The 71129-nt window shown below is 47.0% G+C and overlaps 1 protein-coding gene across 1 annotated transcript; it reads left to right on the top strand.

The window, feature by feature from the left end:
• Positions 1-20654: 20654 nt before the first annotated feature.
• HTRA3 (HtrA serine peptidase 3) lies at positions 20655-47661 on the top strand. The gene is made up of 9 exons (XM_068149653.1): positions 20655-21481; positions 30923-31022; positions 32698-32920; positions 33564-33758; positions 36298-36330; positions 36927-37041; positions 42993-43041; positions 45072-45167; positions 45819-47661. Exons 1-9 carry the CDS (start codon positions 21058-21060, stop codon positions 45982-45984), a joined length of 1401 nt encoding a protein of 466 aa, XP_068005754.1. The 5' UTR covers positions 20655-21057; the 3' UTR covers positions 45985-47661.
• Positions 47662-71129: the final 23468 nt, after the last annotated feature.

Below are 71129 nucleotides of genomic sequence, written 5' to 3'. Positions count from 1 at the left end.
AGCTCCACCACTTTCTCGCGTCCCCAGCCTTGTCCTCCTCAGAGTAGTTAAGCCTGCTTCCTGTTGTTTTTTTCAGCTTCTAATGCTCCCAACCTGGAGCGGTTCTCTCGCAGGAACCAAGCTGCGGAGTTTGCCAGCCGAGAGAGCGAGCCTCTAGCCACACGGTGGCGCTCTCGAGCTTCCCAGCACTGCCCTCCAGGCCAGCAGGTTAGGCGTTCAAAAACCTCAAGCAGCAGCACACTGCTCCTCCGGACCCTTCTTTTACAAACAAAATCTGACACCTCTTTTTAAAATAAAGTAACGAGCCCACTCAAAAAAATGCTTCAAAAAGCGATGACCTAGAACGCGTGAGTTTTCAAGCCCCTTTACCAGGACAAGCCAGACCTAAATCTCCAGACAAGCATCCGTGTGCTTTGTTGCAAAGGAAATATCCTTCAAGAAAGCAATGAAGCAGTAGCAGGGAGTAAAAAGAGGTGAAGATAATAATTCTAAGCTACTCTGAAATGCTTTAAACTTTTGAAAACTGACCTGTCCCCAGCCTAGAGAAAGCTGGCTGCTCGGAGGAGGTTGGAGCTGGGGTTGCTTAGCCTGGAGGAGGCTCAGGGGAGACCTCATTGCTCTCTACAACTACCTGAAGGGAGGTTGTAGCCAGGTGGGGGCTGGTCTCTTCTTCCAGGCAACCAGCCCCAGAACAAGGGGACACAGTCTCAAGCTGTGCCATGGGAGATTCAGGCTGGATGTTAGGAAGAAGTTCTTCATAGAGAGATTGGCCATTGGAATGGGCTGCCCAGGGAGGTGGTGGAGTCCCCATCACTGGAGGTGTTTAGGAAGAGATTGGATGGGGTGCTTGGTGCCATGGTTTAGTTGATTAGATGGTGATGGGTGATAGGTTGGACTCAATGGTCTTAAAGGTCTCTTCCAACCTGGTTAATTCTATTCTATTCTATTCTCTATTCAAAGCAAGTGTGAAGCTTCATTTGGTAATCACAGAATGATAGGGGTTGGAAGGCACCTCTGGAGATCAACTCAATATAAAAATAGAGAATATTATCTTTGCTATACCATCTTAAGCAGTGATGTTCAAAGTGCTGACCTCAAGAACAAAGCACATCTGAAGACCTAGCACAGGCATTAGCAGGGTCAGCAGCCCACTTACCACAGACAGGCACATTAGAACGTTGTCTGCTGAAGTGCTGAGGAGATGTTCCTCTGAATATTTTGTTTCTGATACTGCTCTGCTTTCATGTTGCCTTTTTAGATCACAAAGGGAAGGAAAATGACACTTATTTCCCAGAATATTACCTTTTTTTCCTGGCACTTTAGACACTGAGTGGCAGGTAAGCTGCCTTTGTGGTGTCCTGCACACCAAAGGGATTGCTCCTGTGTGTGAAAAGGCAAGCTCATTGCTCTGACTTGCATTCCCATCAAACCCACATACCAGCTAGAGGCTTTGTTGCTTTAGAGAGTTATGTGCTGGAAAGCTCCTGAAAATTTCCAGCAGGTGTTTTTCCTGCTGTAGCAGATGTACAAAATCTGCTCAAAGTGCCCTTTCTTTGCCAAGTCACCAGAAGGGAATTCCACCATTGCATGGAAAATATTTAATGGTTTGGAAGTTGGAATGAGTGTGGCAGAGCACCTCTCCTTGTCTAAAAATAACACAGGCTGGCTCTTAACCTTTCTTAAAGTGCATCTAACACAACAGGCTGATGGGAGATACTTGGGTCCTATCTGGATCTAGCTGTTGGCTGGCCTCATGGGCCAAGGCCAGCTGTATGAGATTCAACAAAGCCAAGTGCTGGGTCTTGCACTCAGGTCACAACACTCCCATGCAACACTGCAGGCTTGGGGAAGAGTGTCTGAAAAGCTGCCCACTGAAACAGACCTGGGGGTACTGGTTGACAGCCAGCTAAACATAAGCCAGCAGTGTGCCCAGATGGCCAAGAAGGCCAACAGCATCCTGGCCTGGATCAGGAATAATGTGAGCAGCAGGACCAGGGAAGTGATTTTCACCCTGTACTCAGCATTGGTGAGGCCACACCTTGAGCACTGGGTTCTTCAGTTTTGGGTCCTTCACTACAAGGGCATTGAGGTGCTGGAGTGGGACCAGAATCAAAGCAGCAAAGTGACAAGCCCTGAGTTCCCCAGGCCTACAGGTGCAGTCAGCTGCTAGTAAATGTCTTCAATATGCACAAAGTTTGGGCCAATATCTGATTTTTGTTTTACTATCATGCTTATTTGCTGTGTCTCCTATTTTGGGGAGTGGTGGAATAGCAGTGTTTGAAGCCATCCACATCCTGATGCACTGCTTCTGAATAAATGGTGGGAAACAAAATAGATTAAGTTCATCCAACTTTAGAAAACATCTGAAGACACCCTGAAGGCATTTTTCTTCCTTTCAGATGCTCAACCCACTAAGGGGAGGTGGCTCTTCTTTGCTGGGTGCAGTCAAGTACCACTTTTCATTTGGTCCATACTCTGCAGTCAAATCTTCTTTCACCAGGGAAAACAAACTCATAAAAGTCTCTGGAAGAACTCACCATGCAAATAAACCATTTTGCTGTTCCAGAGGCTTAAATCATCACTTAGAAATAGGTTTATGCACTTATAATTGACCTTGTTAAAATAAAAGAGCCTGGTACAGATTTATTTCACACACCCTTTTCCAAGGAACATGCAAGTCTGTCTGGTCTGCTCCTGAATGGACTTTTTTATTACCATAAAGAGTGCACTGAGAAAAAGGGCAAAGTCTCTGTGGTTTGGATTTGACACCACCACAGCAGTTCCTAACTCAGCATTGTGCTTACACTTTGGGAAATCTGCAGTGGTCACTTAGGTATCCATCTCTCTTCTGCAACCCCAAGGACCTCAGAAATGGGGTTGAATAAAAACAAGGCCTAACATATGCTAGTGGCAACAGAATGGCAGTAGGGAATACCAAGATGATGGCAAACTATCTTAGTGAATAGAATAGAACAGAACAGACTAGACTAGACTAGACTAGACTAGAATAGACCAGACCAGGTTGGAAGAGACCTGAGAGATCGTTGCGTCCAACCTATCACCCAACACCATCTAATCAACTAAACCATGGCACCAAGCACCCCATCCAGTCTCCTCCTAAACACCTCCAGTGATGGGGACTCCACCACCTCCCTGGGCAGCACATTCCAATGGCCAATCTCTCTCTCTATGAAGAATTTCTTCCTAACATCCAGACTAAACTTCCCCTGGCACAGCTTGAGACTGTGTCCTCTTGTTCTGATGCTGGTTGCGTGGGAGAAGAGACCAGCCCCAACCTGGCTACAACCTCCCTTCAGGTAGTTGTAGACAGCAAGAAGGTCTCCCCTGGGCCTCCTCTTCTCCAGGCTAAGAAACCTCAGCTCCCCCAGCCTCTCCTCATAGGGCTTGTGCTCATATGCCAGAGGGCCAGGATAGGGACTTTAATGGGACAGTGAAATAAGATGAAGTAATAAATGCCTGACCATAAAAAAGAGTCACATCATGCATCCTTTAGTACAAACACTCATGATGTAAATACTGAGCACTTGGAAATCAGATATTGGGACTGCTATTCAAAATGGAAAGTATTTCAAACAGCAACCTTCAGAAGTAATATTTGGAACAGTTTTGAGGTCACTAATTTGCTTCTGATGGCAAACCGAAAGGGGCTAAAGGCACCGCCAAGGACAGACCAAGAAGTCAAAGATCTTTGAGAAAGGAAACTTGTGCTAAACACCTGTGTTATGAAAAATAAACACAGAATGGGAAACACAGAATGGGAGACAGCTGACTGGGTGACAGAAGAGGGTGAGGGGCTGTAATGGGTGACAAGTCAGACAGGACTAAACATTTTGGCTGTCGGGCAAAAACGGGGAGCTTCAAATCAGTAGAAGTGTCATGGACAACACAGAGAAAGGGATTCTCTGTCCAGTGAGACCTTGGATGAAGAACTGTGTTAGGCACAACACAACTCAATAAAGATGTTGACAGAGTACAAAGAGGAACAGCAAGACTGATAAAAAGTTAAGAAAACATGACCTTTGAGGAAGGGTTGAAGGAATAATGCTTGTTTAGTCTACAACAGACCGAGGGCAAATACAACAGTCTTCCCAAAAGCCTTTTGGCAAGAAGATAGCTCTTCTCATCTGCAGGGGGAAGGAAAAGCTTTACATTGTGTATTTTCCTAACAGCAGAGTAAGGATGTACCAGGACCTGTTATATAAGGAGTCTCCTTCACTGCAGCCTTTTAAAATCAAGTTAGATAAATCTATATATCTTAATTGTAGGTTCATGCCTCGGGGCACCAGGGTTGCACTGGATCCCTAGAAATCCTTCTAATCCCTTGCATTTGAATGCTTTCAGGATTCAATTTGACAAGACTCTGTGATTCTGTGAAAACATAACAGTTTAAGCTACAGACAGATCAAAAGACCTCCATCTGTAAGCAGCTCAGAGCCTGGTGGATACAAGCCAAAGTGATTCAGACTCTTCAATATCGAGCTGCCCAACCACCAACTAAGGTGGCCTTACTTCATTTGGTGGTGTTGTGTGGGGCCAATCCATGCTTACCTCACTAAAGACAGATAGGGGAAACCTGGTTTTCTTCAGTGTTGCAGGGGCAGATCTGTGTGGTTGGCACTGTCAGTGCTGATGTGCATGTGAGCAGTGCCAGCGCTGTGAGCGCACACGGAATTTAATCAGGCTGAAGGGTTCAGAGGAGAGTTTGAATGGTGGTTGCACCAAAGCCCTGGATAGATGCTTAGTAAGGAATCCTGCACCCTACAGGCACTGAATGGGCTTTGGTCTACCCAAGCTAAACAATAAAACAACCTTTGGAAGATTGAGCTTTTGCATGGCATTATTCTCGTGCTCAGACAAGCTTAGTGCTTGTGAATGAAAGCAGATATGGCAGCAAAAGGGACAGACAGAATATCTTTATCTGCTCAGGCACAGCATGACATACAGTGGCAGCGCTGATGCCAAAAGGCTTTCTCAGTTTGTGAGAGGACAGTTCAGTCTTCAGGCTAATGCAAACCCAATTACTCACCAGGATTGATGATTCTTCTGTGTGTGCCTGGCCACTAGGAAATGAGATTGAAAGAGGAGCGCAGTGCAGGCTAATGAATCGCTGTCACGAGCATCTTGGACTTTAAAGACATCATTTAAAGCAGAAATGTAATATCCACTGCATGCTACTGGTCTGTTGAGCAATCCATTTCCACTACTAAAACGTTTTTTTTATAAGCAGAATTGGTTTATGTGCAGAGTTTTATTTCAGCTGACTGTGAAACTCCCCTGTTTTAACTGAGAAATTCAGCTGCCTCCAGAACTGTCCAACATTTATTGGGGAGAATCGGACTCAGCAGTGGGGCAGGCACAACGCAAACTTTTACAGCAGTGTTTGCTACATGTTTCTGTTGGCTTCAATCTCTTTTCCATCCATCATCCTCCATAAAAAGACTTCAAAAGTACTCTTGTGTGGGCTAGACAGAAGAATGGATAGGTCAGAGGTTAGGCACCTGAGACCAAAGCTCCAGTCCTCCAAACTCATGCTTACAGCAGTCTGAAGTTCATAGGCACTTAGAATTTTAGCTACTGGGCTCTCTTGACTAGCTGTTGTTCCTGTGGTAGATCAGTAGTTTCCACACCACCAGTAGCTCAGACCTCATATTTAAGTCCCTTCAGGATCTGCTAACAAGACATTCCTTGCCTTATCTCAGGCTAGATGTGAGGAGGAAGTTCTTCACCATGAGAGTGGTGAGACCCTGGAATGGGTTGTCCAGGGAGGTGGTTGAGGCCCCGTCCCTGGGGGTGTTTAAGAGCAGGCTGGATGAGGCTCTGGCCAGCCTGATCTAGTATGGGGTGTCCCTGCCCATGGCAGGGGGGTTGGAACTAGCTGATCCTTGTGGTCCCTTCCAACCCTGAATGAAACTATGAAACTATTTCAATCGACACCTCAACCCAGAGAGCACTTCCAAACATTCTTAATGAATCTGTCCTTTACAAAGAATAACTGAAAGAGGTTGGTGTCCCTAATGATCAAGCAATGTTAATGTGGGGGAGGAGGTGCTAGAAAAAGGAGGAAGTTCTATCAGTGTGGTCCTGAGAGGTCAGTACCATTGTGAAAAAACATGGAATCTTTCAGGCTTTGTGGTTCATTACAAACTGCTGGGCACCACTACTGAATATCTGAGGGCTTAGCCTAAGGGTCCAGATAACAACACGTGGGCTTTGCAGTTGCAAAAGCAGGTTCTGATTGGAAGCAGTTTTTGCTTTGACAAGAGGAAGTGACAGCAGCAAACCAGAGGAGCAATTACCATGCTGCTGGGTCTGAGTTGTGTGAAAAGTACAATGACCTCAGTGTTGTAAACTTCCATTACTCATCAACTGCCTTTGCTGATGGGCCTACACTGGCATTCCAGCTTTGGGTACTGTGGTTTGAAGCTGATGAAAACTGAGGCAAACACCCTGCAGCCTCAAAGAAAACTGCTTTTTTTCATTGCCTACAGCAATACTCCACTGTGTCCCACTACTGCTTTTGCATTGCCTACAGCAATAGAATAGAATAGAATAAACCAGGTTGGAAGAGACCTTCAAGATCGTCAGTCCAACCTATTATCCAACACTCCCCAACCAACTAAACCATGCAAACAAGCACCCTATCAAGCCTCCTCCTAAACACCTCCAATGATGGTGACTCCACCACCTCCCTGGGCAGCACATTCCAATGGCCAATCTCTCTCTGTAGAACTTCTTCCTAAAATCCAGCCAAAACCTCCCCTGGCACAGCTTGAGACTGTGTCCCCTTGTTCTGGTGCTGGTTGCCTGGGAGAAGAGACCAACCTCTGCCTGTCTACAACCTCCCTTCAGGTAGTTGTAGAGAGCAATAAGGTATCCCTTGAGCCTCCTCTTCTCCAGGCTAAGCAACCCCAGCTCCCTTAGCCTCTCCTCATAGGGCTGTGTTCCAAACCCCTCACCAACTTTGTTGCCCTTCTCTGGACACCTTCCAGCAACTCAACCTCCTTCCTAAACTGAGGGGCCCAGAACTGGGCACAGGACTCAAGGTGTGGCCTAACCAGTGCTGAGTACAGGGGCAGAATGACCTCCCTGCTCCTGCTGGCCACACTTCCTGATGCAGGCCAGGATGCCATTGGCCCTCTTGGCTGCCTGGGCACACTTCAGGCTCATGTTTAGCCTACCATCAACCAGTACCCCCAGGTCCCTCTCTGCCTGGCCATTCCACTACTCCACTGTGTCCCACTACTGCTTTTGCATTGCCTACAGCAATACTCCACTATGTCCCACCATGAAGTTTACAAAGATGCAAGCACCCATTCCACAGTACCAAACCAATACATGCCATGAATGACCAGCATCACTACATGCCTCCAGAAGTTCAGACTAATGAGAGCTTTCTTGTGTTTAATGGGCAAAGCTCACCCTACTGTACTAACTTTGCCACCTGAGAGATTTATTGTCATCGAGTTTGCTGTCCTATTTCAGGTGTAACCCAAGAAATCCACCCTAGAAAGTCCACCATTTTTAGCCACTGAGTTTATCACTTTCATTGCCAAGGAAAATATTTTCAAAATTGAAAACCATGCAGGCTTTATTTTCAGACTCCTTGAAAAAAAACCCTCCAAAATTTCCACTGCTCTGCAAACACAAACACACCCCTGAGCACAAATCCTCAGTGAGGTAATGGCAAAGCTCAGGAGCCAGGCTGCAAGAACTGAGTCTTGCTTACATGAACAAAAAAATACCAAATTTACAGCCTGAGTGGCTGATTTCTGTGTTCCACAGGTGCTAGACATGACTCAGCAATAGAATGATTTATTTGCTACATTCAGATTTCAGTTCTGTTTGCTGCTGCTTACAGAATATGCCTCTGGTCCTAATTACTGTCTTCTAATTACTGTTACTGGGCTCCTTTAATTTTAATGGCTATCCATACCTGTGCATGAGAGCAGTGAACTGAGAGGACAACAGAACACAGTCTCAAACTGTGCCAGGGGAAGTTTAGGCTGGAGGTGAGGAGAAAGTTCTTCCCAGAGAGAGTTGTTAACCATTGGAATGTGCTGTCCAGGGAGGTGGTGGAGTCACCATCCCTGGAGGCGTTCAAGAAGGGACATGCTCCAGCAACTCAACATCTTTCTTAAACTGAGGAGCCCAGAACTGGACACAGGACTCAAGGTGTGGCCTAACCAGTGCTGAGTACAGGGCACAATGACCTCCCTGCTCCTGCTGGCCACGCTATTCCTGATGCAGGCCAGGATGCCATTGGCCTTCTTGGCCACCTGGGCACACTGCTGTCTCATGTTCAGCCTACTATCAACCAGTATCCCCAGGTCCCTTTCTGCCTGGCTGCTTTCCAGCCACTCTGACCCCAGCCTGTAGCACTGCATGATGTTACTGTGGCCCTGAGACCTCTAAAGAGAATTAAAAATTGCCCTTGGAAGTTATGGAAAGAAATTCCTTGACACAAATGTCTGTGTGCCCTCAGGTGCACCCACAGAAATCTCTCTGCAGACTGAAGATCATGAACCCTTTCCCTATACAGCTATAGCCTAAGAACAAAGGTGACACAACTGCTAAGAATTAGAAACAACTAATGGCAGTTGTGGGCCACAGCAAAAGCCATGCCATACTGAGAACTTCGAAGAACATCACAGGGGTATCAGTGAAAGCAGAATGAGTCAGGAACACATCATTAAAAAGTCTCCAAAACACACCCAAGAACTGCAAAACTCCCCAGATGACCACCACGAGGACCACAGCACGGACAGGGGGATCCATCACTGTTTCATAGGAGTGTATGGCCACAGAAAGTCAGAGCTTCATTCTGTCCTTTCATTCAACACTCTGGGCATCTGACATAAACTACAGGTAAGGCAGTGTTTTCAGGAGCTTTTGGAGAAGGCAGACACACAGTTGCAGAACCACAGAATGCTAGGGGTTGCAAGGGACCTCCAGAGATCATGGAGTGCAACCTCCCTGCCAGAGCAGGGACACCTAGGCCAGATCACACAGGAACATACGCAGGGAGGTATTGAATGTCTCCAGAGAAGGAGACTCCACAGCTTCTCTGGGCAGCCTGCTCCAGGGCTCTGTCACTTTCACAGTGAAGAAGTTTTCACTCATGTTCCCATGACACCACCTCTGCTTCAACCTGCCCCCATTGCCCCTGGTCCTATCACCGGGCATCACTGAATGGAGCCTGGCTCCATTTAAAATAAACCATTTATTTAGAATAAACCAAACCAGGTTGGAAGAGACCTTCAAGGTCATTGTGTCCAACCCATCAACCAATCCAACCCACCTACACAACTAACCCATGGCACCAAGCACCCCATCAAGTCTCCTCCTGAACACCTCCAATGACGGCGACTCCACCACCTCCCCAGGCAGCCCATTCCAATGGGCAATCACTCTCTCTGTATAGAACTTCTTCCTAATATCCAACCTGAACCTCCCCTGGCACAGCCTGAGACTGTGTCCTCTTGTTCTGGTACTGGCTGCCTGGGAGAAGAGACCATCATCAGCCTGTCTACAACTTCCCTTCAGGTAGTTGTAGAGAGTGATCAGGTCACCCCTGAGTCTCCTCTTTTCCAGGCTGAGCAATCCCAGCTCCCTCAGTCTTTCCTCATAGGGCTTGTGTTCCAAACCCCTCACCAACTTTGTTGCCCTTCACATCTTTATAAACACGAATGTGGTCACTCCTCAGGTTCCTCTGCTCCAAGCTCAAGAACCCCAGCTTCCTTAGCCTTTCCATAGCAGGGAAATGTTTCACTGCCTGCAGCATCTTTATGGCTTTGTGCTGGACTCTTTCAATCAGTTCCCTCTTTTCCTGGGACTCTCCCTAAACAATGACACCCTAAAAATGCTTACTGTGAACAAAGCTGTTACCTCCTGTTCCTTGGGACATGAAAAGTCTTATGAACCTATTGCCATGCAATACATACCAGATTGGGTTTCTATTTACAAGAGGACAAGATACATTTTGACCTATATATGTATTCAGTAACAGGCAACATGCTCCTGAACTTGAGTGCTGCTTATTTATTAACCTCTGAGCAAATGACCTTTTGAAAATGAAGAACATATCAGTGGTAGGTTTAGGACAGTGCAATTTCAATTGTTGATATGAAATCTGGAGTAAGGGTGATGAGCCTAACAGGGGAAAAAACGAGAGCAGACTGAAAAACAACTGCTTGAGCTTATTCAAAAGTATGGATACCATAAAAAAAGATGGGAACAATTTATTGGTCTATAGCATGTCAGATAATTTCTAGGTCAAAACCAAAATGAAAGAGCAGAATTCCTACTGCAGCAAAATTCTTCATGATGCTCCACTGCAACATGGTCATTTTTGGAACTGTTATTGCATGGATTAAATATTCTCCTATCTATCAGGGTTTCAGACTCATCAGTGGAGACATCTGGCCCAAAGCCACATGGAAGCAATGGGAAAACTAGGACAGACTTGAGAGAGAGTTGAAACAGTCTTTGGAGGAGGAAGCCTGCCGTGACTAGAGTTAGAATCATAGAATCAATAAGGTTGGAAAAGACCTCAAAGATCATTAACTCCAACCTGTCACCCAACACCTCGTGACTACTAAACCATGGCACCAAACTGCCACATCCAATCCCCTCTTGAACACCTCCAGGGATGGTGGCTCCACCACCTCCCTGGGCAGCACATTTCAATGGCTAACAACTCTCTCTGGGAAGAACTTTCTCCCCATCTCCAGCCTAAATTTCCCCTGGCACAGCTTGAGACTGTGTCCTCTTGTTCTGATGCTGGTTGCCTGGGAGAAGAGACCAACCTCCTCCTGGCTACAACCTCACTTCAGGTAGTTGTAGACAGCAATAAGGTCTCCCCTGAGCCTCCTCTTCTCCAGGCTAAGCAACCCCAGCTCCCTTAGCTTCTCCTCACAGAGCTGTACTCCAGACCTCTCCCCAGCCTCATTGCCCTTCTCAATGTCCTTCTTAAACTGAGGGGCCCAGAACTGGACACAGTACTCAAGTTGCTTCCTCAGGGTATGCCTTCCCTTGAATGGAGGCACATTCCCACAATTCAAACTGTTTTCATAAGCAATGAACATCAACTGCTGCGGGCACTAATGAGGCAGAGGCACCGAAGGCCCTGCGTTACCCTCTTTGCCCTGTGACTTGGCTGCACCTCCAGCAACCCAATCACAACCACTTGCTGAAGAGCTTTTAGTAATGTTCTTGAAAAACAGTGAGGAGAGGGAGAACAAATATTAAGAGTGTAAATGTAGCATTTTGATATCCAAGTAGGATATTGAGGGGAAAGTTGGCAGAAACTGTCCCAATCTTGCTGGTGTTTTCTGCAGGAGACAGACCAGGACAGCTCGAGGTCCTTAATTTCATACACGGACACTGCAATAATTCTAGGTTTGTTCTTGCTGAAATTATACTTTCTTTGTCCCACAACCCAACTGGTATCATCAGTTTGGTCTCGGTGCAGTGGAAGGGAACTGATGACACAGAAGGATCCTTGCCCAACCCAAATGAGTCTATGTAATCAATTTTTCAGCTAACACAGATTTTCCTACCTCTCTGGTAACCCTTGCTATGCAGGATATGTTCCTTTCTGAAGCAAAGAGATATTCCTAACATCCAAAAAAAACCAGAACCCTTTGAATGCAAATAAAATGACTAATGCTTCCTTAAGCTCACAGTGGTTCCATGCAGTAACTTAAATGAGAGGCTATTAATTTATCTGTGACTGAAAAACCCAAACCAGATGGATTAGTTTGAGTTCTCACAAAGGAGAGCTATGAGTTATGGTCATGGTGGGGGATACATTTCTTTTTCAGTTGCCTTCTTTCAAGCTTCTCTTTCAGCTGCTTCGTTCTGTTAGGCTTTCAGAACATTGTGGCATCTAATCTCTTCTAAAAAGTCCCTTTGAGTAAGAGGCAAGGAGCAGATGCTATTTTCAAATGTAAAAATGTAGCTAAAAGGTGAAACACAAGCTTGCTGGGGACAATTCATAAATCCTATGTGTTCCACTACTCTCTCTTCTGCCAAAGAGAAGCCAAATTGGAAGTACAGTTTCAACAGCAGAGAGATTGGTCTCCTTTTAAAGGCATATTCTTCTTTCTAAGTCTCTGCATGGATTTAGGACTAATAAATGAATGTGATGGTGCCAGCTGTTCACTGCCTTCTCTGTGTACAAGAGCATGCCTGGTTAGCCTTTGCTGGGTCTGCTGAGACTATCAAGTAGTGCCCCACTACAGAGCCTTTGAGCTAGCAAGCTGCATCAAACTTTACATATTGTATTGTAAAGCCTGAGTCTTGGGCATACCCTCAGGATCAGCTTCACTGGTTTAAGTGAGGATGTAGGTATCCATCTAGAGAACTGAGATACCACCCAGACATTGGATGGGAATAAGTTTAATATGGTTCAGTAATTTTCCTGTGCAAATTAGAGCATCTCTTCTCTGCTCTTTTACCCATTCACTGTCAAAACCCCCCAACCCAAACCAACCCAAAAACCCCATGACAGTTTGTTAAAGCACATGGCTAAAAAGAACTTGGTGAGAACACTGATAGAACAATTTTTTGTCATCACAAAAAGTGGTGGGAGATTTCATATGCAAGGCAGCACTTGGCCCTGAATGGCAGAGGGGTGTGAGGCAGACACGAAAGAGGCACAACATCCATCTGCCTCTCCCTGTGGCTTCCAGAGTGGCACGCAGCATTCCAACAGGCATTCCCGTGGCAGGGTGGCAAGCAGAAGGCCTTGTCATGACTGCTAAGGAGGTTTCACAGATAACCATCCGTGGAGACAAACCAGAGAAATGCAGTTAATGAGCTGGAATAGCACGGACCTGACAAGCCCTGTAGCTTGAGCTGGTGTGTTCCTTCACACTGCACACATCTGTCACAAACAGGCTCATGAAATCATTTGCCATTTGCTTTATCTGCAGGAGCATTCTTTATGTGCTGACATCATGCAAAACGTGCCAGGGTAAGCAAATAAAACAGCTTGGGCTAAGAGCAGCACCTGTCTTCTTAACTTGCTTTGGCCAAGGGCTAAGCTGATAAAAATGCCCGCAGCCTGGGTGAGAATTTCTCACAACCATCTTTGCATCCTAGCCCTCTCACTCAAAGTTAGCCTGAGTCACAGAGTTAGGTGGAGAGCTCCAGTTTAAAATGTAATAGTGATGGAAGGATGGGGGAAAACTGTTGCTTCCAAATCAGCAGCTCCTTCTAGCATAAGTCTCAGTTCAGACTAGCTCTGTTCTTCTCCAAGGATCTATTTAAAGCCAGCATAAATATCACACTGGCCCCTTGGACTGACCCTGACAGATCACACTTACAAGCTTATCTTCTCCATTGCTTCTTTATGTCATGGTTTCACCAGGCAACCAGCACCAGAACAAAAGGACACAGTCTCAAGCTGCACCAGGGGAGGTTCAGACTGGGTGTTAGGAAGAAATTCTACACAGAGAGAGTGATTGCCCATTGGAATGGGCTGCCTGGGGAGGTGGTGGAGTCACCATCATTGGAGGTATTTAGGAGGAGACTTGATAGGGTGCTTGGTGCCATGGTTTAGTTGATTAGGTGGTGTTGGATGATAGGTTGGACGAGATGATCTTGAAGGTCTCTTCCAACCTGGTTTATTCTATTCTATTCTAAGCTCCCTTCCCTAGCTTATGAGTTCTGCTGGCTCCTTTCCCCTGCCATCACTCAGCCTTGCCAGGGAACAGTCAGGCAGTGTTACAATCCTCATTGTGCTTATGCTGGGCTTTTTTCCTTTCTTCTTTTCCTCATGTTGTGTTTTTCTTTCCTCCCAAGAAGTTCTACTTACCTTCAAGTTCTAGACCTCTAAGTTAAACCAAAGTTTGCCATTCTTTTCATTTTATGGGAAGTTTTGACAACGTGGTGTTCTCCTTAAAACCCTTACTGCAGTCATTGGAGAGCCTCTGTCCCATAATAAAACCATTTTCTAGCTCTCATTCCATGAAGGGAAGTTCAACAACACAACTCCTAGGCACAGGAAAAGAAGGCCATAAAAAGAAATAAAATGGAGATCATTAATTTCATAATTCATCATTAGAAAAAGGCTCAGGAGTTTGAAAACTTGAGGTTGGCAGCAATCCTAAATCCACTTTTCCTCAGCAGTCTTCCTTGGGCTGGTGGTTTAATTAGATAAATTTGATGAGAAAAGCATCTTGTACCCCAGGCAGGCACCACCTCCAGAGTAAATCCCCTGTTTCCAAGTGAAAAGGAACAACTTGTCTCTCCATGGATTAAGTAGAATAAAGCTTTCTTCATGAATTTAAACTTTTCACTCTGATTTCTAGGATTAATTCTGTATTTCTGTAATTAATTCTACGATTCTGTTTCAGCCTTCCAGTCCTCATCCCTCTTGGCACCCTCCATGCTGACCCTCCCTGAGAAAGGTTGGCTGACATCCATCCAGTGACATCCACACCACCCTTCTACAATGCCAGGCCACCATAAAAAGATCCATAAAATCTGCAGGCCCCTGAACCTTGTCACTCTGCCAGCAAGGAAAAAAAACACTCAGATAAAAGGCGATGGTGCCAACAGAAAAATAAGTTAGGAAAGAGATGGAAGACTTGAAGGGGTTTAGAATAAACCAAACCAGGTTGGAAGAGACCTTCCAGATCATCGCATCCAAACCATCAACCAATCCAACCCACCCAAACAACTAACCCATGGCACCAAGCACCCCATCAAGTCTCCTCCTGAGCACCTCCAGTGATGGTGACTCCACCACCTCCCTGGGCAGCACATTCCAATGCCCAATCTCTCTTTCTGGGAAGAACTTCTTCCTAACATCCAACCTGAACCTTCCCTGGCGCAGCCTGAGACTGTGTCCACTTGTTGTGCTGCTGGTTGCCTGGGAGAAGAGACCAACATCTGCCTGTCTACAGCCTCCCTTCAGGTAGTTGTAGAGAGCAATAAGGTCACCCCTGAGTCTCCTCTTCTCCAGGCTAAGCAACCCCAGCTCCCTCAGCCTCTCCTCAGAGGGCTGTGTTCCAAACCCCTCACCAACTTCGTTGCCCTTCTCTGGACTCCTCATTCTCTCCTGAGTACCTAGTGACATCGGTAATGAGAGCACAAAGACAGCATGCTCCTGTAATATGTGGAACTCACCTTCCAGAAGTCTGTTAGAATAGAACAGAATAGAATCAATCAGGTTGGAAAAGACCTTCGGGATCAGAGTCCAACCTATCACCCAACACCATCTAATCAACTAAACCATGGCACCAAGTGCCCCATACAGTCTCTTCCTAAACACGACCAGTAATAGTGACTTCCCCACCTCCCTGGGCAGCACATTCCAATGGCAAATCTCTCTTTCCATGAAGAACTTCTTCCTAACATCCAGCCTAAACCTCCCCTGGTGCAGCTTGAGACTGTGTCCTCTTATTCTGTGGCTGGTTTTCTGGGAGAAGAGACCAACCCCCACCTGGCTACAACCTCCCTTCAGGGAGTTGTAGAGATCAAGAAGGTCTCCCCTGAGCCTCCTCTTCTGCAGGCTAAGCAACCCCAGCTCCCTCAGCCTCTCCTCACAGGGCTGTGCTCCAAACCCCTCCCCAGCTTTGTTGCCCTTCCCTGGATCCCTTCCAGCAATTCAGCATCTTTCCTAAACTGAGGGGCCCAGAACTGGACACAGAGCTCAAGGTGTGGCCTAACCAGTTTTCCTACTTGCCGAATAGGGTACAACACCCTTGGTAGTGCTTTACTCACCCTACCTCCTCCTCTTGGCAAGATGCTCTAATCTTGCCAACCTTTCCCAGGACACCATACATGCCACCTGGAGGAAAAGTTTCTCTTTCTCCTACCCTCCCATCTGTTCTATATATTCCTCTTTGATCTCCCCACCCTCAGCACTTTATCCTCTGATCATCCCTAGACCTCAGACTCCAGCTGTACAACCTTTTTCCCTGTCACTGTTTCTCTTTGGCTTTCGCCTTGTGGTTTTATCACACTACTGAAACCATTAAGCTGCAATAGCCTTAACTGAAGCCTCCTTCATCTATGATTCTATTCCATCTCTTACTTTCTTTTCTCTTGAAATTCTGAGTGAGCTTCTAAAATTGATTTTAGGCCATCTGCTCTCTCATTATGTACTCCTTAATCAGGCAGATTGTCTGCATTACGGTCACAAAATCAGAACCAAAGGTAGGAAGGGTATTCAAGATTCTACCTACCCAGGTCAGCTCAGTTCTTTCTGCAGGAATTTCTGAACAATAACTATGTAGATTTTCTTTTAAAAAAGTCCTTAAAAAGCAAAGATATTCCCCATCCTCTCCAGAAAACTCAGTTCCAGTGCTTTGCTCTCTTTGCTCAGTCCCTTTATATTTAGAAAGATTTTTCACAGTATCAGTTCCAAAGCTCCCTAGCAGTATTTTGAGCCTTTTTCTTCTTGAGCTCTCCCAGCCCACATGGAGAACAGCTTGTAACCCTCTTCTTTCAGCAACCTTTTACATATTTGAATCCTCTTATCGTGTCCCTTTTCTGTCTTCTGGTGTTTCAGACTAAACAATTTCAGATCTTTCAAGCTTAGCTTGAAGGCATACTTCTAAACCTCTCACCATTTTTACATCTTGTGGATTCTCTCCAACTGATTCACATCTCTCTTTGGAGCAGCAAATGCAAACCTAGGCAGAGGATTCTCACTGAGGCCTTTTGAGCAGTAAGGAAGGTGGCAATATGAGGGGGGGTTTGTAAAACATACAGAGGTTCTGTGCACTTCAACAAGGGGGAGAATCTAGAGTGGGTTTGGGGTGGGATTTCCCCCCTTTTTGCTCTTGCCCAAATGCCCTGAGTTCAGAGTAGCTCTGTCTTGCAATAGAAGGGAGCCAAACTCTTGATTTATCAAGTTGTTTGCAGTGTGCTTCCAGAGTGCTTCTTGCACACATTTTAGGACTCACTCACCCTTCCAGAAATTATTTATTTGCATCAGTTTCAGCAGAACACAGAGGAGAATAAAAAATGGCCTCTGCTGTTCACTTGCTGTTAGGGGATGGGGAAAAGAAGAAATTGTTCTCAGTAGTCTGTTTCTGAGGCACAGCGTGTCTGGCTTATGACCACAGTTGAGGAAGTTGTCACTTTGTTTGAACTGTTATGTTTCTGGAAGTCTTATTTCTCCTCCTACCTCTTCTTTCTTCTGCAGTGTCCAGTTTTGAAAACAAATGGACAGATGTTCTCTTGGATCAGCTTGCAACGTCAGGAGTGCAAACAGACTTTGGCTGTTTAGGTTAGGAAATGAGATGCAGACAATCTGATAAATAAACAGTGTTTGTTACTCCAGTTTAAAGTGTGCTCTGGATCTCTTTTCAAAACCCTCCTACATGTGCTTCTCATTTGGAGACCTTGATGACAAGGTCAGAGTGCTCTTTAACCACTTTCTGTTGTAACAGAAGTGAATGTTTCTGAACTGTAACCATACTAAAGAAACAATAACAAGAGAATTGATTTACATATAAATTAACTCCAGAGATACTCATAAGACCTAAATCTGCACAGATGAAGTAGAATTACAGGGCTTAGGGCAGTGTGAATTGGAATATTCTGTGGTTTGGATTCAGATTTTTAATCAGCTGGTACACAGTTACCCAGTTTGGATTGGGACAAGAAAGAGTGGAAAATACTGTAGTCAGGTAACTGCATTGTAATGGTTATAGGGTCATATATTTAGTTAGGGAGCATCCAAATGGCACTTCCTTCTCCAGCAGCACACAGATTCCCAGGGCAGCACTAAAGCATCATTTTACTCTTAATTGTGTAGAACCATGTGCCACCCTGCCATGACTATATGGACTACACAGCACAACAGAGACCAATACCCATGGCTTCAATGATACCCACGCAGCTAGGCAGAAGTAGCAACTGCCAGAGAGCAGCAACCCGCACTGCACGCCCACCAAGAGATGGGGACAACCACAACAGTACAATTAAATTCATTAAAAGCCAACACAGACATTTTTCCCCTGCCATGACAAAGGGAGGAGGAGGAGAGAAGGGCAGCGAGGCTTGGGAGAGGCCTCGAGCACAAGCCCTATGAGCAGAGGCTGAGGGAGCTGGTGGTGTTTAGCCAGGAGAAGAGGAGGCTTAGGGCAGACCTTATTGCTCTCTACAACTACCTGAAGGGAGGTTGTAGCCAGATGGGGGTTGGTCTCTTCCCCAGGCAACCAGCCACAGAACAAGAGGACACAGTCTCAAGCTGCACCAGGAGAAGTTTAGGCTGGAGGTGAGGAGAAAGTTCTTCACAGAAAGAGTTGTTGGCCATTGGAATGTGCTGCCCAGGGAGGTTTTGGAGTCACCATCCCTGGAGGTGTTCAAGAGGAGATTGGACTTGGTGCCATGGTTTAGTCATGACAGATTGGACTTGATGATCTTTGAGGTCTCTTTTGACCTTGGTGATTCTGTGATTCTGTGTGATTTAGAATGCAGTAGGTGAATTTTGGAGCCAGCTCCTGCAATTTTCTTAAGGGCATGGTGAGTACATGCCTCACTGTCCTTTGGGACTTGCATAAAATCACAATCTGGCCCTCAAGGGAGAAGACAGATACCCACTGAGTCACCAGGAATATTTCCTGTATTGCTTTGGATTTGTCTTGAGGCACCTCCCTCCCAGCTATGCAGGAAGCATCATTTCCAGCAGACAGAGGTGATTCAGAACCCATAAAACGGTCATTTTTCCAAGGAATGGAGATCCTTCCCTGAGTGACTTCTCATTCACATAGTTTTTACTGCCACATTTGAATGTGGAATGAATTCAAATTCCAGTGAAAAGTGTTCACCAAGAACAAGCAGTGGGCCATGAAACCCTCTACTGTTCTGAAGAGGAACACCCAGTCATTGGTGTGACTTCTAATTTTTTTTGCCTGCCTTGCTCTCTGCATCACCTTTTTTTATTTTTTATTTTTAAATTAATTTTAAAACAAACAACCCTTGCCAGGCTGGACAGATGGGCAGAGTCCAATGGCAGGAGATTCAACACATCTAAGTGCCAGGTTCTACACATTGGCCACAACAACCCCATGCAGTGCTACAGGCTGGGGTCAGAGTGGCTGGAGAGCAGCCAGGCAGAAAGGGACCTGGGGGTACTGAGGCACTGACTGACAGCTGGCTGCACATGAGCCAGTAGTGTGCCCAGGTGGCCAAGAAGGCCAATGGCATCCTGGCCTGCATAAGGAAGAGTGTGGCAAGCAGGAGCAGGGAAGTCATTCTGCCCCTGTACTCAGCACTGGTAAGGCCACACCTGGAGTCCTGTGTCCAGTTCTGGGCCCCTCAGTTTAGGAAAGATGTTGAGTTGATGGAACGTGTCCAGAGAAAGGCAACAAAGCTGGGGAGGGGTTTGGAGCATAGCCCTATGAGGAGAAGCTGAGGGAGCTGGGGTTGCTTAGCCTGGAGAAGAGGAGGCTCAGGGGTGACCTTCTTGCTGTCTACAACTCCCGGAAGGGAGGTTGTAGCCAGGAGGGGGTTGGTCTCTTCTCCCAGGCAACCAGCACCAGAACAAGAAGACACAGTCTCAAACTGTACCAGGGGAAGTTTAGGCTGGAGGTGAGGAGAAAGTTCTTCCCCAGAGAGAGTTGTTAGCCATTGGAATGTGCTACCCAGGGAGGTGGTGGAGTCACCATCCCTGGAGGTGTTCAAGAGGGGACTGGACGTGGCACTTGGTGCCATGGTTTAGTAGTCATGAGGTGTTGGGTGACAGGTTAGACTTGATGATCTTTGAGGTCTTTCTCAACCTTATTGCTTTTATGATAATTAGTTTGAAAGTTGTGACTAGTTGTTACCTCAGAGTAAACATGCTTTGCTGATCAAGATGCACACGTGGGCAAGGTTTACTTTGTATTTTATGAAGGCTGCATGGGTGGCTAGTTAATAGAATTCAATAGATGCTCTGTTCCACCTGACCATATCACCAAATACTTTGTGATTGATTACAGATTTTTAAAACCCCCAAACCTCAATAACTAAAGCTGTGGCACTACTTTGAATTACTGTTATACAGAAGCTACCAAATCTTTTGTTGAAGTAAAGGTGGGTAGCCCACCGACCCTCTGTGCTCTTGGAAAGTGCAACTTACTAGGATGCTGTGGATGTATCACCTCTAAAAAGGGATTCATGTCCAAGTGCCATTGTGTTTGTATCACAACAGGGACCTCGATTACATTTGGAGACACTGGTGACCCTTTTTAGGGGCTGATAACATTGAAGACAAGCATAAGGGAAGACAAAATACCTGCCGGCTTTCTGCCCCCTGCACTCAAAGAGATCGCAGCTGCTCTCTTCACTTACATTCTCTTATATTTGTATCTATTTGCACTCTTTTAAGCCCACAGCTGGTTACATCGAGTGGGTGGCCGCGGCCGGTCCGACCTCGGGCCCTTACCCCTCGGAGCGGTGATTTACCAGCAGTGCTCCTACCTGAAGGGTGCGAGCCCCAGCCGGCTCTGCCCTCCCATCGGGAGCCAAGCCAGCCCGTCCCGTCGCAGCGCGGCTCTCAGCCAGTCCCGCCCCGGTCCGGCGGCCCGCCCGCGGAGAGCCGTCCCTCCCCGCCCGGGGTGGGGCCTGCCCGGCGGTACCGCCGCGGGGCTGTTGTGGCCGCTGCTGGAGGCGACGGGGGGCACGTCCCACATATAACTGTGCGGCTCCGCTCGGCGCCGGCCTCACTGCTTCCCAGGCACGGCGTTCACCTTGCGCGGCAGCTCGGCCATGGCTCGGCTCCCCTGTCCCGTGAGCCGGTCCTGAGGAGCAGCTGAGCTGCCGCACTTCGGACGGACCGAGCTGGTCTTGACTCTGCGCCTTTGTACCGCAGCCTTCTTTCCTACTTCCTTTCACCTACTGCTCCTTCCCGCTCCGCCTGCAGAAGCTCTGCTCGGGGCTGAAGACACTTCCCTGCCCGTGTGTGCATAAAGCTCGACTTTCCCTTCTCTTGCAGCAGCGCCGTTGCACTTTCCCCGCCTCCTCCTCATCCTCTCGGGGCGGGCGGGCTCGCACCCCTTCTCGGCCGCTGTCCCCGCCAGCAGCCCGCCGAGGATGCGGCTCTCGGTGCTGAGCCCGTTGCTTCTGCTCTCCTTCAGCTGCAGCCCGGGCGCCGCGGACCTCCTTGTGGCCCGAGCCAAGTGCCCGACCCGCTGCGATGTCTCCAAGTGCCCCAGCCCTAGCTGCCCCAGCGGCTACGTCCCCGACCGCTGCAACTGCTGCCTCATCTGCGCCGCGGGCGAGGGGGACTCCTGCGGCCGCAAAGAGGACCCGCCTTGCGGGGACAGCCTCGACTGCCGCTACCCCATGGGCAAGCGCTTCGCCAAGGGGGTCTGCCAGTGCAAGCTCAGCGCCCAGGTGTGCGGCAGCGACGGCCGGACCTACGAAAACATCTGCCAGCTGAAGGCGGTGAGCCGCAAGGCGCTGCAGCACGGCCTGCCCGCCGTTGCCCAGGTTCAGAAGGGAGCCTGTGAATCGGGTAGGAGCATGGCAGGGCATGCCCGGGGGAGCGGGGGGCAGAGGGCAGTGGGTGGACAGCAGAGGGCCGGGCTGTTTTCCACACTAAGAAAAATGGTGATCCTGTGGTCCTGCACTAGCCGGGGAGTGGAACTAGATGATCAGGTAATTAGTGATAGAACAGAGAATTAGAACAAGAGGCAATAGCCTCAAGCTACGACTGGACGTTAGGAAAAGTTCGCCGAGTGGTCAGGCATTAGAATGTGCTGCCCAGGGAGGTGGTGGAGTCACCAGCACTGGGTGTGTTTAAAGGTGGTTTGGATGGTGGTGCTTGGGGATATGGCCTAGGGGTGAACCTTGTAGAGTAGGGTTCTGGGTTGGACTTGGTGATGCTGAGGGTCTTTTCCAACCTGACTGTTCCTGTGATGTTCAGACATCCCTTCCAGCCCCTACCATTCAGTGATCCTGTGTGACCTGGGAAGGCTGGGTGGCTCTAGGGTTGGCAAGAGACTGCAAGGTATCTCACCTGGCTGCCAGCAATCACTGTGATGTAGAGGTGGTGCTCAGGTCCTTTCTGAACAGAGAAATCCTTCTTGAACGTCATTGTGGGCCCGAGGCCTGGTGGTGTGGTTGGAGAAGGTTTTGCCTTGGCATGGCTGTGGAGAGTTGATGTGCTGCATGCTGCTGCAAGGCTCAGGTGAGCTGGAGGTGAATGCACCTGACAGCACAGTCTTCTGTCTGCAGTAACATACTAGGGTCTATGCTCAGATATTGATATGCTGTGGCAACTTCAGTCTGGAAGGTTTTACTTCAGACAGTTTAGTAATCTTTGAAGTGGATCATTTTAAAACCTATTATTAAAGTGGGTCACTTCATGGAAGTGTCACTCTGCTAATATCTTTCCATATACATACTGATTACTAACAGGTTATTTTGAGGGTTGGCTTCTACTCTCTTTCTCATTTTGCTCCTGGAAAGAAAATTCATAGGCATAATAGAGCTTTAAATCATGCATTAGTGTTTCCTTTGAGTCAGGTGAACCCCTAACCACCCTGTTTATTCATAGATAGCAAGCTTGACAAAATTATTGGGAGAGGTCAAAGGGAGAAGAGCTACTGTTGTAGCCTCTGAGTTGGGCACCTTTCATATATCCCACTCCTGAGAAGAGGTAAACTGTGGTGCTGAGAGTGAGGAGCTCAAGTGATATTCCTGGAGTTCCTTTAGGAGTATCTCTTGTCAGAGGCAAGAATTGCTCAGAGTGCCAGCCTGGAACAGCAAATGATCAGTGTCTCTGGTGTTGTGTAGCTGTAAGTTGCTGTTTGTCTGTTCTTTTTCACATCATCATCCATTAGCTCTCGTGCTCCTAATACTTGGTTGGAACTGATCCACATGAAATAATCAGAGTGTGAGCTAGCCTGCAGCTGAGGGCTTACTGAGTGCTTAGGCTTTGGTATATATGACATTTCCTTTAAGGAATCCTCCTGAATCTACTGTTAACAGGCTTAGGAATTTGGAGCCATGAAGTAGAAATAACTTGTTTTTGTTCCAGGCAACTATTTTAGCGTTCACTTTCTTCTGGCTTTGTTTTTCTTGTCCCAGAAAACCTCAGCTTCAGTTGAAGCATCTGGTTCTCTGTTAAGTCTAAAGAATTGTTGTATTCAGTTCTACAGCTGGACAAATTGAAGCTTAAAGAAACCAAATGCCTTGCTCAAGGTCAGACTGAGGTGGTGGTTGAGCCAGGAATAGAACTCAGTGACGGTTTGGGGGTGTTTTGTTGTTGTTATTTTTTTAAACAATGGCATGCAAAGGCTGTAATGAGAGGTTTAAAAGAAAGCTGAGAGTTTAAAATTACTCTCTCTCTCTTCCCTGCTCTCGAAAGCAATTTGGCCTTAGATGACTCAGAGTTTGAAAGGCTAGCTAGTCATGCCACTTAACCATACATACATTAAAACAATCTCAGATAACTGTAGCTTTGCATAGTGACTTAGGCCAATTTCACAGCATGCAGTTTTTGAAACCTCTGCTCCTGTCCATTTCCAGTTGCTTGTCTTGATGCTGAGTCTGGCTCTGACAGGCTGAGATGCTGAGGTCTCCTGTTGGTATGAGGGAGGTTGTAGACAGGCGGGGGCTGGTCTCTTCTCCCAGGCAACCAGCACCAGAACAAGAGGACACAGTCTCAAGCTGTGCCAGGGGAGGTTTAGACTGGATGTTAGGAAGAAATTCTTCATAGAGAGAGTGGCCATTTGAATGTACTGTCCAGGGAGGTGGTGGAGTCACCATCGTTGGAGGTGTTTAGAAGGAGGCTGGATGGGGTGCTTGGTGCCATGGTTTAGTTGATTAGATGGTGTTGGATGATGGGTTGGACTCGATGATCTTGAAGGTCTCTTCCAACCTGGTCTGGTCTGCTCTATTTCTATTCTATTCTATTCTATTCTATTCTATTCTATTCTATTCTATTCTATTCTATTCTATTCTATTCTATTCTATTCTATTCTATTCTATTCTATTCTATTCTATTCTATTCTATTCTATTCTATTCTATCCCTGCCATCAAAGCCTTGCAGCTGTCTCCAACTGCATTTAGAGGAATGCACTGCAAGGTACTGGCTAGAAACAGACTCTAGTCACATTCCTTTACTGATTGTTTTACTTGTGTCTGATTTTGTTTGGAGTTCCTGCAGGTGAGGCTGGAAATTGTACAGCATTGGGTTTAGCTCAGGGTGTAGCACTTCCAGGCTGACACCATAGGTTTACCTTATGAGAGTCACTTGGGAGGAAGGAGTAACAAGCATCTGAAGGCAGTGAGGTGTCTGTGCTGGAAGGCTTGTGCCAGTCTGTCTGGCTGTGTGACTGCTACACTGCACAAGAAAGCCCCTTTGGTGCTGGTTCACCAGATTGCTCTCAGCTGTGCACAGTAGACATGCATTGTATAAACAAGTTGCCCGAACCATAATGTGGCATTAAACTCACCGAGGCTTTATGGTCAGTGCACAGCTATGCAACTTGATCTTAATGCTGAATTAATCCGAAAAGCTGCCCATGAACCTATGTTTCCAGCAGATGTTTCTGTTTTTTAAGCAGAGACATTATAATCTTTTATTTGTCTTTCATTTCTCTCCATGAAAGCACAGTGGGGACAGTGTTTATCCCTGGTGATCAGATCTGCCAGGTTGCCGTCCTCCCTTAGACATAATAATTTTGCTGAGCACAGATCTTTTCTGAAGCTGGTTTGAAAAGGGGGAACAGCCTTAAAAGAATGAGTTTCCCAGGCTCACAGGTTCCTAATGAATACAAAATTGTGGATTTTAATGCAGTGTGCTGTCTTTAAGAAAGCATTGAATGTGATCTGATTGAATTCTGGAGGGAGCAACTTGGCAGATATTCAGAGACTTGCAGTCTTTTGCAAATATAAATGGGTCTGGCTTTATTTTCTTCAGGGGGATTATGACAGTTTACTTCTGCTGTTTGGTTTTTTTCCTTTCTTCTTCTTTTTCTATTCATAGTAGATGAATTCTACAAATTGATTGGAGCTCCTGATTTGCAGGAGTCTTAATGAGATTGCAGAGGTGCTGTTTCTGCAAGAAAGCCAATAAAATCACTGTTAGATGAACTCAGAGCTGTAGGTGACAGTACTGTCCAAGAAAAAGCTTTAAGCTAATCAAGGATATTCCAACCTGACAGGCACTGAGCTTTGGCCCTGTAAATCCAATGTAGCTGGAGCCCTTAGAGCTGTAAATGTAAGTTGACATTTTACAGGACAGGATGAACACTAACTCTGGCTTGTGCACCTACATCCAAATCTGGGGTTTGAGTGTTCTGTGAGAGGAGCTGGGGAGCTTCTGAAGATCTAACTAGTTCAGATGGTAGGGTGGGAGTTAGACCTGCTGAGCACAAGCCCTGTGAAGAGAGGCTGAGGGAAATGGGGTTGCCTAGCTTGGAGAAGAGGAGGCTCAGAGGAGACCTTATTGCCCTCTACAACTACCTGAAGGGAGGTTGTAGCCAGGTGGGGGTTGGTCTCTTCTCCCAGGCAACCAGCACCAGAACAAGAGGAAACAGTCTCAAGTTGTGCCAGGGGAGGTTTAGGCTGGATGTTAGGAAGAAGTTCTTCACAGAAAGTGAGATTGGCCATTGGAATGTGCTGCCCAGGGAGGTGGTGGAGTCACCATCACTGGAGGTGTTTAGAAAGAGACTGGATGGGGTGCTTGGTGCCATGGTTTAGTTGATTAGATGGTGTTGGGTGATAGCTTGGACTTGATCTCTAAGGTCTTTCCCAACCTGGTTAATTCTATTCTGTTCTAAAAGCTGCTGCATTTGTGGTTGGAGAAGATTGAGACAATCTGATTCTGTTGAAATGTGAAGACAGCTAAAGACTCATACTGTGTAAATGTGGTTTTGCTTGAAGTACAGCCTGATTGCAGCACCTTTAACCTCTTGGTTATACAAGAGGTAGTTAATTGGATCAAATTATGGCTTTTTTTGCCAAGATAAATTAGCTTTGGTTAGTGTGAGATGATTTTGAATATGCAGTAATAATGTGGGAAATAATGGATGTTAGTGAGTGACCTTTGAGAAAAATGTGTGGCAAATATCAGTAGGTCAATAGGTCACAATGCACAAAGCTGCTGGAGATTTGGAGCTTTTGCTTCCACAGGCCAGCAGAGGTCTGAGAGCTGTGTGAAGCTCTGCAGGGCAGCAACAGCGGCTTGGGGAGGTGGGAAGGGAAGAAGACAACACATGTTAAATGTTTTAGAAAGAACAGGAGCAGCAGCTGGTGTCTGCCAACTGAAGCAAACTAAAGGGTAGAATCATAGAATCAATAAGGTTGGAAAAGACCTCAAGGATCATCAAGTCCAACCTGTCATCCAACACCTCCTGTCTACTAAACCATGGCACCAAGTGCCACATCCAATCCCCTCTTGAACACCTGCAGGGATGGTGGCTCCATCACCTGCCTGGGCAGCACATTCCAATGGCTAACAACTCTCTCTGGGAAGAACTTTATCCTCATCTCCAGCCTAAACTTCCCCTGATGCAGCTTGAGACTGTGTCCTCTTGTTCTGGTGCTGCTTGCCTGGGAGAAGAGACCAAGCCCCTCCTGGCTACAACCTCCCTTCAGGTAGTTGTAGACAGCAAGAAGGTCTTTCCTGAGCCTCCTCTTCTCCAGGCTAAACAACCCCAGCTCCCTCAGCCTCTCCTCACAGGGCTGTGCTCAAGGCCTCTCCCCAGCCTTGTTGCCCTTCTCTGGACACATTCAAGTGTCTCAATGTCCTTCTTAAACTGAGGGGCCCAGAACTGGACACAGGACTTAAGGTGTGACCTACCCAATGCTGAATACAGGGGTACAATGACTTCCCTGCTCCTGCTGGCCACACTATTTGTGATGCAGGCCAGGATGCCATTGGCCTTCTTGGCCACCTGGGCACACTGCTGACTCATATTCAGCTGAAAACCAGTACCCCCAGGTCCCTTTCTGCCTGGCTGCTCTCCAGCCACTCTGACCCCAGCCTGTAACACTGCATGGAGTTATTGTGGCCAAAGTGCAGCACCTGGCACTTGGACTTGAAAGCCCTGATTCTACTCCTAGTTACAATACTTGCTTCCAGGGTCACTATGCACAATGTGTGCCATGTTGGCTGTTGCTTCCCTCTTCAGTTTTATCAAGCTGCAATTCTTCCTTTTTAAAGGATATTGAGAACTTCTGATGGAAACCAGCACTTAACATTTTAGTACATAATAATTAATTAACAGTAATCAATATTTCAGTTCCCTTAAACAGTGTGAGAGCAAATATTAGCTTGCAGTTACAAGTCCACAGCTTGAGTTCCTAGTATGTCTTATAAAGGTTAAAGCTTCTCATCACTCCCAGGAAATGATTCAAGGGAGATCAGTTTCTATGGAGGCATCTGAACTTTAAGTCAATGTCCTGTCATCAGAAATTAGTTCCCACCAGACAATAGTAAGAGCAGCTCACCTCTTGTCAGATCTTCAGTTACAGCTTTCCTACAAAGTCTGCATGTCTGTTATTTCTGATGCTCCTTGGGTTTAGCTTTCCCTTTAATATGTAGTGCAGGTTTGGACTCATTCAGGTCTGAGTGTTCTTGTCCTCTGGCCCCAGTATGGAGGTTCTGGACTTGTGCTCAGACTAAGGAATGCTCTCAGTATGGTATGGAAGTAGGACAAAATATGCTTCAGTTTTACAGCCTCCTCTCTGTTGCTGCATTTTGTTTTCACTGTCTCTCTCCATGCTTACATCCATCCCCTGCTTTTTTTCAGACTTCTCTTCCCTTCTTTTCTACCCCAAATCTTCACTGGAAAGCCAGTGCCACCTGTGATGTTTCCCTGGGGGCTAGTCAGGAGTGGTTTAAACCTGAGTTCTTTGGCAGGTGTCTTCCTCTGCTTGTGGCCATGTGCAGTGATGATTTTGCTGCCCTGACATACATAAAGCTATGTTGGTTTCTACCAACTGGAAGCCTACTTTCACCACACATCCACACCCCCCACAGCCCCATTCTATGCTGGCTCACCAGCTGAGTGTCTAGCCAACTGCCTTTCACAGATGCTAAGTGTGATGATAATGTTCCATCCCATCAGTGGACGTTGCTGTAAAGGAGGTACAGCATGATCAGGCAAGCTGTTTGTGTGAACTGAGAGTAAGAGAAATCTTCAGTGGCTTAGGAAGATGAATTAGTAACAGCAAATTGTGCTTACATCTGGCTGTCCTCTGTGATTCCTGTTTGCAGTGTCTCTTTCAGGCTAAGTAGTGACACAGTTGGGTAGAGAGATTTGTCAGAGTGCGTGAGAATGTCCATGAACATAATAGACCCAGGCCAGGCCTGCCAAGTTGTTCTTCTGTTTATACCAACTCACATAAGTGGAGCTTGCTCAGTGTAAGCATGGTTTCTTTCCCCTCACAAGTAAATCCCGTGGCCAGGAACAGGAAAAGGAGCTCATGGATTTCTATGGAGAAGTGCCTAATTGTCTTGATCTGGTTTCTTCAACACTTTCTTCCTTGGAACCAGTGTTGGCTCCACTCTGGAAGTTGCTGTCTTTGCTTCATGTCTTTTGAATGCTGTGGTAATGTAAGGCCTTTGCTTTCTGACTTTGTACAGCCTTTAACACTTCATGGTCAAAGTGAGAACGCAATCTCAAGCTGTGCCAGGGGAGGTTTAGGCTGGATGTTAGGAAGAAATTCTTCATAGAGAGAGTCATTGGCCATTGGGATGTGCTGCCCGGGGAGGTGGTGGAGTCACCATCACTGGAGGTGTTTAGGAAGAGACTGGATGCACTTGGTGCCATGGTTTAGTTGATTAGATGGTGTTGAGTGATAGGTTGGACTTGATGATCTCAAAGGTCTCTTCCAACCTATTCTATTCTATTCTATTCTATTCTATTCTATTCTATTCTATTCTATTCTATTCTATTCTATTCTATTCTATTCTATTCTATTCTATTCTATTCTATTCTATTCTTTCTAAGAGACTGTAGCTACCATAACAACCTATTCTGTCACCCACTATCATGAATCAGTCAGTGAGACAACTTCTTTTTCGAGTGGGTTAGACTCCATCGTGCTGTAATCTTTATATTCATCCCAAGTAACTTACAAGTTGCAAGGTTTAATGGTCAGTAAAACATTTGTAGATAAGGACTGGTGAAGATGACCTTTGAAGTAAGAACTACACAGAACACTAAAATGCCTTGGAATGGGCTGCCCAGGGAGGTGGTGGAGTTACCATCACTGGAGGTGTTAAAAAAGAGGCTGATGAGGCACTTAGTGCCATGGTTTAGTTGATTAGATGGTGCTGGGACTTGATCTCAAAGGTCTTTTCCAACCTGGTTAATTCTATTCTTTTTGTGTGCTTTTCCTTTTGTGTGTGATTCCTCCTACCTGCTTTCCTTGTAAAGACAGAATCTGGGCTGGACTCGTGGCTTGAATGTGGTGTAGAAATAGGCAAACCCTGAACCCTTAGAGACCAGATGTTGACTTGGCACACAAATGCTAATGTGGAGTATGTTCATCCTTCAGCATGTTATGAGCAAGTCATGGTGGTGCAAGGCATAAATTCTGAGGGGTTGATTCTGCTTAGAGTTTAGAAAATAGAGCCTCTCCATCCTGACTAAATGGCAGGAAAAGAATTACATCTCCTGGGTAAGCAGTGTGCTCTTGCATCAGGTTTGAAAAAAGCCCAAAGTGTTAGTGCTGTATCTGATTACTGCTCCCTTCCCTACATCCCATAGCTCCTGTTCAAACATCAGGCTGTGAGCAAGGAGGATTGCTCTTAGAGTGTAGTAACAAGTCTCCTATCGTAGCTTTAATATGTAGAGATGTGTCCCTGTGGATTAGGGATTGCAGGGATGTATAACATGATGGCACAAGCAGTGTTAGTACCTTGTGATACCAGCAGCCAGGATGTGTGGGTTTTTTCCTCCTCCTAAGATCTTCATCCCACAGGAGTCTATTCAGTGTTCAGAGATGCTGTGTGTAGTCCTGTTAAATGTAGAGCTGTACTGGCTCTAAGCAGAGCATTTAGCATTTATTCATCTATTGCTACATCCACCTGCCTGCAGCAGCTGAAATGTGACTTTGCAGCACCTTTCAGGTGCAAGGTTTGCCATTTAGAGCAGGTTTCTAAGGTATCTGCTTCAAAAAGTCCTGACAGCTTCCCAGATGCTGCGGCTCTGAAAGTCAACACTTTTTAGACTGCATCTAGACTGCTGCATCTGGTTTTGGACACTTCAATACAGGAAAGGTGTTGGCAAACTGGAGTGAGTTCAGGAGAAAGTCACAAGGGTGGTTGATGGGGCTGGATGTCCCTCAGCTTCTTTTCACAAGAGATACCTGGGCTTGCTCAACCTGGGGAAGAGGAAGCTTCAGGAGGAGCTAACAGCAGCTTTCCTGTACCCAGTGAAGTTGTGAGGCTCTGTAGTTAGTAGTGGGAGGATAGGAGACAATGGGCATGAGTTGAGACATCAGTCTCAGCAAGAGAGATTCAGACTACATACCTCATGGAGGACTGTGAAGCAGTGGGACAAGCTGGCTGGAGAGTTTTGGAGACTTCATGTCTGGAGGTATACCCAGGTGGGTAGAGCCTTTGAACAGCCTGGTTTGCCCTTGCAGCTGACCCAGCTTTGAGAGACCTCCTGAGGTCTCTTCAGCCTGATTTATCCTGTGGGTTTTGGTTAATAATTAGCTGTTGTCCTGAGAAAAGTACTCCAGACAAGGCTTGTAGACTTCCAGGAAAATCCAAGAACCTGCAGGCAAGTGATGCTGATGTTTAATTTTCTAAGGATCAAGCTAAATGCTGGATATATGTTGAACCATCCTAGTGACTTTGATTGTTTTGCCAGTATCTGGTTGGAAGTTACCCTGATAGGAGAAGCAATTCAAAGCATATTTATTTCACCTCCTTGGCAAAAGTGGGTGTTGTCTTATTAACATATCCAATTCTTTCTGCTAGTATAGGTCACCTACAGTCCAGCAGCCCAAGGTACAAGTTCAACTTCATAGCAGATGTGGTGGAAAAGATTGCACCTGCAGTTGTACACATTGAACTTTTCCTCAGGTAACACTTCCAGATCTTTTGGATTTGAATTGCATGGTTGAACAGTGAATTTCCAGTGTAGTCATTTTCATTTGCAACTGTTGAGTGTTCCCAAATACTGTTTCAAAGCAAGCTCCTTTACCCAGTGAAGCCCCCATTGGTGTGTTTTGTTCCTTTTCAATAGGTCACTTTGGTTGGGTTTAGGCTCTGCACAGCACTTTACATGCTGGCTGCCATAAAATAAGCTTAGCCCATCTTTGGAGCTCTCTTCAGCCTTCACTACAATGTGTTGTTGTTTTTCAACTGAGATAATAAACATAGTCCAACAAGCAACAATAACCTAGAAGTTAAGCTGGGAAAACATAGCTCCTTGTTGCTCATTCTTCTTTCAGTGAGAGGTGGTTTCATTTTGGCATGGAGAGGATTAGAATGTAGTGTGCTGGCCAGGTGTAACCTATCTAAACAGAAATGAGTTCTGCTGGGAGAGAAAGGAACTGAATTGCTGACCAAGACATACTAATATTCACTGTGCTGAAGCAAGTTTAACACTGAGTGCTCCAAACAGCCTGGGAGGCAGGTTTAACAGTGAGTGCTCAAACCAGCCTGCTGTCAGAACAAACTACTACCAGTAGTATGTTTACTCCATGCCCTCAGTGCCTCTCTGCTTGGAGTACTCTTAATTTTGCTTAGAATTTTTTGCAGGCTCTTTCAATGTGCAATGGTCCAGATAACCATATTTTTCTGAGCCCTAGCTTTGTGCATGTGGCAACTGCTCTTTGGAGAGGATGTTGCAGCTGAGGATGTTTAAGTTCTCTGCATATGTTGCTGGGGTTGTTTGTTCTTTCCCTATAAGTAAATGTTTGTCCAGCAGCCTGCTGGGCGCTAATTGTGATGCTGCCTTCTGCCTGGGGTTGGCTCCAGTTCTTTACTGCTCAATAGCTCAGAACTTTCAAACCACTTCCTAATAAGGACCACAGCTTGGAAGAAAAAAAGAATTTGTGGACCTTTTCTCATCTTCTGCTGCCCAGGCACTTTTTCATCCCCTAACAAATGGAAGGTCATTACAGCAGCAGTTCATAAAGAAAAGTCATAATACTTGTAAAGTGTTTATGAAGTCTTTTCACTGTCTCTGTTGCAGCAAATTTTGTTTCCCAACAATTTTTATCCATTGTTGGTGGGTTTTAATTTCCTTTCTTTCACATTCCCAGTCTGTCAGTTCCCTTTTTCCTGCCAGTCAATACTTGGGCGTCACAATTCCCTGAGATGTCATCTCTTTACCCCTCTGTCCAGCTGCAAGGTTCAGTTGTCTTCCTCTTTTGTCTTCCTCCATTGTTCCTCTTCCTCATTGTTCCTCTGCTAGTTCCTGACATCATTTGCTTCCTGTATAGAAGAGCAACTGATGGGATCAGATGGGCTCCTTCTTTTTCCCTGTTTGTCACCTAGCCTCCTTGCAAGGAAGTCTATGAAGATGGAATTGGAACCCTCAGCTGCTATCTCCCTGACTGACTAAAAGCAGTCACAGTTTTTGGCAGAGGATCCTTTCTTTGTCCTTTTTTTTCTTTTTAATGACATTTTTGCAGGGCTTGTAGGCCATCAAATGCTTTACTTCTCAGTGTGAAAGGTCATGAATGATCTCTAATGTAATCTCTTAAACTGTGCTTTTCTCATGAGCCCTAATTACTTGCTTCCTCTACAGGCACCCTCTCTTTGGCCGAAATGTGCCTCTCTCCAGTGGATCTGGCTTTATTATGTCTGACTCTGGTTTAATTGTGACCAATGCCCACGTGGTGTCAAGCACCAATGCTATATCAGGGAGACAGCAACTGAAAGTGCAGCTACAGAATGGAGACACCTATGAAGCAACCATCAGAGACATTGACAAGAAGTCTGACATTGCAACGATAAAGATTCACCCCAAGGTGAGCAGCCACAGGCAGGGGGATGAATTAATCTGGGACCCCTGTTTCTGTTTCATTTAGTGCAGAGGGATTGGCTGGGATGTATTTAGGAATTCCTTGGAAATGTGTCTAGGAAAACAAGGTACTGAAATACAGGCCTTAGAGTTAAATCACTTTGTCTTCTGTGCTAGGAGTAGCTAGAAACAAGGGAAACGTGCAGCTCAACTAGTAAGTAGCCAGATTTCCCTATTGTGACCTGAAGACCCAGGTTACTTTGGTTAACCCTTCCAGCTTTGTGCCAGTAGCTGGACTGCAGGTGGTACATGGTGTAGGGAGAGCAACAGGCTGGTCAGTAGCTGGTTTGCATACTGCTTCCAGGAGGAGGAGTGAAAATCTGCTGAAAATGGGGAAATCTCTCTCAGAATGTTTCTGGCTTCATTTTTCTGGGGGAAATTGCAAGGTGCTACTGCTAGCAGTTCATTTCTGAAGGGTTTGAAGTAGTAGCACCCTGCAGTACACTAAGTTTACTTGGCTTCAGTTTGGGGTGTGGCTTTTTCATTCATGTGGCGGCAAGTGGATGTTTCTAACTTCTTGCTAGTTCTTGATCTTTCCAGTCAGGTTATGTTTAGGTATAAACAAATCTTTCTTTCTGTGTTTACTTAAGAAAAAGCTACCAGTATTGCTACTGGGACACTCTGCTGATCTGAGGCCAGGAGAATTTGTGGTGGCCATTGGGAGCCCATTTGCCTTGCAGAACACTGTGACCACGGGGATTGTCAGCACCGCTCAGCGGGATGGCAAAGAGCTGGGCCTAAGGGACTCAGATATGGATTACATCCAGACAGATGCTATCATCAATGTAAGTACTGGGGTGTGAGCAGCTGAGCCTCACAGGCCTGCCACCTTCCCCACCTAATCAGCAGGACATGTGTGCTCTGAGAGATGGAACCACTAAACAAATCAGTGATAGGCTTCTCTTTTACAAAGATACTACACAGTGTCTGTAGGTTATGGTCAGGATTGGTGTTGTGATAAGTAAAAGTGCCCTCTTTGAGGTTGTCTCTGAAGATGTAACACATGGCAGACCCTTCTCATCCTGCAGGTCTCATGCAGTTACACATGGTTCTGTAGACCACCAGTAAATCAACACTTTTGTCTGCTTGTTCAGCTGATCTGGCCAAGCAAGCTCTAGAACATGAGCCAAAGTTTCTTTCATCTCCCTGCATTGGAAGCAGATGGAGTACTGAGGTTGATAGTATCTGCTTCAGTTTCATGACAGGACACTCAGACAAGAACACAAGGAGGGGGCTGTTTTCTCTATTGTTCTTCTTGTTTTCCCTTTGCAAATCACATGCTTCAAGTAAGAATCTAGGGGTAGAATAACATGAAGTTTGAGGTACAGTCTGGAGTTAAGGATCTCAGCAGTGCATATTGCACAGAAACACAGGAAAGTAATGTCCCCTCAGAGTAGCTTGGAGGGATCCAGAGAGCTTAAGTCAAGTCCTTGGGTGTGTATACAACTTGTACTCATTCTAAAAAGGGCACTGCACGCATCTCTGAGGAGGAAAATAGCCTGAAAGAAAGCAGCCTGCAGTGTTATGGCTTAAATCTGTTATACATTGACAGGGAAATATTTTCAGGACTTATTTACTGTACCTCAGTGTCACATTTGACATGACAAGTCATAACTCTTAGTGTTTTACACAGATAAAGCACTTCACAATTGTTTATCATCATGGACTTGTTGAGATTAATTGTAGGGGGAAGAAAGAGGGGATTGCTTCTGGCACCAAAAGAAGACATAAAAAGGGAGCTTTACCCAAAAGCTTCTGTCTGATCCAGGAGCTGAACCTCAACATTGAATTGGAATGACCCTTAGTTGTATAAGGAGTATAGGAAAAAATTACATGAAATAGTTTTCTTGGGAGCAGACACTGAACTGGTGGCAGAAGTGAAATCAGAACCTGGAATTCTTCAGGATTCCTCAAGAGCAGACTGCTGCCTCGGTATATACCTAGGCTTTCACTGCCCTCAAGAGCTGATGAGCAAATTGAGACATGGAATGGTGATAGCAGAGGAGGTAAGGAAAATGACACCAGATTTGAATTGCTTTGCCATCTGAGACCACAAAATGTGAAGCTAGTCCCTGGCATTGGGATGCTTTGTGCTTAGCTAATGCAGGAGTTCTCTCCTGAGAACGGGAGGAGTTTCAGAGCTGGGCTATTCAGAGCATTCCTGTGGCTCAGCCAAGACTTCCCTGCAGGAATGTGCATGCAGCTGCCTTCTGAGAGCTGCTAGGAACATGGGGCAGGAGAAAATAGGACCCTGCCTTCCAAAGTGGAGCTATACTGCATGTGCTGAGGTGGTCATCCTTCAGGCAGAGGACAGGTGAAGCAAAAGTGATAGGCTGAGGAAGGCTGAAAAATCATTACCTTGGTTCCTGTGTCAGTCAGATGTAAAATCAAGTGTGCAGCCTCTGCTCACCGAAAAGATGCAATCTGACAAACTGATCTCTTGCTTTAAACTCAACCTTCTAAGCTGTTCTAGAAGCTTTAATGTCTGTTTTATTCTGAGAATTGATAAGGTTTGCCCAGTGCTATCAAAGTGTAAACAGTTTGTGGCTCAAGCTGCTGTCATGCATCACTTAGCTTTTGTTTCTTTTGAGCGGTTAAGCTGCTGCTCTTGGCTGTTCAGCAGACCTACTTGAAAACTGGCCTTGCTCAAAAACAATCTTGTTGAGCCAACATGAGGATGAACAAGAAACCCCTCCAAATCTCATTTCCTGTAGCCCTGTTAGATGTTTGCTCTGAAGGCCATTATGTATTAGGCAATTTCAGACTGCTCAGAGCTGCTGTGTGCTCTCCCTAGAGAGAGCTGCATGTCCCTGATTACAAAATCAGCCCTTCTGTGGTACCTGCCTTATACAATGTGTTGTGGTTAGAGATGTGGGGCACCATGCTCTTCTCTGGTGGAGAGACTGACAGGCTTACAAGCCAAAACGAGGAGCAAGCCCAGTTAAGACCTGGCTGTGCACCTCACTGAACTCTAACTTTAAATTGCAATGAATTCTTTCAATACCTTGTCCTGAGAGCCTTTAGAAGAATTTAGCACTGCTTTTAGCTGTTTAATGACTCCTCTTAAACTTAGAAGCTGAACTCTGGAGTGATAAGTTGCTGCTCTTAATTTACAGCCTGTTTCTGAAAAGCAAAATAATCTAATTACAAGAGCTGTGGACTTGTGAACCATTCCTGTGGCAGTCTGTAATCAATATTGTGTTCTTCAGTGCTGCCTAAGAAATAACATGCTCTCTTTCATTCACTTGAAACCAAGTTTGAACTGAGAATTGCCTTTCCTACAGTGAAGCACCAATTTATTGTCCCTTTATGTCCTTTTCACAGTATGGCAACTCTGGAGGACCTCTAGTTAATCTGGTAAGTGCGAGTGGCTTGGTTTGTGTGGTGTTGTGTTTCAAGTTTCCTAGGTCACACCAGCTTCCAGTCACTAAAGCTAGCTGTAGGCAAATTCTCTCAAACTAACACAACCTGTGCAAGTTCCATCTCAGTTTATGCACCCCTGAAAAAAACATTTCCTCATAGAGCAGAGGAAGTTCTACGCAGCAGTGGGGAAAATAGGGTCTGGTTATGTTTGTTCCCACCGTGAAACCTGGGATGCACAGCAAGGGTGGGACCTGGTTAATCAGCACAAATGGTTTTAAACCAGCCCTGATTTTTGGAGGTTGCTGAATTGTAGCTGTAGTGATTCCACTATCCAGTGGAGGGAATCTCTTGCTGAGTGGTGGGGTGGGCTTTGGATGAACAAACTGTAATGTAATCTCTCTGGCCATCACAGCTCAATGTGAGACGGATGGTGAATCACAGCCCAGATCCTCCCTTACAAGAAATGTTTGTTTCTGGAGTGATTACAACACTCTTAGAATGTCTTACACCAGCTTTAAGCATGAAATGCTGGGCAGTGGGCTGAACCCTGTCACTTAGGAACAAATGAATTGGGTGTTGTCTCCCCACAGGATGGTGAAGTGATTGGGATTAACACCTTGAAGGTCACAGCAGGAATTTCTTTCGCTATCCCTTCAGACCGCATCACTCAGTTTCTCACAGAGTCTCTTGACAAACAAAGTAAAGGTAAGGCCTGCAGGGAGCAGCGTCATCTTCCAGTGGTTGCCATCATCTGGTGGGGAGGTGCCCAAGGACATGGATCTGGGATCCTGTTACTGAGAGGAGCAGCATTATTTTACAGTGTAGACCACCACAGATCTGGAAATAGAAAACAGCTTCACGGAAGTAGGAGAGATGGTTCATGATTCAACCCCCTGGAGAGTAGACAATAGCTGTAAAAATCTGGGGGGGAAAGGGCCTCTGAGGACAGGACACAGAGAAGTCATAAGTCTGACATGATCTTGAGAACATCTGGTGGTTTATTCAAGGAGCCTTATCCTTTTCCCTTTCCAAGGGGAGTATATAGTCCATATACTATGGACAATAAGGTGAAAACTTTAATGCCCACAGATGGAGTGTAGCCTGTGCAGTGTCCTTGGATGATCTTTGTTTTGCCATGGTCATTCCTCTCAGTGCTGTATAACTGGATGTTCTGGTAGACTCTCAGAGCCCAGTGGGGGAAGAGCTATGTGCCAGTTCCTGAAGAGCTGCATGGAGAAGGGAGAGACAGAAAGAAAGGAAGGTCCCAGCACCAAAGAGCACAGAAATCTGAACAAGCCAGCAACTGACAGCTGCAGTGCTCTGGGCTCTTCATGTGGCTGCCTTGTTTATGTGACACTGTAGGGGTGTCCTACTACATGCTGCACAGCCAAAGCTAATCAAGTAATGCTTCAGCCAGGCCAAACCTTCCTTTCTCTTTTGCTTGCCAATTCATCTCTCCACACCCTACTCATCTTGTGTCATGACTGTTGGCTGCTGCTGCTTCTCTTGAATCTTTTTCATATTAATCTTGTCTTCTGAATTCATCCAGCTGCTGATGCCAGGATTCTTTCCCTACACCATTGTCTTCTGAGTGTTCTCTCAGATATCAGAAGCTTTCCTTAGTCAAAGGTTTTAAAGTTGTGCATCTGATTGTATCTTTGAGGCCACCTCAGTTATGATGAGTGTCACCTCATCTGTGGCTTTCTGAATTCCCCACATTAGATTGGTTTCACTTCTTGATGGGGTGTGTGTGTGTGTGTGTTTGTGCAATTGATGAAGAAAGTTGTTAATTATCATTTGGAAAGTACATTGCCAAGCAGCTGACAAGTCTGTTTCAGCCAACATGTCAAAACCTCATTTATTCACCCAGGTGAAGCTATTTGTTGGCTTCTGAGACACAGGTGTGTGTCATGAGGGATGTTACCCTTCAGAACCAAGCTGCTTCTCTCAAACCAGGAGGGGTGATTCTTTACTCTGCAGGTGTGGCTCTAGAGGCCTGAACTAGCTTCATGCAGGAAGCCCCCCATCTTTATTTAGAATAAACCTTTATTTAGAATAAACCAAACCAGGTTGGAGGAGACCTTCAAGATCATCGTGTCCAACCCGTCAACCAATCCAACCCACCCAAACAGCTAACCCATGGCACCAAGCACCCCATCAAGTCTCCTCCTGAACACCTCCAATGATGGTGACTCCACCACCTCCTTGGGCAGCCCATTCCAATGGGCAATCACTCTCTCTGTATAGAACTTCTTCCTAACATCCAACCTGAACCTCCCCTGGCACAGCCTGAGACTGTGTCCTCTTGTTCTGGTGCTGGCTGCCTGGGAGAAGAGACCATCATCCACCTGTCTACAACCTCCCTTCAGGTAGTTGTAGAGAGCGATAAGGTCACCCCTGAGTCTCCTCTTCTCCAGGCTAAGCAACCCCAGCTCCCTCAGCCTCTCCTCACAGGGCTGTGTTCCAAACCCCTCACCAACTTCATTGCCCTTCTCTGGACTCATTCCAGCAAGTCAACCTCCTTCCTAAACTGAGGGGCCCAGAACTGGACACAGTACTCGAGGTGCAGCCTAACCAGTGCAGTGTAGAGGGGGTCCCTGGGAACTGGAGCTGGGAAGTCAGTGAAGGCCACCCCTGAAATCAGCCACTTTACTCCTTCAGGAATCTTTGCCTCCAGAGAGGGTGGATTTGCTGAGCCCAGCTAGAGGGCCTTGTAACAGTCCTCTTCCAACAGGGCCTAGAGAGAACTTCACTTGTGGAACCCTAAGGAAAAACCACAGTGAAGGACTCAAGTCTCTCCTGTGGTTGTAATGTGCTGTCTGATTTTTCATCATTCTCATCAGCCTCTGAGCAGAGGAAAAGGATTCACACTGACTCTTATGGTCAGTGTGACCTCTGCTGCTTGGCATACCTTGGGCATAGGCAAGTTTTACATTTTTTAGGCTTTTTTTGCTCTTTTTGTTTCTTTTTCCCCCTATTTTTTGTCTGAAGCACCTCTGTACTTCTGCTGCAGGCAGAGGAGCAGCCATTTCAATCCCTTGATGCATAGAGAGCATTTCCAGGAGACCATTTCACCCTATTTGAGACTTAGTTTGCATTTTTTTTCTTGAAGCCTGTGGTCATAGTTTTCAGGTCTGTATAGACATAATTTCTTGACATAAGTAATTGATGCAGGCAGAATTTTTTGGGATGTTTCCATCATGCCTCTCTTCTTTTGCTCCAGTTACACTCAGTGGGCTCCACCCTTGTGGTACAATTAGCTCATAGAAGTTCAAGGGTATTAGCAGTTTGCTCTAAACATCATATTGCCTGAAGATGATAATATCCCCTCAGGAAACTGTTCCTTCCAGCCAGACTCTGGCACACAGGAGATGCTTGGAATATTGTTTCACAAGCTTGACCTTGGTCTTTCAAATCCCAGTTGTTCAGCTAACTACCAGTTCTATAGAGAAAGCATTTATTAGGGAATCACAGTATGGCTTGGGTTGGAAGGGACCTCCAAAGCTCATCCAGTCCAACTCCCCTGCACTCAGCAGGGACATCCTCCACCAGATCAGGTTGCCCAGAGCCTTGTCAAACCTAATCTTGAATATCTCCAGGGATAGGGCCTCAACTACCTCCCTGGGCCACCTGTTCCAGTGTTCCACCACCCTCATGGTGCAGAGCTTGTTCCTAACATCCAATCTAAATCTGCTTTTCTCTCATTTCAAACCATTGCCCCTTGTCCTGTCCCTGCAGGCCTGTGGCAACAGCCCCTCTGCAGCCTTCTTGTAGCCCCCTTCAGATACCAGAAGGCCTCTATTGCTGAAGGCCTGTCCATTGCATCTAACTGCAAACCAACAGGAGCAGAGAGGGGTGAAAGTGGAGAGGATTGCTTTTGGACTTAAGTTCTGTGGTGATTATTGTGCTTCTGGCTGCCTGGGGTCAGCTGCTTGTGACTTCCTATTAACACAAAAGAGACTGAAGTTTAAAGCAGTGGTTCACTTGGTTTTGTACCCCTGGAAGCAGTGTTTAATCTGGCTTGGGGCTTCCAAAAAATGAAATTATTTGAACCTCTCTCTCTGCTGTGCTCTGCTTTAAGCCACAAGAGGTTTCACATTTGTTCCACCCAATCTAACTTCATTAACCTTCGTTTAACTCCTCCTGGGGCTTCACCCTGGTGATGTGCTGCATAGATTTAGAGCTTCACTTTTTATTCCATCTTTGCTTCCTCTTCACTGCATAAGATGTCAGGATGGAAGGTGTTGGGACTTGTTACTCCCAGAGCAGATGTAGTGTGACAGTGGTAGTTCCAGGTGCCATCCTTTGCCAATGTGGCTTAACCCTGACGTCCAGAGGGCTCTCCTCTGGGGATGATAAATGCTACAACTGCTTGTCTGGGCCTCCTCAGTCTCTGCTGCTATTTCTAATAAACTGGACAATTCTATTCCCTCTAATCATTGTTGATGAAAACTTTGTGCCAGATGTTTGACTTGAGTTACATGGAATGGAGGCCTGAAGTGTTTTCACCTGTGTTCTCCCAGATGAAATGGCTGGAGGTTGGGAAGGGAAGGAATCTGGAGTGGGGCAATAATTCCCTTTTAGAGCTGCATCATTTCTGCTGTGATTTCATTCTTGCCCAAGCTTCTGCTTGTGCTTTTTCTTTCAGATCAGTTTCTTTTATCTCTTCTTCCATTTTCACTTTCCTATAGTGTAAACATTCCTAACTGAGCTCCCAGAGTATGTTTTGTGCTTCTGCATATTTCTGCTTCACACAGGCAACAAACTTTTTAGTGCAAAGAGTAAACCTTCACCAGAGAGTCTGTCCTCTACATATCTCATCGTGATGGCACTCAACTAACAAAGTGCTGCACTTTGGCCACAACAACCCCATGCAGTGCTACAGGCTGGTGTCAGAGTGGCTGGAGAGCAGCCAGGCAGAAAGGGACCTGGGGGTACTGGTTGAAAGCAGCTGTATATGAGCCAGCAGTGTGCCCAGGTGGCCAAGAAGGCCAATGGCATCCTGGCCTGCATCACAAATAGTGTGGCCAGCAGGAGCAGGGAAGTCATTGTGCCCTGTGCTCAGCATTGGTTAGGCCACACCTTGAGTTCTGTTTCCAGTTCTGGGCCCCCCAGTTTAAGAAGGACATTGAGATTCTTGAATGTGTCCACAGAAGGGTGACAAAGCTGGGGAGAGGCCTTGAGCACAGCCCTGTGAGGAGAGGCTGAGGGAGCTGGGCTTGTTTAGCCTGGAGAAGAGGAGGCTCAGGGGAGACCTTCTTGCTCTCTACAACTACCTGACAGTACAGCTGATTGATTTCACTTCAAAATAGGGGAAAGGCAGAACATTTCTGGGAGAGGCAAGGCTGGTGGTTACAGATGTTCAGTGTAGTAAATCCAGTGTTTAGTAGTCAACAGCTTCCCTGACACTAATGGGAATATTTGACATGCATAAGGTTCAGGACTAATTCCTTGACTTGGGACAATTTTTCTTGGAAAGAATAAGAGTTAGAAGACACTGTGTACATCTCTCTCTTTTTTTTTCCCCAAACTGTCTCCTCACATGAGAACATGGAGAAGCCCAAATAAAATTGTGAAGTACTGCTCCTGGAACAAGTTGAGGGGAAATATTGTTTCATACCGGATGTAACTAAGTACTGAACCACTCACTCCAGGATGTCATCAAGCTGCAGTGTTTTCATAAGCCAGCTGTGGAGTATCATGACTGCTATAATTCAGCTACAGAAACGTGGTGGTGTTCCTAAAGGACTGAATTGTCACCACTTAGAATTCTGTGGAGTCCTGGCTGATGATGGAATCCATAGAGTGGTTTGGGCTGGAAGGGACCTCTGGTGGTCATCTAGTCCAGCCCCACCGCAGTGCGCAGGAGTGTCTTTAACTAGATCCCATCCAACCTGACCTGGAATGTCCCTAGGAATGGGGCATCTACCACCTCTCTGGGCAACCTGTGTTTCACCACTCTCACTGTAAAACATTCCTTCCTTCTATCTAATCTAAATCTGCCTCTTATAGTTTAAGACCATGTCCCCCTTCCAGCCCTGCTGCAAATGTCCTTCCCCACCTCTCTGGAGGCTAAGACAGTGAGATCTCCAACCCCAGCTCTCTCAGCCTGTTGCCACAGTAGAGGTGTTCCAGCCACTGATCATTTTTATGATTGGTTTGGCTAATCTCTCTGGAGTCTTTTTAAAACTTGCTTTTCATTTTTTGGGGCAGGTTAGAATCCAGGTGAATCCTTGCTTGTCCTTTCTCTGAAATGTGGACCCTTTCATTCCCTTCAATCTCGTTTCTCCAGTTTAATGAGAACACCATATGATTTCATTGTCTTGAGCAGTTTCAAATGAAATTGGCAGCTGGTTGCAAAATTTTCCATTTACTGAAGCCATGTGCTATTAGATCACAGAAACTCACCTGAAATTCCTGAAGGAAAACTCTTCTGGAGTGTAAATGAGCCCCTCCCTTACCCTCACCTGCAGGGCAGAGAATTGGCCTTCTGCAACCAAGGCTAACCAAAACAAAACCTGTCCTCAGTGGAGATGTGTCTGGTCTCTGTTGAATCCTGTGAAAAGCTCACACATCCTGTTTTGACAGCTCATCAAAGTCACTATTTTTGTCAATGTTTGCCTCCATTTCTGAGCTATCCTCTGTGTGATTTGCAGATGGGAAGAAGCGTTTCATTGGCATCAGGATGCTGACCATAACACCTGCGTGAGTACCTCGGCAAGGGGATCTGGGTGGGCATGCCTGGGGTCAGCAGTGCTTCAGAACTTCACCATTCAGCTTTCATTACAGCTCTCCAGAGAACCCAGAAGTGTGCATTAGCTTCTCTGAAGCTTTCAGACAGTTCAGTGATGCTGGTAAAATATGTTCTGAGACCTGGAGAATCACTGTCAGCCATGGGGTAGAAGCCTCATGCCTGGAGGTTTTTAAATCCAGCCTGGATGTGGCTCTGAGCAACCTGATCTAGTGTGAGGTGTCCCTGGCCATGGCAGGGGGTTGAAATTAGATGATCCTTGAAGTCCCTTCCAACCCTAACAATTCTATGATTTTTCTAAGCATTGATAGTGCTGAGTGCTCTGTTGAGAGCTGAAGGAAAGTAGGAAGAGGCTGAACACAGCTTTTGGTTCTTGATGAAGATGTCTGGAGTTACACCAGGTTTTAGGTGATGTGAAAAGATTAGATTAGACATCAGGAAGAAATTCTTTACCATTGGAACTGGTTGCCCAGATAAGTTGTGGAGGCTCCAAGCCTGGTACTGTTCAAAGCCAGGTTGGATGGGACCTTGAGCAAGCTGGTGTAGTAAAACATGTTCCTGCCCATAGCAGGAGGGTTGGAACTTTGTGCTCTTTAAGGTCCCTTCCAATCCAAATGGTTCTATAATTCTGTGAGATCAAGATGCTGCTTTCAGGTGACCATGAGTGGGCCTGAGGGTTTGGCAGTAGTTTTTCCAGTGCCAGTGGAGGCCATAGGATGTGAGATTTGGTTATCTGGAAAGAAAGCAGTTGTGAAAGTGCAGAACTAAAGCTTCATGCCTCCATGATAAAGCCAGAAGATGGGCATCCTCCTCCAGTGTGCCTCTGTCTCACACTGCTTCATCTTGCTGCTCCCCAGCTGTACCCTGCCATAACACATGAGGGCTCTTACACTTGAGTTCTTTCCCAGCAGTAGGCACCTTTCCAAAGTGGCAGCAGGCTAAAAAGTTGGAGAAGACAGTTTCCAGCTGGTGTTGTAGTAAATCCATCATTGTATGTTGAGTTCAGCTCTTGCAATCCTTCCCAAAGGGTCGGATCCTCAGCTGGAACAAATCTCAGTAATGGTATTAGCATCACTGGGAGAGGAACTCAGAATGTTGCTCTGCATAGTTGTGAACACCAGAAGAGGTTTTTCTGCTTTTGTGGCATCTAGTGAAGCAGTGTAAGATGTCTCCAAGCCTGTTCTCATCAAAAGACTACTTGGCTTGGCATGTTTAATTGTTAGCTTCCACAGTACAACCCCCAATGAGATTGAGCTGCAAGCAGCCATTTGGGTTTGCTTTGCATCTGAGGCCCCCCCTGGTTTTCATGGCTGACAGCAGAGTCATCCATCTAGAAGTGAGTTTGAACCCACACAAGGAACACACTTAAAATGATGTCATCTCCTTATAAGTGAGGGGATGTTTTCAGAGTCTGTGTTTTGCAGCTGGTTCCTGTCGTCTTTCCTTAGAAAGGGAGGCACTAACAGTTCTTAGAGGAAACCTGAGGAAGCTGAGCTTCCTTGGAAAGCTCTCACAGTTCTGAGCTAGCTGATGCCTGAAGTTATCCAAAGCTATGCTGTCTGGATAAAGACAAATGACTTGCAAAATGAAGAAAGCAACATTTCTAGCAGATCTGTGCACCATCACCAGACTGATGCTTTGGCACAGGAATGTCTCTGACCAGGTCAAGGAGTGCTGCTGTCCCTGTGCTCTTCTATAGTGTCCTCTCTGCTACTGCTGCAGACAGCAGAAATCAGGTTCTTGTGGGAGATGTGCAGGACCTTTAAATGGAGCATGCTCTGCACAGGGAAGTAGTTTTCACTTGCTGAAATCTTCCTTGTCTTGGTCCAAATCCTGTGTGTTCTCATCGCAGGAGCAAGGAGCTATCAGTGAAGTCATTTTCATCACACACACACAAAAAAATGAGAGGAGGTTAAAAATAATGTTGGAATGCTGTTGATTTTGTGGTGGAATCAAATGCTGCATGATTTTCTTCTCCTTTCAGCTTGGTGGAAGAGCTGAAGCACAGCAATGCTGATTTCCCTGATGTCAGAAGTGGCATTTATGTCCATGAAGTTGTTCCAAACTCACCTTCGCATCGGTACGTAGAGCACACTGGTTGCTTCCCCAGAAGTAAATCCTCAAGTAGATGGTGGTGAACATTCTGTTCTTTTTCTCTGCACAGAACATGCTCTTAACTGCACTGGTTAGGCCACACCTTGAGTCCTGTGTCTAGTTATGGGGCCTTCAGTTTAAGAAGGAGATTGAAGCACTTGAACATGTTGAGAGAAGGGCAATGAGGCTGGGGAAAGGTCTGGAGCACAGTCCTGTGAGGAGAGGCTGAGGGAACTGGGGTTGCTTAGCCTGGAGAAGAGGAGGCTCAGGGGAGACCTGCTTGCTGTCTACAACTACCTGAAGGGAGGTTGTAATCAGGAGGGGGTTGGTCTCTTCTCCCAGGCAACCAGCACCAGAACAAGAGGACAGTCTCAAGTTGCACCAGGGGAAGTTTAGGCTGGAGGTGAGGAGAAAGTTCTTCCCGGAAAGAGAGATTGGCCATTGGAATGTGCTGCCCAGGGAGGTGGTGGAGTCACCATCCCTGGAGGTGTTCAAAAAGGGATTGGATGTGGCACTTGGAGCCATGGTGTAGTTAGTCATGAGGTGCTGGGTGACAGGTTGGACTCGATGATCTCTGAGGTCTTTTCCAATCTTATTGATTCTATGATTAACTGCCTTTTGCTTCTTGTCCTTGCAGGGGAGGGATCCAAGATGGAGACATCATTGTGAAAGTCAACGGGCGGCCCCTGGTGACCTCCAGTGACCTGCAGGAGGCTGTGATGAACGAGTCACCTCTACTACTTGAAGTTCGAAGAGGAAATGATGACTTACTATTTAATATTGAGCCTGAAGTTGTCATGTAAATAGGAGTGAGGAAGCTCTCACCATAATTAAACACACTTACCCTGGAACACTAGATACCTCCTTTACAGCTGCAGTCCTTTCCCTTCCTCTTGACTAATGACAAGGTGGACTAACTTAACTGCCTGAGCCATTTCTGTACATAGTAGCTGAGGTGAATTCAGTTGTGCTCCTTCTAGATTTCACCTGTCAAAGAACTGTGTTCTGGGGAGGAGGAAAACAAATTTTGGGTAGCTGGTTAAAAAAATGGAGGCCACTTCCTGCAGGCTCACAGCAGATCCAGTTCTGTATTTACGTAGACCAAAATCCTGCTGGAAGTGAGAAGCATGCCAAGAGGGGAAATCATAGTATCATAGTATCAGCCAGGGTTGGAAGGGACCAGAAGGATCAGCTAGTTCCAACCCCCCTGCCATGGGCAGGGACACCCCACACTACATCAGCCTGGCCAGAGCCTCATCCAGCCTGGGCTTAAACACCTCCAGGGACAGGGCCCCAACCACCTCCCTGGACAACCCATTCCAGGGCTTCACCACTCTCATGGGGAAGAACTTCCTCCTCACATCCAGCCTGAATCTCCCCACCTCCAGCTTCATTCCATTCCCCCTAGTCCTATCACTCCCTGAGATCCTGAGCAGTCCCTCCCCACCCTTCCTGTAGCCCCCTTCAGATACTGGAAGGCCACAATGTGGTCACCTGGGAGCCTTCTCTTCTGCAGACTGAACAGCCCCAACTCCTTCAGTCTGTCCTCATAGGAGAGGTGCTGCAGCCCTCTGCTCATCCTTGTGGCCCTTCTCTGGACACCTTCCAGCACCTCCAGATCCCTCTTGCAATAGGGGCTCCAGAACTGGACACAATACTCCAGGTGGGGTCTCACCAGTGCAGAATAGAGGGGGAGAATCACCTCCCTCGACCTGCTGGCCACACTTTTCCTGATGCAGCCCAGGATCTGATTGGCTTTGTGGGCTGCAAGTGCACATTGAGAGCTCATGTTGAGCTTTCTGTCCACCAGCATCCCCAAGTCTCTCTCCTCAGGGCTGCTTTCCAGCCAGTCCCTGCCCAGCCTGGATTTGTGCCTGGGATTGCCTCGACCCAGATGCAGGACCCTGCACTTGCTCTTATTGAACTTCATGAGGTTGGCTTGTGCCCACCTCTCCAGCCTGTCAAGGTCCCTCTGGATGGCCTCCCTTCCCTCCAGCGTGTCTGCTGCACCACACAGTGGTTCTTGAGCTCCAAGAACCAAGCCTATTGCAAAGCAAAGCTGAGCTTTTCTTGTATTGTTTTCTGTAACTTTTCTTTTTCTCCAATGTGAAATTGCTGTTGGCAAAAGCTTGTGTTTGCTCTTGGTGCTTCTGTGCTGCTGGGAGGTGAAATCTGTAAATAGGAAAGGAGCAAAAATGGTCTCAGGCTATGGAGTGTTACACCTAGGTCATGCGAGTTTGGAATATAGTAAATGATTCTTATAGAATTACTGCCTTGTTCTGTAAAGCAAAAGGATGTGCTGAACAAAGTCAAGTTTGAGAAAGTGCACAGTTTGTTTTGTTTTGTTTTTTTAAAGCATTTGATACAAATCAGTTTTGCATTGTACTGGTAAGCTTTGCTGTAAAATTGTTACACTACTTTGGGCTTGGACTCTGTATGTTTCTACTGTCAGGAGATTAAAGTTTACACAATTGCCTGTTGCTGTAAAGCTCTTCTTCAACAAGACTGACAGTTGTAGAACTGTTGAGGTGGGAGGAGAACTTCATAGTGTCATAGTATCATAGTATCAGTCAGGGTTGGAAGGGACCACAAGGATCATCCAGTTCCAACCCCCCTGCCATGGGCAGGGACACCCCACACTAGATCAGCCTGGCCAGAGCCTCATCCAGCCTGGGCTTAAACATCTCCAGGGACGGGGTCTCAACCACCTCCCTGGACAACCCATTCCAGGGCTTCACCACTCTCATGGGGAAGAACCTCCTCCTCACATCCAGCCTGAATCTCCCCACCTCCAGCTTCATTCCATTCCCCCTAGTCCTATCACTACCTGAGATCCTGAGAAGTCCTTCCCCAGCCTTCCTGTAGGCCCCCTTCAGATACTGGAAGGCCACAATGAGGTCACCTCGGAGCCTTCTCTTCTGCAGACTGAACAGCCCCAACTCCTTCAGTCTGTCCTCATAGGAGAGGTGCTGCAGCCCTCTGATCATCCCTGTGGCCCTTCTCTGGGCACATTCCAGCACCTCCACATCCCTCTTGTAATAGGGGCTCCAGAACTGGACACAGTACTCCAGGTGGGGTCTCACCACAGCTGAGCAGAGGGGGAGAATCACCTCCCTTGACCTGCTGGCCACACTTCTCCTGATACAGCCCAGGATCTGATTGGCTTTGCAGGCTGCAAGTGCACACTGAGAGCTCATGTTGAGCTTTTTGTCCACCAGCACCCCCAAGTCTCTCTCCTCAGGGCTGCTTTCCAGCCAGTCCCTGCCCAGCCTGGATTTGTGCCTGGGATTGCCTCTTGGAGCTTGTCGAGTCCAACAGCTCACCCAGAGCTCTCATCCCACCACTGCCACTAAACCATGTCCGTCAGCACCATATCCATGCTTTTTTTAAGTACCTACAGGGAGGGTGACTCCACCACCTCCCTGGGCAGACTCTTCCTTCTGGGAAGAAATTTTTCCTGATATCCAAACTGAGCCTCCCCTGGGACAACTTAAGGTCATTTCCTAGTCAATAATGGTGTGACATCAGAACAAGAGGACACAGTCTCAAGATGCACCAGGGGAAATTTAAGCTGGAGGTGAGGAGAAAGTTCTTCACAGAGAGAGTTGTTAGCCATTGGAATGTGCTGCCCAGGGAGGTGGTGGAGTCACCATCCCTGGGAGTGTTCAAGAGGGGACTGGATGTGGCACTTGGTGCCATGGTTTAATAGTCATGAGGTGTTGGGTGACAGGTTGGACTTGATGATCTTTGAGGTCTTTTCCAACCTTATTGATTCTGTGACACCCACACTCTCACTAACAGAGCTGTTTCCCCCCCTCCAATGGAAGATTCTTTGTTGTACCTGCTGAGTGTTCCACATTTCAGTGGGACTGACTCCTTTCCATCAAGGTACAGCCTTAGCATCCAAGCTTGCAGAAAAGCCAAAGCATGTTCTGAGCCGAGGAGAGCCATAGCAGGCACAGTGCTGCTGTCATGGCCAAAGGTACCACCTTGGGACCAATCCTATATGTTGTGACATATCCTGTATGTCTGTGCCTACTGCTTAGTATTATACAATAATAGCATTCTTAGGGTTGGAAGGGACCTCAACTATCATCCAGTTCCAATCCCCCTGCCACAGGCAGGGACACCTCACACTAGATCAGGTTGCCCAGAGCCACATCCAGCCTGGCCTTAAAAACCTTCAGGGCTGAGGCTTCCACCACCTCCCTGGGCAACCTGTTCCAGATAGGTTAAAATATTTCTCTGAGATTTCTGACCAACAAATTGTTTGGTAAAGAGGCCCACAGAGTGGTTAGACTCTCCTACTGCAAGAGAAGGGGTTTTGGCTCCCTGGTAACACTGATGCTTTTGAAACGAATTGCAGACAGCTCTAATGCCAGCATCACTGAATAGAGTCTGGAAGTGGCATGGCAGCATTAAAATGAAAATAAACTCTGAGTGGCACTGCCTAAGTGCCTTGGCCTTTGACTTGTGACAGTGTGGAGGTGAGAAGGGCTGGTTCCTTTCTCTTACAGAGTTGTGTTCCACCAAAAGGTCCTTTTTCCTAAGCTGAGGAGTAGCAGACTTCACTCAGGCAATCCATGTCAGCTGAAGTTCTTTCAGAAGGCACTGTCGCCTCCTCTGGCTGCAGCAGTATCTGTGTCATTCCAGCTGGGGTGTGACCCTCAGCTGCTGAGATAGAAGAGCAGACTTTATTAATTGCCACTCAACCCCCAGACGCTGGCCAGGGCTGCAGAGGTCAATTGCTGGGTCTGGAGACGGAGTCAGCATCTGCTGATGGCAGCAGTTAGTGTTAAGCCTACAACACAACCTCGATGTCTTTGTTTCCTGGCTAAGATAAAACAAGACAGCAGTCAGTGCCTGAAAGAAGAGCCTGAGGTGACCTTTGCTGTCAGCAGTCACTGCCTGTGTCTCACAGGCCAACCAAATGGGGTCTTGATCTCCCTGTAAAAGTGGACTGGCAGCTGCAGCTTTTCCACGTCAGGGCTGGGTCAACACGATGAATGTTGTTGATATTCATCAGTCTGACCACACTTTTATTGCCACAAAGATTTTTTAAAGCCTCTCCATTCTTTCTGCAAGGCCTAATCAGCAACATAAGGAAAGAGAGAGCTCAGCAATGACAGCCCAGAAGATGTAAGCGTTTCAGGGAGCTGCTGCACTGCAGCCCAGCAAGGTCTGCAGTGGGAGCTGTGCAGCTCTGCCAGTGAGCTGACCCTGCTGGGGAGCTCCCTCTGCCTGGTCCTGCCCACCTGTGCTTGCTCTGGGGCTGACCACATGAAAAGAGCTTTTCAGGTTCCATGCTTAGTAGAAACCAGAATGAGATAACACCTTGCATAATGCTGTTGCCATCCATAAAGAGAGATGGTTAGGAAGGCAAGATACAGAATCATAAAGTCCTTTTGGTTGGAAAACACCTTCAAGTTCACCCAGTCCAACCATTCTCTAGTTCTATCAAGGCTGGTGCTAAACCATGTCCCTCAGCACCACATTTCTGCCTCTTTTCAATGTAGAATGGACTGAAGCTTGGGGAGGGCAGATTTAGACCAGAGATTAGGAAGTTCTTGACAGTGAGGGTGATGAGACACTGGAGCAGGTTGCCAAGGGAGGCTGTGGATGCCTCATCTGGAGATATTCAAGGCCAGGTTGGATGAGGCCTTGAGCAACCTGGGCTAGTGGGAGGTGTCCCTGCCCATGGCAGGGGGATTGGAACTGGATGATCTTTAAGGTCTCTTCCAACCCAAGCCACTCTGTGATTCTATGTTTCTCCTGCATGAGCTGCTGTCTGCTTGCTGTTCACTATGCTCTGCACAAGCTGCCCTGCAGGACCACACAGCAGCCAGAGGTCCTTCTTCCCATACCTCTCCTGTGACTGCCTCTGCAGCAGCTATTCTCTGCAAAGCTCTTCCACATGGTCTCTTCCACAGGGGCTGTTTCAAACTCCTGCATTTTGCCTTCCACAGCACCTGCTCTGTTTGCTCTTCTCCCTCCACTGGCTGTGCCTTTCTGTTCCAACACAGACCCCAGACAGCAGCCTCACACTTTTCATTTTGTTGTCACTGCTTGGTTCTTGCTTGAGGCTTTGTTGGTTTAGCAGAAATCCAAAGGAAAGAGGAATTTGTTTTTTTTTTCTTCCCAAACTCTGAAGTCTGGAGGCTATGATGAGCATTTCAGGTCCATAGCATAACCCCAGGGCTGTGGGTTGAGGAAAAGTTGATTTAACCAAAGACACAGCAGGACACAGAAGGTGCTGCTGCCTCTGTTCAGGTACCACCAGCCAGGAGCTGGTGCTCAAAGTCATGCAAGGCTGAGAGCTTACCCCAGAGGGGATGTGTATGGCTAGTAAGGGTATGCTTTCTGTGCCCACACATAGGAGTGAAGTCTGCTTTGAGTAGGAGGAAGACTTAAAAAGGGAAGGGAAAAGAGCATGTTTATTTTATTTTATTCCCCTTATTTACTTGGGTTTCTGTAATCTTCCTGTAACTGGACATGCCTGGGGAAAGCATCTAGGTCTGTGTGTGTTCCCTTCCCCCTTTGGTGTTCTGCAAATAGTAGATTTGGTCTTTTTCTCCAGGTCTTCCAAGTGCCTGTGTCAGCAGACTGCTTGGTGGGGCTTTGCTGTGGAAGAACTTTCCAGGTTATGCCATGGGCTGTGAACTGAGGCAGAAAGAGCCACCAGTAATTGAGGCAGAGTAGCTTAGAAGACCTTGCTGGATGGTCCAGGTCTCTGTTTTCTGGCCAACATGTGAGCTGATGCTATAGAATCATAGAATTGTTAGGGTTGGAAGGGACCTCAAGGATCATCTTGTTCCAGCCGCACTACCATGGGCAGGGACACCTCACACTAGATCAGATTACTCAGAGCCACATCCAGCCTGGCCTTAAAAACCTCCAGGGATGAGGTTTCCATCATCTCCTTGGGCAACCTGTTCCAGTCTCTCACCACCCTCATGGGGAAGAAATTCTCCCTAAATACTGCATTTCTCTACTAAAAGCCACTCAAGGGTATATTCACCAGCAGTGAACTTATGCTTGGGGAGCATGGATACAGGAGTGGAGCCTCACATGCAACAAACAAAACAGAACAAAACAAAACAGGAGGAAAATGTATTTATTATTTCTCTTTTGATTCTTCTCCTCTGGGGAGAAAGGTCAGACAGAGCAGGTCTCCCCCCATCCTCCTTTCCTCTTCCCCTCCCTTTCTGTTGAAAGGTTCCCCCAGAGACTGTGAGAATATGTCAGTATGAAACAGCATCTTCCTTTTGAAGGTCTCTGGAGAGTACCAGAAGCAACTGCTCACTCTTTCTTTCTTCAACAAACACTGGCCAGGCCTTCCCAAACAGCCAGCTGAGACACAGTCAGGAAAAAACAAGTTCTGAGGGGAAGGAGTCGCCAAGGAAAATAATTGGGCAGCAGGAGGGGTTTGGTGACGCAGCTGCGCAGCTGCTGGGTTCAGTGACTTCTCAATTGCCTCCATCTGAAGTTGTGCTCCACTCTGAAACGATTTCCTACCTCCACAGCTTTAAATAGCTGGGCATGAGCACTTGCTGCTTGGAGTCCCAGCAGCAGCTTGGGGAACACATCAAGCCTGACAACTAACCCAGCACACAACAAGAAAACAAGAAGCCTTCACCTATGTTCTCAGTCATGTCCAAGAAAGACAGGGAGGCTAGAGAGGGTAGTGCTAATGCTTCTGAAGATGCCTTTCTAACATCTTGGTTGATCAAGAAATCATGCAGTCCTGCAGCAGCAGTGCCAACTGGTCTGGCTCTCTCTGGAAGGAGGTCCACCCCAGGGTTGGTGTCACATAGGCTGCTGGTTATTTTGTGGGGGCTCCCTGGCTATATGTCTCTTAGCATCAGGTGAAAGGAGCAGCTTTCCTCTTGTCAGAAAGCAGAGGGCCAAAAGAAGCTGCATTCTAAAAAGTATTTACTCTAAACCCTCCCTCCTGTGCAGAAGGACTTGGATGACCAGAACTGAGGTACAACCCCCAGGTAAGATGAGCTGGCTTTCACCTGTACAACCTTAAGCCCATTTCAGTGTAGTGAAGGTTTTGCCTTTGGGTCAATAGCTAAATTTCCATCCTAATTATAGATGAGTGAAAAGCCCTGCAACTCTGGGTCATGTCCAGCAGAAGTAATCTGCAGAGCTCTGGGGGAAATGACCTCTGAGTGAAGCAGTAGGTGATATTTCATGGCTTAGTCTAGACCATGGGGTAGGTTTTTCAATGGGAGGTAGCAAAAAGATGGATCCTGCCTCATTCAGGTGTTAAGCTCCCTACACCATGACACGCCTGCCACAAGCTGCCTGCTCAGAGTTTGCAATGCACTCATGACCCCTCACTTTCTAGCTGTCTCTTTCCCCATCCAAAAATCCAGATGCAAGGAATCTGCTCTCAAACACCATTTTTGCTGTCCATAAAAATATCTGAGCTTTAGAGTCCATCATGCTGGTAGTCTCTGTGGTTAGCCACCAGTGCTCTGTTTCCCACCTCAAGTTATGCAGCTGGAAAAGTATATCCCACTGGAAAACAAGCTGTGGCTTACATGGGGGGCATAGAGCTGCTGGTTGTGCCTCTGCAGAAAGACTTCAACATCTGAAGTATATTACTCCTCTGGGATTAAATATTGTCCTTCTGCTGTCCTAAAATATTGCCCTCCTGGCCTATAAATCTTACACTGAAGTCTTCCAGTCAGGGAAAAGCAGAAAGAAAGTGTTAGGAAAGGTTAAGGGAATGAGGGGATTGAGTCAGTCATCAGTAGATTTGCAAATGACACAAAGTTGGGAGCAGGTGTTGATGTGTTAGAGGGTAGGAGATCTCTCCAGAGAGATCTTGACAGTCTGGACTGATGGGCAGAGTCCAACAGGATGGCATTCAACAAGTCCAAGCGCTGGGTGCTGCACTTTGGTCACAACAACCCCATGTAGTGCTACAGGCTGGGGAGCAGCCAGGCAGAAAGGGACCTGGGGGTACTGCTCGACAGCTGGCTGAACTTGAGCCAGCATTGTGCCCAGGTGGCCAAGAAGGCCAATGGCATCCTGGTCTGCATCAAGAATAGTGAGGCCAGCAGGAGCAGGGAAATCATTGTGCCCTCTACTCAGCACTGGTTAGGCCACCCCTTGAGTCCTGTGTCCAGTTCTGGACCCTTCAATTTAAGAAGTATACTGAGACTCTTGAATGTGTCCAGAGAAGGGCAACGGGGCTGGGGAGAGGCCTTGAGCACAGCCCTGTGAGCTGGGGTTGCTTAGCCTGGAGAAGAGGAGGCTCAGGGGAGACCTTATTGCTGTCTACAACTCCCTGAAGGGAGGTTGTAGCCAGGTGGGGGTTGATCTCATCTCCCAGGAAACCAGCACCAGAACAAGAGGACACAGTCTCAAGCTGCACCAGGGGAAGTTTAGGCTGGAGGTGAAGAGAAAGTTCTTCCCAGAGAGAGTTGTTAGCCATTGGAATGTGCTGCCTAGGGTGGTGGTGGAGTCACCATCCCTGGAGGTGTTCAAGAGGGGATTGGATGTGGCACTTGGTGCCATGGTTTAGTATTCATGAGGTGTTGCATGACAGGTTGGACCTGATGATCTTTGAGGTCTTTTCCAACCTTATTGATGCTATGATTCTATAAATCTTACACTGAAGTCTTCCAGTCAGGGAAAAGCAGAAAGAAAATGTTAGGGAAGGTTAAGGGGATTCTGATGCTTTGAAAAGCCCTTTACAGCTTCTCTGGGATGTCAGATGAAGAGGAGAAATCAGTGGGCAGAAGGTGAGGAAGTGCTGAGAGGTGCAATGATTAATCATTGTTTCACATTTCCCTCCCCCAAAAAGCTCTGTATTTCTGGTCTATGTATTTCACTGACTGCTTCTGTGGTTGCTTTTAAACCTGGTTTCTTGCTGATCAACATCTTAAATGTTATTGGTATGGAGCTAAACAACCCCAAACAGAAACTGGATGTAGTGTGAAAGGTGAAGGAGATGCTTTGTTTCTGGGGTGGTGGGGTTGGGGTTTTTTTTTTGCCTCACATCTTTCAGAGCAGTTGCAGAGGGAGGATGAAACAGGAGTAAATCCTGGCAAGCTGAGAAAGGGCAGCCTCTGAAAGCAGCCTGTCAAACCTCTGTACATCACCACCCCCCTCTAGAATAAAGCAAGCCTTTCTACAGCCTGGTGACACCACTGAAGTGGTTTGATAGCTGTGTTGAACAGAAAACAGTCACCCTTACACATCTTGCCCTGGTAGGCATCAGAGATTTGCCTTAACTTGCAACAACATTTGCAAAACTCACTTTTCCAACTGCTTTCCCCCCCAAATATGGTAGAATTATAAGAAAGCAGAATCAATATTTTCTCTAGAGAACTGCTAACCTTGCCTGAAGTTGGTTTTTAAGTGGCCAGTGTTTGCATAGCACAACATTTATCTTGCATAGTACTGAGGGAGTTGGACCCACCACAGTCAGTTGCTAATGCTGTCAACCCTGGTGGCATGGAGTCAGGTCCTGACATAGGAGACTGAAACACAGAGGTTCTATAAATGATATCTGGAAGTTGGTTTGTCAGCTGGCAAAGCCCTTCTGTGGCCTTTGGGTAGATTTCTGTGCATCTCCTGGCTGCTGCAGGTCAGGTATCCATTTGCCTCTCTGGAGGCCCATTACAAGGAGGATCTGGAGGTGCTGGAAGGTGTCCAGAGAAGTGCCATGAGGATGAGCAGAGAGCTGGAGCTGCTCTGCTATGAGGACAGACTGAGAGAGCTGGGGCTGTTCAGTCTGGAGAAGAGAAGGCTCCTAGGAGACCTTATTGTGGACTTCCAGTATCTGAAGGAGGCTCCAAGAAAGCTGGGGAGGGACTTTTGAGGGTGTCAGGGAGTGATAGGACTGGGGGGAATGAAACGAAACTAGAAATGGGTAGATTCAGATTGGATGTTAGGAAGAAGTTCTTCCTCATGAGGGTGGTGAGACACTGGTACAGGTTGCCCAGGGAGGTGGTGGAAGCCTCATCCCTGGAGGTGTTTGCAGCCAGGCTGGATGTGGCTCTGAGCAACCTGATCTAGTCCCTGCCCAGGACAAAATGATCCTTGAGGTCCCTTCCAACCCTGATAATTTTGTGATTCTATGTAACTGGGCAGGCTGTAAGAGTTTGCAGCAGCTGCTATTAACTACAGCAGCTGAGCAGAAGTTATCTCAGCTTGCTGACGGTGAGGAGCTTCCTTATCCACCTCCCTCTGACCGGGTTTGAGAACATGCTTCAGCATAAAATAGGAGGGTTCCTTTTCATAGTAGTATCATAGTATCAGTCAGGGTTGGAAGGGACCACAAGGATCAGCTAGTTCCAAGCCCCCTGCCATGGGCAGGGACACCCCACACTAGAGCAGCCTGGCCAGAGCCTCATCCAGCCTGGGCTTAAACCCCTCCAGGGATGGGGCCCCAACCACCTCCCTGGACAACCCATTCCAGGGCTTCACCACTCTCATGGTGAAGAACTTCCTCCTCACCTCCAGCCTGAATCTCCCCACCTCTAGCTTCATTCCATTCCCCCTAGTCCTATCACTACCTGAGATCCTGAGCAGTCCCTCCCCAGCCTTCCTGTAGGCCCCCTTCAGATACTGGAAGGCCACAATGAGGTCTCCTCGGAGCCTTCTCTTCTGCAGACTGAACAGCCCCAACTCCTTCAGTCTGTCCTCATAGGAGAGGTGCTCCAGCCCTCTGATCATCCTCCTGGCCCTTCTCTGGACACCTTCCAGCACCTCCAGATCCCTCTTGCAATAGGGGCTCCAGAACTGGAGGCAGTACTCCAGGTGGGGTTTCACCAGGGCTGAATAGAGGGGGAGAATCACCTCCCTCGACCTGCTGGCCACACTTCTCCTGATGCAGCCCAGGATCTGATTTCTCCTGAAAGCTCTCATTTGAGGGTGTCTAGATTCCTCTTCTGACAGGTGAAAACATAGCCTGTTATCATCCTGGTCATGGCAGTGATGTCTGGGGGCTAAACACAGAGCTGCCTATACTTCAGAAGGTCATTAAGGTCTTAAGGAGTTGTGCAGTTGAAAAATAAAGAGATTTTTGAACAAAAGGCACTCTTGACACATTTTCATCTTGCATGTACAGTCACAGATGCATCCTTTGTGAAATCCAACCTCTGTGGTGGTTGTTTTTATTTTTTACAGAAAAAAAAAGGGTAAGGGAAGAAGTCAGAGAGTGAAAATGTGCCTCTCCCCATCCTGCTTTCTCTTAGCATGGAGGAAGAAGAAAGTGAAGAGAAAGGCAGTCATGGCCTGAAGTGGCAGCTAGCTCTTCCTGGGGTAAGCAGTGCTTGGCTGGTGCTTATTTAACTCTCTATGTCTTTACACAGTCCCATTCCCATGGCATCTGAGGCTCAGCCCCGCCAGCAGACGCAGGTGGTGTGCAATGAATGCCTCACAGATGACAGGGCTCGCTGTGTGTGGCTCATGGGTACCACACTTCCTAGAGGCTGACCACCAGACACAGTTTGCATGTGTGTGGCAATATCTGACACCACAGCACTGGTTTGTGTCCTGATTTAGGGCACAAGAAAGTCAGAATGCAAACATTGGCCTCGGAGCACAGACTTTCCCACAAGCTCATCTCGATGCTTCCAATCACACTGGCACATTTTGATGTCCATTTGTCTCCCCCAAAACACACAGAGAAAATGATTTGCAGCACAGACCACACAGAGAACCTGGAGAGAAGGCAGGGTGAGAGGTGATGTGGTCAGGCCTTGGAACAGGCTGCCCAGAGAGCTGGTGGAGTCCCCCTCCCTGGAGGTGTTCCAAAAATGCGTAGAGATGGCACCTGGGGACATGGTTTAATGGCCATGGCTGTGGGGGTAGAAGGTTGGCCCTGATGATCTTAGAGGGCTTTTCCAACCAAAATGGTTCTGTGATTATGATTTCACATCCTATAAAGCTCAGAAATGTGATATTAAGTAGGTGATGCAGTGAACCTCACTCTCTATATGAGTAGTAGGTGAAGAACTCTGACAAGGACCCAGCAACCATCACAGGCATATTGTGACATTGAGTTGAGTTTTTAATGTCAGCTGTGTATACAATGAAAAGAAATGCAGTTTCACACTGTGCTATGTGTCTGAAGCCCAAACTGCCCATGTTGAGACTCTGCTTCATGCCCTGCTCTTAAGTTTTTAAGCTGCATCAAATTAAAGCTTGCTGCTTAATGATGTGCAGCAGAAGTCTTTCTGCTGTTAGGACCAAAAATACTTCAGCTCATTCTCACTGAGAAGTCCCCACCTCTATCAGTGCCAAAATTAGCAAACAGAAAGCTGTATTGATTGTCATTTACTGCACAGGGCAGCTTGGCTTTAGACTGAAATGCTCCCCTGAAAGGAACAGAAAAGACTCCCCCCCCGCCCCCCGCCATCAGTTGGTTATTGAACTGTGTGTGAGCAGATATCAGGAGGATTCTCCCCCTCTAGTCTGCTTTCTCCACCTCTGGTCTGCTTTCTCCCCCTCTGCTCCTCTCTGGTGAAACCCCACCTGGAGTACTTCACCCAGTTCTGGAGCCTCTATTACAGGAAGGATCTGGGGGTGCTGGAGTGTGTCCAGAGAAGGGCCATGAGGATAAACAGAGGGCTGGAGCACCTCTCCTATGAGGACAGACTGAGGGAGTTGAGGCTCTTCAGTCTGGAGAAGAGAAGGCTCCAAGGTGACCTAATTGTGGCTTTCCAGTATCTTAAGAGGGGGGCAGGGCTTTTTTTGGGGTGTCAGGGAGTGATAGGACTGGGGGGAATGGAGCTAAACTAGAAATGGGTAGATTCAGACTGGATGTCAGCAAGAAGTTCTTACCCATGAGGGTGGTGAGAGACTGGCACAGGTTGCCCAGGGAGGTGGTGGAAGCCTCATCCCTGCAGGTTTTTGCAGCCAGGCTGGATGTTGCTGTGAGCAACCTGCTGTAGTGTGAGGTGTCCCTGGCCACAGCATGGGAGGTTGGAACTGGATGATCCTTGAGGTCCCTTCCAACCCTGACAATGCTATGATTCTATGATTACAGAAGGGGGCTGTAGAGGCAGAGAGGGTGTTTGGGGTTTAACTCAAGCTCTGATCCCGTGGCTGAAGCAGCAGTAGTTTGAAAAACCATTTTTCAGCTGCTATGGTAAATGTTTCTAAAACAGAGGAGAGGTTTACAATCTGTTAGAACAATGAATCAAAAGAGCTCTGCTCATTTTCCACATGGAGTCTCGGGAGTAAACACCACGTTGCTCATTTGCAACAGGAGAATGATTGGCAATGCAGTGCAGCCAAGAGCCTGAAAGAGAGAAGAGGTAAATTAGCTATCCACTGAATTAACCCTCAGCTGCTCCTCAGAGTTCTGGTTGCTGGAGCTGGCTCTGCTTAGCCAATAAACTGTCCGTGGGTCCAGCACAAGTACACCATGGAAACCCAGAGCCTGATCCTCAAATCAGTGAAGGAAAACATATGCTTGAAGATAAGCCACGATGGGGCATTGGGGAGCACTGAAATCTGCTCCATGCTTGAGTTCCCATGATGTGAGTAATTAAAGCCTCCCTCCAAATCTCTGCAAGGGAGTGCATGCAGTTTGCCAGTCCAACACCTAGCTCATCTGCCACTGGTAGCAAGGCTGTAGTAGCCCTGATCCTGAGAGTGACAAACACATAGCCCCCACACCTCATGAACTCCAGTTTACCCACACTGTAAAACATACATGGTGCACTTTGCAGTCTGTTCAAATGCAACATGCAAAAAGGGGGAAATCAGTGTAAAGGAGAACAGGAAAATCATAGAATCAATAAGGTTGGAAAAGACCTCAAAGATCATCAAGTCCAACCTGTCACCATAGACCTCATGACTACTAGACCATGGCACCAAGTGCCACGTCCAATGCCCTCTTGAACACCTCCAGGGATGGTGACTGTTATACTGTGACTCCACCACCTCCCTGGGCAGCACATTCCAATGGCTAACAACTCTCTCTGTGAAGAACTTTCTCCTCACCTTGAGCTTAAACTTTCCCTGGTGCAGCTTGAGACTGTGTCCTCTTGTTCTGGTGCTGCTTGCCTGGGAGAAGAGACCAACCCCCTCCTGGCTGCAACCTCCCTTCACAGAAGTCTTCAGCAGGGAAACTGGAAACAATGAACACCCCACAGCATCCTCTTGTTGCCTTGAATCCTGAGGCTCTCCTGACTCCTGCAATTAGATCAACTCTTTTCCCAGTGACTTTTCTAACCCCATTTATGGTGATGCAGAAGGTAATATGCCCAAGAATGGAAGATTAAGAAGACTGCCATAGAATAGCTTTAATGTGATCCCCAATAGCATGCAATAAAGTTCTCTCCTTTAGTGAGGGGTTATCAGATCTCACAAAATAACCTTTACAACCCTCCTTGCCAGGTCTAAATAAAGCAGGCAGCGTTCTGATAAGGCTATTGTTGGGGTTTTCCTTTCTGGGGCAAAACCAAGCTCCCCTTTTGAGCACTAGCCCTGGGCTGCAGTGCAGTGGGGCTGCTTCCCTGCTGTGGGCTGACTGCACTCTGCAGAGCCACTGACTGCCCTCTGTGTGCACAGCCTGCAGCTGTCAGCCAGAGCCCAGCTACTACTGAGCTCTAAATAAATGCATTGACTCTCAGACTCGCTCTGACCTAGCCTGGGTTTGTGGTTTGATAGATTTCCCAAATGCTTGCAGAATTCAGTCTGGGATGTTCTGTGTGCCTGGCATATGGCTCAGTGCACCCAGCAAGAGGCTGGGAATATGCTCTTTTTCCTTCTTCCTCTTCTTCTCCTTCTTCCTTTTCAATAGTAAAAGGCTTCACTTCATGAGATTCTTTAACACAGACCAGAGTGCAACAGTGGAGCCACAGAGGTAGAAGTCAGTGAACAGCAGTAGTCATGGACTGAGCAGGTCTGGGGTCAGTCCTATGGCTTGTAGGTAAAGCCACATCTCCATTTCATCTCCTTGATCTACTCTTGAAGACCTTATCCCAGTGTGGGCTCCAGGCAGTATCTGCCAGTCCACCCTGTGCTTTCTCAGTAAGAGCAGGAGGGGACAGCAATTGCTCCACTTTTGTACTTACTGGAACACAAACATTATGGAAAGGGGGTTTGTTTGGTTGGGTTGGGTTTTTTCCATGCCTTTGTTTTTCTTCCCTTCCACACAGGAGAAGGCTTTAGTTCCATTCACACCAGCTGACCTTTAAGCTCTTCCAGCAGATCCCTTTTGTGAGCTCCAATGAAGCTGTCAGCTAATTGCACTGGAAGCAAGACTAGGGGAAATTGGAATTCCTTACTCAGTGTCCTGTGAGTGCTGTGTGACTCCTGCCCCAGGAGGAAAAACTAAAACCTGATTAGATTAGATGATGGGGACTAGAGTCTGAGAAGCTGTCTCAAGTCAGCCTAAACTGAGGTCCAGTATTGCCATACTGAAGCACCTCAAGTGCTATTGGTGCTGAGAAACATCTGACCTCCGGAGGTGTGCACACCTCCAGCTGCACCTCTGCATCCTTCCTGTGGCAATGCAGTTGTGATGAGATTAAATCTTGTAGTTAAGCCAAAAGCTGTGTAGGATCTCAGGGTCTCTGCTCCACAGCTTGCTTTTAAAGATCTTCTTGCAGAGGTGCTATGCTGTGGTGTTTTCTGGTTCCTTGTGGTGGTTTCCTCTCTTTCCCCAAACAACAACAACAACTTGTTTAGGCCCTTTCAATACAGCATCCTTGTGATCATGCCACTTGCCCAGCAAATGTGGATGCAGGCTTTGATTCCATCTGTTGGTTAAAGGAGTTCACACTGGCATCTCTATCCCCTAGGAAATTGGCTTAACTAGGTCACTGTTGGGCAAAATGGCAAAGACTGAGAGAAAAAGGATTGCAGAATTGTCATTTCTTAATGAGGGCACAGCAACTGTCACAGGGGCAGAGGATGGTTTGGATTGGAAGAGACCTCTAAAGGTTTTCTAGTCTTTGCAGTGAGCAGGGACGTCTGCAGCTAGATCAGGTTGCTCAGACTCCCATCCAGCCTGACCTGGAATGGTTCCAGGGATAGGGAATCTACCACATCTCTGGGCAACCTGGGCCAGGGTCTCACCACCCTTGCTGCAGAAGTGTCCAAAGACAGTTTTAATGGGATGTTCCCTAGGTGCTCAGGACCTGGCATAGAGTTTTGGACTTGGCTGTGTGGGAGCAGGTACTGCACAGCACATCACCTGGACACGAGGTCCCTGTCCCTGTGCTATTACCAACTTTGGAGTCCTTCTCCTTTCAAAATTGTTCAATTATTGTTGGCCATTTTAGAGAGCTTTCTGTAAGAGCAGTGGAAGTGAGCCCTGAATGGAACAAAGTCTTAAATCAGTGAGAAATGCTCTCAGAAAGAGGCTGTCCATACACATCCTGTCGTCTTTGTGGGTGGCTCCAGAGAATAATGATCCCATTTCTTATACAAAGGCAGGAGGGCAAGAGAGGAGGAGAAAGCTGACCCAGCTGTAAGCATCGGTGTGAGCAGCTCAGGGGGGAGAGGGCAATGCAAGCCCAGTGCCATGGGAGGGAAGTCACTTCATTAGAAGCATCTGGCATGCAGAGAAGTAGGATGTTTTGGCACCATCAGAAACTTTATCGAGACCTAGCCATGTAAGGCTGCATTGATGGCTATTTATAGCATCAGCTTAGAGGGGGTATGGAAGCTATACCAGGAACCTCATTAGTAACAGCATGAGAGCCATGGCCAACCTCCCTGCTCCAGTGCTTGTGTTCATTCCATAACACAGACACAGCAAGCACCAGGGAGAGAGCTTCTCAGGGGCTTGTAGCCTTATTAGGGAGGGAGCACATAAAAATGGAGAGCTGCTCTAGTAGTGACCAACAAGACCTGTTGGGGTACCTATGACCTGTCCTTTCTAAAGCCACATCCATGTATTGCCTGCCCTCCTGCCCTCCTCTCAGTGGAGAGCAGATTTTCTGTTTCCTTCAGAAATGAGGCCATTGGAAAGGGGAAGCTTTCTAGAGATAAAGCTTTAAAACTGTGTGAATATTTTCTTCAGAGGAGAGTGTACTATAAAGTGCAACATAAGGCATTCATAGGTCTTATCTGCTGTCAGAACCATAGAAATGTTTTGCTTGGAAGAGACCTTTCTGATCACCAAGTCCAACTGTTAACCCAGCACTGCTGATCAGCACTACACCCACACAACATTTAAACACCTCCAGGGATGGTGACTCCACCACCTCCCTGGGCAGCCTGTTCCAATCCCTGACCACTCTTGCAGCAAAGACATTTTTCCAATCTAAACTTCCTTGGTGCAACTTGGAGGTTTTTTCCTCTGCTCCTGTTACTTGGGTAAAGAGACTGACTGACTTCTATCTTGTTACAGCCTCCTTTCAGGGAGCTGCAGAGAGCAATGAGGTTTCCCCTCAATTTCGTCTTCTCCACACTAAGCAGCCCCAGTTCCCTCAGCTGCACCTCACAAGACTTGTTCTCTAGACCCTTCACCAGCTTCATTGACCTTTTCTGGACCTGCTCCAGCACTTTGGTGTCCTCCTTTTAGCATCATTGCAAGTTATCCTTTGCAAGCACTTAGTGTTGTGAAACCTGGCATGAAATGGTTTTAATTGTAAAACTCATCCCTTTGGCAACTTTTCAGTCTTGCAGGCACTTATTTTCCTTAACTAGGTCACCTGCTAGGGATCCAAGTCAAAGAGTGGGCTGATTTATTTATTGCTTAACCCAAGATGCCACCAATTACTGTTATCTGTGTAATACAAATAGAATAGGATAGAATTAACCAGCTTGGAAGAGACCTTCGAGATCATCGAGTCCAACCTATCACCCAACACCATCTAATCAACTAACCCATGGCACCAAGCACCCCATCCAGTCTCTTCCTAAACACCTCCAGTGATGGGGACTCCACTACCTCCCTGGGCAGCACATTCCAATGGGCAATCACTCTCTCTATGAAGAATTTCTTCCTAACATCCAGCCTAAACCTCCCCTGGTGCAGCTTGAGACTGCGTTCTCTTGTTCTGGTGCTGGGTGCCTGGGAGAAGAGACCAACCCCCACCTGGCTACAACCTCCCTTCAGGGAGGGTTCCCTCCCCTGAGCCTCCTCTTCTCCAGGCTAAGCAACCCCAGCTCCCTCAGCCTCTCCTCACAGGGCTGTGCTCCAAACCCTTCCCCACCTTTGTTGCCCTTCTCTGGACACCTTCCACCAACTCAACATCTTTCCTAAACTGAGGGGCCCAGAACTGGACACAGGACTCAAGGTGTGGCCTAACCAGTGTTGAGTACAGGGGAAGAATGACCTCCCTGCTCCACTATAGGTGTCACAGCTCTGTTTCAGCCCCAATTTTCAGGCACTCTGTATCTGCTGCAGCCTCACTTGGAATGTTTGGTGTGCTCCTGAGGTGTTTTCACTTCAAAAAGCCCTCGTTCAGGTCTGAGCAGCTGCTGTGTCTGTCATGCTAGCCCTCCTCCAGGGAAAAACTGACAGAGGCTTGGTTTTCAAAGGGCTTGAAGTGCTGCCACGATTATTTGAGGGCTTTGGTACTTAGCATATTTGCAGACTGCATCACCAGAGAATTACAGAGGGGAGAGACCAAACCTGAGGAGTCTCAGCCTGTGCAAAGAGCAGGGCTGCAAAAACGTTACTGAAAAGAAGAATCATGGCTCAAAGTGTAGAACTTTCCCTGTGTGCTCTCTATTGCTTAGTGTCTGCCTTTAATAACATATCCAGATTTCTTCAACTCCAACTCCTATGCAGTCTGACTTTAATCTGCTGGTTTGACATCAGGTAGATGAGTGGAAAAAGACGTGCAACAGCACTGCAATTTCAAATTCTGCCTTCCTGGGGGAGTCTGCTAATTTTCAGAGGTTACAGTTCAGGCTGTAACTGAGCAACTGGGATAGAAGTTAACAGTCAGAGAGGTTTCAGAATGAAGCCTTACCCGAAGTGGATCTAAAGGTTTGGGGCTTGGTTTTGATCAAGGTTTATCTTACATTCTGTATTGGCCCTAATTGTTTCATTTACTAACTTCTTTATTGGTAGCAAACCAAGCAATAGAAGGCACATGAGCTACAGCTGTGACAGGAACTGACACAGCTGATTTGAGTTGCCTCTCCATTGTCATGTAGTCACTCCTAATTGCTTCAGCTCTGAACTTTTCTTCTCTGTGGATGAATTACCCAGGAGAACTTACCCTTGACAGCCTCACTCCTATCTGGAGTTCCATTATGTTCAAGCAGTGCCTCCATCCAATTTCTTCCCCTGGGCTGAATGCCAGTCTAGAACATTCTCTTGACTTCAGCTTGGGTAGTACAGAAAAACTGGAATGTCCACACCTTGAATATGCTACTTTCAGGTGGGACTTTTAGATCCAAGTTTAATCACAGAAAGCACTGGGTTTGAAGGGACCTTTGAAAGCCATTTTGTCCAACTCCCCCCCCTGCAGTCAGCAGGGACACCTCCAGCTAGATCAGGTTGTTATTCTCCTTTTTAATAGCATTCTAATCTGATCTGTCCCTTGGAGTCCTTGAAAGGGCTAATTAGATCTACAACAGATGTGGAGCTGAACTGGCCCTTGAAAATTTATTCTTCTTAGTTCTTTCCCCTTCATTGCTAGAACTGAGATGAAGCAACATCACATCTTTACAAGTGGCTGAATGGCATCGTGTTTTCCTTGCCAGTGCAGAGATGCTTCTGCATCATTTATCCATGACACTGCTTCCTCTCCTGGACATTATTACATTTGCAGACCCACCTGAGGATTCCTAGCAGACATCTTTACTGAGAAATTGCCTGCAATGTACATTTGTCTGCAGCCTTGAAAGAGTGTCTCTCATTTCCTGACAATGCTTTATGCTGCTTCCTCTAAGATTAGGCTTCTGCAGTCACAAATTCCATCCCCTCCCCCCAGCCTTTTTGACTTCTCCTCTTGTAACCTGGCACCAGGTGACTGCAGTTGTGTAATCTCATGGTTTCTGGGCCACAGCTGTTGAAAAGGGAATCACCTTGTTATTCTCAAGTGAGCTATTAAAATGATGATAGAGGATTCCATGGCTTCTGCAAACTGCACTTGAGGTCTAGCAGCCAGACATTAAACATCCTGTGCCTCCCTCTTGCACAAACATTGGGTTGCAAATCACCAGCTTCAGTGGCCTTCAGAACCCCCCCTAACCAACTGGCTACTGTTTGAAAACAGAGGTCCTAGCCAAAACTCAGCTCATGAGTGACCATGTGGGAGATGTGGGTTCAGGATCATGCCCAGGCTATGACTAACACCTGAGCTGCTGTGACAGCTGGCATCCAAAGGAGGCTCTGCACACATCACTTGATAAGTACAGAGGGAGTGAAGCAGTACATCAAAGGGACCAATAAGAAGGATCAACAGCAGTTTATTTATAACTCCCAAGTCATTGCTCCTTTTAGTTCCTTAAAAACTGAACCTGGAATACAGCACCACAAAGGAGAGGTTTCTGCTTTCCTAGAAGGAAATTATGCTTTCTAAATGAATGCCTCTCAGGCCTCTGAGTCACAGATTTAGGATTGCTCTGGGCAGTTCTTTTTGATGCATGTACCTCAAATTTGTGATCATTCCATTCTCATTTTCTACCCAGGTACTTATTAATGACATCTGTTAGCAGGGCATTTGAGTGTTTTAACCATGTATTAGACTTGGTTCTTCAAACTATGCCTGGTATCTAAATTACAGAAATATCCAGGAGACATGAGAGCCCCCTGAGAGAGGTGCCAACAGCTGAGCTAGAATAGAATAGAATTAACCAGGTTGGAAAAGACCTTTGAGATTCATTGAGTCCAACCTATCATCCAACATCATCTAATCAACTAAACCATGGCACCAAGCACCCCATCCAGTCTCTTCCTAAACACCTCCAGAGATGGTGACTCCACCACCTCCCTGGGCAGCCCATTCCAATGGCCAATCTCTCTGTATAGAACTTCTTCCTAACATCCAGCCTAAACCTCCCCTGGCACAGCTTGAGACTGTGTCCTCTTGTTCTGGTGCTGGGTGCCTGGGAGAAGAGACCAACCCCCACCTGGCTACAACCTCCCTTCAGGTAGTTGTAGACAGCAATGAGGTTTCCTCTGAGCCTTCTCTTCTCCAGGCTAAACAACCCCAGCTCCCTCAGCCTCTCCTCACAGGGCTGTGCTCCAGACCCCTCCCCAGCTTTGTTGCCCTCTGTACACCTTCCACCAACTCAACATCTTTCCTAAACTGAGGAGCCCAGAACTAGACACAGTACTCAAGGTGTGGCCTAACCAGTGCTGAGCACAGGGCACAATGACTTCCCTGCTCCTGCTGGCCACACTCTTCCTGATACAGGCCAGGATGCCATTGGCCTTCTTGGCTGCCTGGGCACACTGTTGGCTTATGTTCAGCCTACTGTCAACCAGTACCCCCAGGTCCCTCTCTGCCTGGCTGCTCTCAGCCACTCTGACCCCAGCCTGTAGCACTGCATGGGGTTGTTGTGGCCAGTGCGTAAAACCTGGCACTTAGTTGTATTAAATCTCATGCCCTTGAACTCTGCCCATCTGTCCAACCTGTCAAGGTCCCTCTGGAAAGCTCTCCTACCCTCTAACAGATCAACTCCTGCCCCCAGCTTGGTGTCATCTGCAAACTTACTGATGATGGGCTCAATCCCCTCATCCAGATGATCAATAAGTATATTGAAGAGGGTGGGGCCCAGCACTGATCCCTGGGGGACACCACTAGTGCCTGGCTGCCAGCTGGATGTGGCACCATTCACCACCACTCTCTGGGCTCAGCCTCCAGCCAGTTCCTAACCCAGCACAGAGTGCTGCTGTCCAAGCCAGGGGCTGACAGCTTCACCAAGAGTTTGCTATAGGAGGAACATATAATATGAACATTTCTCTTTGTAAGTCATTGTGGGGTATCCATTTGAGTCAGAGAGAGAGCAATGTTGTGCTATAGCCCAGTTAAAGCCCCAAATTAGGAGTTAGGGATGTGAAATAATTTTCAATATGATGTAGAGTTTCCTAGAGAGGCAGTGACAGCCAAGGAGGGAAATTGATAAAGTAGATAAGGGAGGAAATGCTGTTAGGCAGGTTGGAAAGCTGGGGTAATGTGGTGAAAAGGAACAGCCTGAAGAATGTAGTGTCTGGTAAATGTTGTAGAACTGAAATTATTCTGGCTAGCTCTGGGTAAAGAAGAGCCAAAAGCCAGAGCAGGCTCTGGTAAGGACCGCCCAGAAAGGAGCACTGGAATGGAAAATACTTGTGAGGCCCTTTCCAAGTGTCCCAGATTCCTGTGCCGGTGGTGTGAAGCGCTCATCACCTTGGATCATCGCCTTGGATGGAGCTGGAGCTGGTGAGGTAGTGTCTCAGCTTCAGCATGTACCTAGCAGCTTTGGTGCACACACACAGACCAAACTGGAGGACAGGAAAGACGAGCCCCCTGTGTTTCTGCAGAGAAAGAAGCTCTGTTTCCCTGCTGGGTTTCGCTGTTTGCCCACCAGCACTGAGCCATTGTAAGAACACTCGGCCCATTGTCACCAGTGGAGCAACTGTGGTGTTTCAGTGCAGCAGCTAAAATGAAATCACATGAAGCTGCCTGTTTTCTGATTTCCCCCATTCCTGTGAAGCCTGTTTTCTGCTTCAAAAACATCTTGAGTGCCCTCAGCTTTTCCTGACCTACATTCCATGCGTTAGATGGTCTCGCCCTGCCCCCCGCCAGTGACAGACACCCGAGGACACAAAATGTCAATAATATGTTCCCAGAAACAGGGATGATGCATGTCTGAGTCAGGGACAGAGAAACCAAGGGGTGTGTAAACAAAACAAGCCCAGAAAGAGCAAAATGATGCTAGAGAATCCCTTGGAATTTGCTGTCTTCATAATTTCCCCTGAAGGCTTGGTCAGTATAGGCTGTATCCAAGGGGTGTCATTTGCTTCTCAGAGTTTTTTGGGGTGAAATAATCAGAGTTTCATTATTTAAGGATATCTTTTTAAGTTAGGCATCTTCATTCTACTCTCTAATTCTCTATTGTGTCCACTGATCTGGGTGCTTCCCCTTGATGTGCGTACCTCAAGTCTGTGATTGTGTAACTGCCATTTTTCTACCTGGATATTTATGAATGGCATCTGTTAGCATGACCTGTGAGTGGTTTAACCACAGCTTGGACAGAGAATGGTGAAACATGCCTTGCAGGCTTATTGCTGAAGTTGTGCAGCAGAGGCATGGAGAGGTTTAAAGACAAAGCAAAACACAAAGGTAGTAACTTGAAGCTGATGGCAGCCAGAAAATGTGTAGCCCCCTTAAACACCTAAGCCTCCTTTTCTGTCTTGCTCCATGTGATTAAGATCTTCGGAACACAACACTGAGCTTTCATGATAATATGAGATTAGGGATCATGATCCAATAGGGGTGGGGGTAAGGCTGTTGCTTTTTAGAATGAGAACCCAGGTGATGAACTTTAGAGGGTACAGAAAGAACTAAGGTTTTAGCCAAGGGTCTTGAATTTCTGAGCAGCCAGTGACCTCTTTTAAAGGAGGAGTGGAATGGAATGGAATGGAATGGAATGGAATGGAATGGAATAGACCAGGCTGGAAAATACCTTTGAGGTCATCGAGTCCAACCTATCATCCAACACCATCTAATCAACTAAACCATGGCACCAAGTACCTCATCCAGTCTCTTCCTAAACACCTCCAGAGATAGTGACTCCACCACCTCCCTGGGCAGCACATTCCAATGGCAAATCTCTCTGTGAAGAATTTCTTCCTAACATCCAGCCTAAACGTCCCCTGGTGCAGCTTGAGACTGTGTCCTCTTGTTCTGGTGCTGGCTGCCTGGGAGAAGAGACCAATCCCCACCTCGCTACAACCTCCCTTCAGGTAATTGTAGACAGCACTAAGGTCTCCCCTGAGCCTCCTCTTCTCCAGGCTAAGCAACCCCAGCTCCCTCAGCCTCTCCTCACAGGGCTGTACTCCAAACCCCTCCCCAGCTTTGTTGCCCTTCTCTGGACACTTTCCAGCACCTCAACATCTTTCCTAAACTGAGGGGCCCTGTGACTTGGGGAACTTGAGCTTCAGGTTGTGTCTGCATTTTTGTGTGCAATAATATTCCTAAAAAGACTTCTCTGTCTTCTTGCTAGCAGAGGATCCCTCTACAGGCTCCCTGGTTTAATACATTCCCCCTAGGCACCTGAAGAATATTCTTGAAGACAAATTGATAGATTGCACAGCCAGAGCTGGTTCTCCCTTTGGGGTGGTGCCTTCCAGTCAGCTTTACAGTGCTTGGTTTCTTTGGTTAGACTGATTTGTGGTTGCACGGTTGCTGAGTCTTCATTCTCGGAGGTTTTCAACAGCAGGCTGAACAAAATGAGAGGTGGTTTGATCCACCATTAGTGACCATCCTGCTTTCCATGGGAGGCTGGGAAGATGACCTCCAGAAGTCACTGTTGTGACTCTGTGATAGGGGATGTGGTTGAGCAAATCTGGAAGATAAATGCCATTTCTTGTAAGGGCCAGGGCATGACTGGAACATGTGGTGGGTGAATCCAGTGTGCTAGGCTTTGTCTCTCTTAGTCTCATTCTCATTAAGGAGAAATGATTACAGATTGAGCTAGCTCATCCACTTGCATCCACTCAGCAGAACGTGCCTGATGACTTCAGTGGCTGGATGGAAAAGTGTTTAATTGGAATTGCAGAGTGGCAAAGCTCCAGCCACTGTTTTGTTGTGACTCTGCCTTTGTGCCTCTGTTGCTGTCTCCAGAAAAAATTGTATCCAGATTCTGCCACGTGCTCGCTGCTTGTCACACCAGTGAGTTGTTTTTCTGGTTTGAGGGTAAGTCTGTGGGCTGTGGGTGGGTCAGACCAAGTAAAATGAGATACCAAATGGTGTTACAGATACATGAAATTTAATGGTATGTGTCTGACTTGGTTTCCTGAGAGGACCTTGATGCCTTTAGACACCAATATCTTTAGTTCCTTGACCCTCTGAGT

Source organism: Melanerpes formicivorus, unplaced genomic scaffold, assembly GCF_026170545.1.
Source record: "Melanerpes formicivorus ecotype bairdi unplaced genomic scaffold, bMelFor1.0.p_v2 SCAF_18, whole genome shotgun sequence".
NCBI lineage: Eukaryota > Metazoa > Chordata > Aves > Piciformes > Picidae > Melanerpes > Melanerpes formicivorus.
Note: the sequence above shows the minus strand (reverse complement) of the source record. Positions and strands in the feature narration are given on the sequence as shown.

Excerpts from the sequence above, each read along its gene's own strand:
- HTRA3 (XM_068149653.1), top strand. The coding sequence starts at position 21,058 with ATGCGGCTCTCGGTGCTGAGCCCGTTGCTTCTGCTCTCCTTCAGCTGC. Across the intron at positions 37,042-42,992 it reads TCTTGACAAACAAAGTAAAG|ATGGGAAGAAGCGTTTCATT; the intron begins GTAAGGCCTGCA and ends TGTGATTTGCAG. Across the intron at positions 45,168-45,818 it reads CCAAACTCACCTTCGCATCG|GGGAGGGATCCAAGATGGAG; the intron begins GTACGTAGAGCA and ends TTGTCCTTGCAG.